Source organism: Mustela erminea, chromosome 15, assembly GCF_009829155.1.
Source record: "Mustela erminea isolate mMusErm1 chromosome 15, mMusErm1.Pri, whole genome shotgun sequence".
NCBI lineage: Eukaryota > Metazoa > Chordata > Mammalia > Carnivora > Mustelidae > Mustela > Mustela erminea.
Genome location: NC_045628.1, coordinates 57864706 through 57936794, shown reverse-complemented (window position 1 = coordinate 57936794; position 72089 = coordinate 57864706).

Sequence of the window (72089 nt, the reverse complement as noted above, 5' to 3'; positions counted from 1 at the left end):
AAAGATCAACTTTGTGGAAGATTACTTTAAAATTCTGTATTTAGGTTTTTAAAAACATACTACATAATTTAAAAAGATTTAACTTTTTAAAAAGTTAAAAGTTTTAACTCAAGTGTATATGAAAAAAGTTTTGCAGTTCCCATGTCCATTCTTAATAGAACCTCAAACAGCAAGTGACGGAAAACCACTCCTATAGTGTCTATTTTAAATGCTTGTGTGCAGCACACATTATAACTCAACAGTATATGATAGTCATTTGTATATTATCACAAAGCCTTCATAACCATTTCATAAACTTCATAATACTCTGATTAAATATATCAAAATGTAAACAGTCCCTTAGGGAATATATGTTCTAAATTATCACAGTAAGTATCAGCATGCATATAGCTTTTTGAACATTTGGGCTCCCTTCCTGACAAAAAACTCCACAGCTAGAATTTTTAGAATCATCACTGATCAATACTCACATAGTATAAACTAGAATATCCATATTAGTTTGTAACATATTACAATATATTCATACTGTAGTCACTGCCCAGCATCTTGAGTGCCTCCTTGCCTTATCAGGCCTTCCCTTCCAACCACACTGACATCTCCAGGATCCTAAATTAAAAGATTAACACCTGGCTGCCTAAAAGTGTTACTGTGACCAGGGTCCTGATTAGTCACTGGCCATTGTCAGTTGTTAAATATTTTGACACTCCAGAGTCAGAGACTTTTATATAAATTATAACATTTGAATGAATTAGCACAGTTTTAACAAGTTAAATTTAGCTTGCATAAATGTGTTGATATTGGTGCTTTAACATTCAAGGAGGAATGGCTATTTCATGCAGTTCATCTTCTTCTACTCATTCTAGCTTTTTCTGAGCCTAAAAATGCCTCATGGGACTGCCTCACTGGCTCAGTCAGAAGGGGATATGACTCTGGATCTCAGGGTCATGAGTTTGAGCCCCAGATTGTGTGCAGAGGTTACTAAAAAATTAAAACTTTAAAAAAAAAAAAAGCACCTTATGCAGTTACTACAAAAACTCCCTAGCCCAGACTTGCCTCACCTCAATTCACCTCACACTTCACATAGGTGCCCTTTCTTCTTTCCAGATATATTGCAAAATGGCAGGGTCATTTTCTTTATCACTCCACTCCTTCCTCCTCACTTCGGTAAATCTTGGTCTCTGCAGATGGCCTCACTTTCCTCTCTTCCATGTGGGAAGATGGTCTATAAATATTTTTTGATTTGTTGATGGTACACAGTCTATATTTTTTACTGTTGTCCTAATGTCATTAGGACTTTGAAAGATCATAAAAATAGTTTCAGGGCTGCTAAGGGATCAGATGATTCTGAACTCAATGAATAAACTGTTTTTCTCCTTCTGAAATAAATACTTGAGGGGGCCTGATCTTGACAAAAGAAGAAATACTCTATTTAGTGAATAAGAAATGTAGATAGTTTATGCCAAACATGTTTTTCTAAAAAACACTGTTTACCCAAAGCAATCAGTCAGTCCAGGGTTATTGCACTGTATGGTAGTCACTAACCAGGTAGCCATTACAATATGTACTCTGAATTTAGGTATATTCGAGTACATTTGAGTTCTTCACAGAGTTCACTTGCCTTTCTTGTACTGGTACCAGTTAGTTTTGAGAATCATTCAAAGCAAAGTTAGTATAACACATAATTCAGTCAGTGAGAGAACAGATGGACCCCATTCAGAGTAACTAGGAATTTAATCCTCAGAGAAAATACATAGAGAAAATATAAAATTCTATGAGAAGTCTATCATATGTAAAACTACCATAATGAAATCCATTAAAGGAAAGTATGAAAATTTGTCCTACAATACTTAAAGTAGATAGAATTTAGGATGAAATTAACATCAAGAAACAAATAGTTATCTTACCTGAAACTCCTCAATTATTGACAAAAAAAAAAAATCCATCCATCTATCCATCCATCCACTACAGAATACATATTTACAACTTTAGACAAGCTACAGTGGTAGATAATCCATGTGGTAAATAGAATATGCAACCCACAGGGACTTTTCAATTTAGTTGGCAAGTAAAGGCAGAGTCGAAAAGAAATGTTAAGTGTCAGACATGAAAACTCACTGTTCTAAGCTATCTTCCTTTTTGTTGTCATGAAGTGGGGCATGTTCTAGACTGTAAAGGGTAAGGAACAACTGAGGAAATGCAAAGTAGAGGACTGTACAGTTGACCTCTAGATAGTATAATGACTAAAGGAACTGAAATAGAAATCTTTCAGGATAGTGAGTTCTCTCTCCTTACTACTCTAAAAAGCAGCAGCCAGACATTTGATTACCTTTATAGAAAACTTTGAATATTCAGATTGGAAGTCTGTACACTTCCTTTGAAGGGAACAGCAAGTCCACAACAGAAGAGTGGCTGAAAGAGGTACTTTAATATTAGACCAGAGTTTGTGTAACAGCCAATCTAGAAGGAAGTTAGCTGAGTGATACTGCAGTGGTCCAAGTAATGGCATACCTGTAACAAAGCTTCTTAGATCAACAGAAATTCAAAATCAGTTTATCTTTTTAAATTTGTCATAAGGCGTATGGGGAAAATGATAAGAGAACAGAAGAGAGGAGAAAAGGCTTCCTGGTTTAACGGCCTCACACTTCCTCTTCACTACCTGCTTACCAATGTGGGCAATGTTCTTAGTAACTGGGAATTTAGGGACAGTCACATGCAATTGCACCTCTATTCATATAAAAGTCCCCTAAAATATAACCACTTGTCATGTGTAAATACAGATAGTTCTAAAAACACAGACATATAAGCATTAGGAGAGGCAATCTGCTATGGGCCCTGAGTGCTCCCTCCTACACATTGCTACAGAGTCTGCCAAACCGCAAGGCATGAGAGTCCCCTGAGCAATTTCTATAGCTCGTCACACAAGCAATTAAGTTAAGGGGAGCACAGAGTGACTACTGTGTTACACCCCACAGGAGAGATTGTTTTGTTTGCTGCTTACTGCAAAAAGTGCTGCACCCTTGGTCCAGTGTTCATGTCACAATCTACTAAGAGTATAACCCTTGTTTAGACCCATCACCATGCCCTGTGGGATTTAGGGACTGTGAAACAAGCACTACCATACTGACATCCCCTACTCTGATGTACTGTGTGTAGTAAATGGTCTTGCTCTGATCCATAGTGTCTTACTGGTTTGTTTTGTTTTGTTTTGTTTTGCACTTAAGTTATGACATAGCTGTGGGGTTGGGATTCTTCTAAGATAGCAAAGTCGGTGCCAAGACAATAACATTTGGAAAAGAAAAGGCAAGAGCCTCATGGGTCAAGTTCTAGGATATAAGAAAACTGCCATCCAAGTGCTGGGCTGAGGCTGAAAGGAATCAGTTATCCCTCACTGTCCCAGCTGCTAATGAACAAAAAGTTGGGTCAATGAATAGAGGTTGAATGATTAAAAGTAGGATAAACACAAGCCATCCAGGGGTGCCAGGGTTGCTAAGCTGGTTGAGTGGCTAACGTGATTTCGGCTCGGGTCATGACCTCAGGGTCATGAAATTGAGCCCCACATCCTTGGGCTCCTCGCTCAGCAGGGAGTCTACTGGACACTCTCTCCCTCTCCCCCATCTGCCCCTCCTCACGCTCTCTCTCCTCTAATAAATACATTTATGAACAACAAAAACAATAAAAAGAAAGAAGCTGTCCAACCAGTGCCACGGTATTCTTGCTATATGGAATAATGCTCTAAGAAAGCACCCTGGGCCCACATCAGGGAGGAAAGTACAACCACACCCTGTTTTAACCTAGAATCACTACAGCAGACTTCAAAACAGAATAGCAAGATACAGACCCACAGTGAGAGGAGGGGAGAGAAATGTGGAACCACTTTGATCAACAAATTTAGGATCCGTTAGAGACATGGCTAGTGCATTTCTGTGATGAGGGAGTTAGAGAGGTTATCCTCTTAGGTGAATGGCAACACATAAGCTAGCTCACTCCGGAAACCAGGATTCCAGCATTTGCAGACAATTCGGTTGAGACAAAATTATGCTTTGCAATAAGGCTTCCTACTTTGAATGTTTGTTTCAGTGACTGTATTATGGCCCTCCCAGGAAGACTTCCCCAAGGCCAGTGGAACTGAAAGTGCCTTTGGAGAAGAAGATTCCTCCTTGGAGATCAATGTTTTTCCACTGGAGAAATTAAGAAGCTGGGAGCTGGGTAGCTTCCTTAGAACAAACTATTCCTTCAATAGCTCCACTTTCTGACCATATATTCTGCCAAATTTGACAGTCTTTAACAGAAAGGAGGACTTGGGGTGAGCCCCAAGATCACTATCCCCAGAGGGACTATAAGTCTCATACCCAGGGAAGGTACATAGCTCAAAGCCTCTACCCATTCCTGGCAAAGAGACCACATTGATCCCCTATTACTATCTTATTGCTACCAATATCATCTGGAAACCATTGACAATTACTCCAGTTATGACCACAGAGTAGCACTACCAATTCAACTATAACTTGTTTGGGGGTATCTGGGCTTTTAGAGTAAGACAGTGACATCCCATTAATGAGAAAAGGGACTCAACGTGGGAAAATGGGCATAGTATTCAATAGGTATTTCACACCCTTATGGTCCTGCAGCTGCTGGCATAACCAAAAGGTGAAATGAACATTTAAATAGTTGACTGAAAAAGATCATAAATCACCAGACTGTCATCATTGTGGACTAACACGTTAGAGAGACAGTAACAGCATGAGATGCCACTGTTCGTTACAAGGGACTATGCCTTTTTTTTTTTTTTTTTTTTTGCCCCCGGACTCTAGTATCTGGGAGGTCTGAAGAATTTCATCTCAGAGTGGCAGTTAGAGTGAATGATTTAGAGTGAATGACTCCCACCTGTTGCTTAGACTACTCTTGGTTTCAGTTATTAAGTATGACAGATCACAGATCATGAGCAAATTGAGCAGCTGGAAGAATGTGTGAACTCTACCCTATCCCTGCTTGGTGTAGCCCACTTGGGAAGTGATAGAGGCACGGTAAGTCATTACTAGTCTACCACTGTGCCATAGCCCATTTGATGCCTGACCCATCAGGCCAGGCAAAGGAAAGGAGTGGCTAATACATTAAAACTACATAGCTGTAGAAGGACAAAAACTCTAGCACCCAAGAAGAGAAGAAGACCTTAGGAGCCTGAGAAGTATGGAGAGAGAGAAAAATGAATAATTATCATCTTGTCCCCTAGACCTAGCACCACAACTAGGCAAACTCTGAAGTAGTCCGAGTCATCAACATCTGAACTGGGAATTTGACCCTCTGATGGTTTCATGGTTCTCATTCACATGCTGTGGGAACAGAAAAATTCTTATGAGCATGACAGTCCAGGAATTTTTCTGTGCTTGATACTATTGTCAATAGTATCCCAGTGTGGGATCCCAGCGTGGGATCTCCCCTCTCCCATAAAGGACAAACATGGACAGTCACAACCTTGTTGTGACTCATAAAAATTTGTATTTGTCTCCTGAGGCCCAAGCAACCTTGGGTTATATCATGTATGACAATACAGTTTGTATGTCTCAGGAACACTGCCAATGAGGCTTAATCAAACCCATGTATTGGTGATCCAAATCAGACTGAATAAACCCTAAACTATAGTGACCTGTACCCTTTGGGTTAGATGTTTATATCTTAAGGACAATGGGTCATCACTGTCTGCTATTGGGATGGCGGTGTTTTTTTGTTGCTCTCTGTAATTACTGGTACTGGCTTGTTTCCTGTTTGCTCTAAAAGACCATGAGCCCTTGGGCCATATGTTTCTCTCCTGCAGCATAACTTCCCACACAGTGGGCTCGTAGCATTGCCTCTAAGACTTGGGGATATGGACACTCCTGCAGACTGCTGTTCTTGAATCATTAACTGTCTCATTGAGGCTGTTTTGTACTTTTGTACTTACATAGTTATTCCTTGCTGTCTACTATGAGTTTGGGGTTCCTTCCTTACAAATCAGTTAATATATAATTATAAAAACCCAACAAAGAACTCTCAAGAGACATGAGTCTAAATGTATCAACCACATACTTAGGCTTAAAGGAAAGGATAGAAAGGGAAAGTAAATATAATCCCAGTTACTAAAAGTATGTGTATATATATACTACTTGATCACATAAAGTGGCCATAGAAATCCAGATTGACTAATTTTACAGTGATAGAAAATTCATAATGAACAATAGTTTATAAATAAATCATAATAGTAATCAAACTGGTAGTTAAAAGAGAAAACAGGGCTGTTGGTAGATATTTTGACTATTCTCATGAACAATCAGCTCATATATGAGGATATTTATACTTTAAGAATTCTGGAAGGGTTTAAAAAAAAAATCCTGGGGGCACCTGGGTGGCTCAGAGGGTTAAAGCCTCTGCCTTCGGCTCAGGTCGTGATCTCAGGGTCCTGGGATCGAGTCCCATATCGGGCTCTCTGCTCAGCGGGGAGCCTGCTTCCTCCTCTCTCTCTCTGCCTGCCTCTCTGCCTACTTGTGATCTCTCTCTCTGTCAAATAAATAAATAAAATCTTTAAAAAAAAATAAAATAAAATAAAAAAATCCTGGATAGGTTTTTTAAAGCACTAGATAAAAAATTATTCGATTTACAAGAAAGCAGAATGCAATAGGTCCATAATTCAACACCATTTAAAAAAAAAAATCCAACAACCTGCAGCAGAGATGTGTTGGTGTACATTTAACAACCAGTTTTAGAATAAAGAAATCTGCTTTGTAGTGTTTGCCTATGTCCATGGCATCACTACTACTGCTTTATGGCCAACTTCAAGCTACCAACATAATACCACTCATCAAAAAAACACGTGCACAGTTGGCTCTTCTGAACTGGGAAAAGCCAGCTCTGGTACACCACTGAATTAGGAGGAATGGATTAGAGTTCATAATAAGGATTAGTGGTTTAAAAAAAAAAAAAATACCCCTACCATGTATTTATTGTCCATGGAAACAGTTCAGCTTAACAGCAAAAAGGTAGGCATTAGCATCAGGTCTATTTGGGTTAAAGAATCCTTCACCATTTACTACCGTGCAATCATGGGCAATTTATTTCCGTGGTCTTGGATTTACTTTCTTAAATGTTAATGAAGTAAAAAGAGTACCCACCCTACATTTTGAAGAATATACCAATGCATGTAATCATCTGGCACTGTGCCTAGCATATAGCTGAAACCTGTGTGTTTTCCTCTTCATGTTACCAATATACCCAAACTCCTTGACGTAAGGAACATATCAAACTGGAATACTACAGTCTAATCAAACTGGAATACTACAGTCTCCATCTCTCTTTCCCTCATGTCCAGTGACCAGGTAGGTTTCTTTCAACAGACTAAGCAACTCTAGACTTCTTTATCTTGCTTTGATCTTCTCTCTGCCACTTCTCCTCCTGGTATCTATTTATGCCTTAAGTTCCCGCCAAAACTGACTCTTAAGTGTTCTTTGACCATTTTCTCAATCTTCCCTATTGGCAAAATTAATCACTCCTTTCTCTATTTCTTCATGCCTTTGTGAATACTTTTATTGAAGAACCTATCACATTGTTTTTTTTTTAATTCTTTGTTTACATTTCTGTCTACCCAATACTTTAAGTATCACTATTATTTGTTTACATTTATTTACATTTATTCTTTCTCTACCATCTCAAGCAGGTTAGCATGCTAATCTTTATACTTAAGTCTCTAACACAGTGCTTGGCCCAGTGCCTCACGTATTTTTAATGATTTAATGATATTTTAATGAGTAATAATTTAATGAATGAGCCCAAACAATAACTATGAAAGTATGATGCAAGGGAAGATTAGTCAGGGCTCTCTTTAAAGTGACAGAAACCCACACTGAGTTCCCTTAAGCAAAAGTAGTATTTATTACAAAGTAATAAATTTAGTTCCCTATATCCCTTGGGGTCTAATTAGAAGACAAAACCACACCAATGATTTGAACAAGGAAAATATTAATAAGAAGATAAACTAGGTAAAAGGGAGTTAATTATTAAAAGTTGTAAAAGAACTTCAAGGTATAACAGGATAGCAATTTCAGAAAGTGTCTGCCACTGTAGGGCTGAGAAAAAAGTGAATAAGGGACATGGAAACTTAAGAGAGGGGCCTCCTTCCCTCCACAGGGTAAAGATTCTGACATGTGAGGAGAAACTAGCCTTTGCAGAAATATGTTGCTGCTAATCAAGGTGAAGCGGAAACAGGGTCCAGGCTACTTTCCAGAACCATGGGAACTGGTTGCTGCTGTAGCAAAGGTTTCCAGGACCCACTGACCCCCCAAACTGGGGAATCCCCAGCCCCCCAAACAGGGTCAGCAACACAGAGGAAACAAACAAAAGCCCAGGTGCTTTCTCCCATCTTGCTATCTCCCTACAGCACCACCTACTGGCAGAGTTTAACATTAAGCTAGTTAGTAAAGGAGAAATGGAAGTCCGCAAAGTCCAAATTCATCACCACACAGTAAGACAAAAAATGGTGGATTTATAAATAATACCTGACATTCCTGAACTGGAATAAGTGCTATAAAAACAAAGGACTTAAGGTGCTAGGAGCTGAGGCTCCCGCCCTATAAGCCTCGCCTGTGCAGCTCCCACCCTGCTTTTCTCTAGGAATCCTCCTCATTCTGCCATTTGACCATGGATGAGCTCAATATATCAGAGATCATGGACATTGTCACCATTCAGAACCGTACTTTTCAAAGTGAGACCACAGTGGAGTTTGAAGATTAGACATCTTGTCCTTCTGCTCCATTATTTAAAAAAACAAAACAAAATTCCAAAGGAGTTTTGAGTCATTCAGTGAGTCTCTGTGACCAAGAGGGTGTTCAACTCCAAAGTTTTAAGTGACATATGCTCTTCTCCGTAGGGAAAAAACAGGCACTATAATTGTAATGCCACCAAAAGCACATGGGTAAAATGGAAAGAAGATCTCCCCAAGAAGAAGGGGCAGGTGAAGACAAAAGAGTAAATGTCAGAATGCTCTATGCCTCACTTCTCTCTCCTTCCAGCCATTACTGAAGACCCTGTGAACAAAGCACAGAGGTAGAATTCTGCAAATTTAATACTCAAGATTACAATTTTACTCCTACACAACCATCTTCTTCACTGTGCTTGATTCTTCCCTGCTCTCATTTTAGCAGTGACTGAAATAGATAACCAGGGCATGGTGGTGGACACAACGATAGATCACAATGTGGGGAGTTATCATGCTGGTTGGGTTTCACCACCGCAGCTTCCTAAATGCGGGGAAAAGCAAATTGGAAAAGCAAGTTAAAGTGACATATATGAGAAAATATGAGTTTTAAATTAAAAATTTCCTTGACAGAGAACCAATGATTATGACTAAGGGATTTTTTAATTCAAGGAGAGGAATATACATTACTGTGGTCTTTTCATACTCAATTTATGAAACTTCTATTTGACAAAAACCTGAAAAATCACTTTACTGAGGACTTACACATCAATTATAAATTTGATTAAATCTCCTCAGTTTAAACTGTAATTACAAATTGAGTATGGTTGATTCCTTTGAATGTATTAAGCATCTAAAACAGCAGACAAATTACAAACACAATGATTACAAAACTTGTAAAACATTTAAGCTAGTTACGAAAAGGCTAAAAACATGTTTAATTTTGTCTTATTCCTACCCTTATTTTGACACACTGCTAGTGTTATTTTTAGATGCTTATGAGTTTTATTAATCTAACAAGACACAAAGGAAAATGATTAGTCTCATACACACCAATGTGGCAGATTCTGAGTTGTTGGCTAGATGACCATGGCTAGCTAGAAACCCAGTTGTCACTGTAATGGCCATAATGATTTAAATGAGTAACACAGGATATCATAAACTGAGTCCTTTATATAATAAATATTTGTTTCTTTTTTTTTTTTTAAACTTGGATACTTTTCTGGGAATGATATGTTCCTAAACTTTGGTTTCTAATCCAATGTCCTGTCAGTATGATGTTTGTACCTAATCTATTGATTTTTAGGAGTATGCATTTTTTACCAGATTTATTTTAATTACTGGAGGCACCTAAAATGTAATCTCTATTAACAGTTCACCTCTTGGGCTATTAGGCTTAGAGATGAGAGATTAAACTGTTTTACTGGAAACAAAATCTCCATCTTATTGATGAAAAGGTCTGATTATTTTTTGCATTATTATAGGTCACAACTCATAATAGGTTATTTTATATATCCACAAATGTGAATTACTAATTCCTGTTCTTGGTAGAATTCCTACTTTATACAGATTTCTTTCCTGCTTACACAGAAACAAGTATATGTATGCATATTTGTAATTAATAGAAGGAAAACATCCCATCTAATAGACTCTTGTAAAAATCAACTTTTAAAGCATCCACATACATAATCGTCTTTTATATTACTACTTTCTGCATACTTATTAACTTTTAACTTGGGGTGTTATTAGGAATTCATGCCGTTTTACAGATGCAAATTTCTAAATACCATTTTTGCTATTATTTGATGCTCATGGGAAGTCCCCTTTAGCAGATACAGTCATTCCTTATTCTGCCCCTTACGTGCTTTGAAAGCATTCTTGCCTTCTGACAGCAGATATTCCAGACACATCCTGGTTTTTAATCCAGGCTTAAAGCAGGAAATATCAAATACCTCCAAGGAGACCTGTTCTTTTATGCAGAAAACAAAACTGATGATCAAACTGTATCTGGACACCAAGTGTGCACTGTAGAAACGGGGGAAAGACATGAAATGTTGGAGTTGTTTTTCTTTTTTTTTTTAATTTTTTAGGGTCTGAGCTGGAAAACTATTATGTACTTGAGTATGGCTTAAAGCTAATTTTTCCAGTTTTCTATGGTTTTGCTCCAGTTATCTTTATGCTTTTTCACCACTAAGATTTTCTCCTACACTGGCCTTAATAGTTCAACAAAGAAACCTCCGAAAGAAAAGTTTAGGATTTGATATTGCTTACACATCTAAAGAATATTACCCTATAGAAAACTAAAAGAGTAAGAAGGTATATTTTTAAGATGTTTAAATTTTGAGAGAGAGAGAGAGAGAGAGAGCAGGGGATGGGGTGGGGAGGGCAGTGGAGGAGAGACGCTCAAGCAGACTCCACGCCAAAAATTTGATTCAGGATGATGGTGGCAGTGGCAGCTTAGTTTTCGAATCTCCTTAAATCGCACCATACAAAGAAGATAGCAAGCTAGAAAAGCAAATTATCCAGGTCTTCAACAAAATTAAGTGACCAAGTATCGTCATGTACCCCCATAATATGGGCAGATGTAGATAAACTTTTAATAGCTATGATATGCATAACATTCATACCAGAGGACATATAAGTAAGCAACTAGGTATCCTATAGTTCTAAGAATCCTAAAATAGCCAAGAGAAGTCACTGGACATTTCAGAGGCCAGTATGAGAACAGCACCTAGGATTGCCTGGGTTCTGCATACACTATTAGCAGGTGAGTATGAGGGCCTTTGCAACAAGTTCTGCAGAGACTGGAACAATCTGTGTACCATAAACCCTCAAAACCAACTTCCAAAGCTTTCTTGCAGGACAAAACCCAACACTGAGAATAAAGCACTGGAAATAAAGGTCCAAATTAAGAAACATACATACAAGAGAAAAAGGGAAAAACTCATGTAGAAGTTGGACATAAGAACAGAGCCAGAAGATCTCAGAAAATAAACCACACATTTTAAGGCTACACCAAAGAGTAGAAGTGCTACCTTAAGAGTGTCAAGTTAGAAAACTCCTTCTGAAAAAGAAAATTTCGTATCAAACCAAGCAACAGAAAAGCAGCAAGTTGAATCTCCTACTATAGTAATTTGAGAAATACAGAAAAATGGTCATCATGATTGTACACCAAGAAAGAGCTTTAAAGGATTTGCCAAGTGACCTGGAGGATATGTAGTTTACATGGAAGACACTGAGTTAACTTTTTATAATCTATATATTTAGAAATATTTTATTCACTGAGCGATTTGTGCTTCCACTAAATTTTAAAATTTGGTCTAATATTTGGAACTAGCCACAAAAAGATTAAGAATATCTCCCTCATTTATAACTTATAAAACAGGCTCACAGGAAACACATTTGGGATCCCATTGCTAAAATCCCAGAATAAAAGCATTCCATAAAGCCAGCTCCAAAAGGTATCTGGAAACTGATATTTCAAAATGAGTCAAATGCAATATAAATAATAAGACATGAAAGATTAACATAAATCAGGATTAGAGAAATGAGGTGATAAAATTCAGAAGGGCATTAGAAATACAAGAATAATTTTATAAAAGAATACTCAACTAGAAGGAATAGTAGAAAGTAGACATTAGAGACATCAAAGGCAAAAGGAAAGGAAATTTTCAAAATCCAGAAGAAAATTACTGAACATTTAGATGCCACTACATACCCATCAGGATGATGAAAGTCCCAAACTCTGGCAACACTAAATGCTGGTGAAGATGGGGAGTAATTGGAAATCCAGCCATTTTAAGAGACATTTCCGTACAAAATGGGCTCTTACCAAACAATCCAGGAATTTCATCTCATCTATTTACCCAAATGAGTTAAAATTCATATCCACACAAAAACCTACATAGGGTGTTTATTAATAAGGGTCTTAAAAAATTGCCAAAACTTGGAAGCTTCCTAGAGGTTAGAAGGTGAATGTATAGACTGTGGTACCTCCAAAAAATAGATCATTATTAAGCACCAGGGGGGAAGGAAAAAAATGCTATCAAGCCATGAAAAGACATTGAGGAATTTTCAGGGCATATTACTAAGTGCAGTAAGCCAATCTGAAAAGGCTACATGCTGTGTAATTCAACTCTATGACATTCTGGAAAAGGTAAAGCCATAACACACTGAAAAGATCAGTGGTTCACAGAAGTTGGTGTGAGGGAGTGAGGAAGAGGCAGAACACAAGATTTCTAGGGCAGTGAAACTATTCTGAATGATACTACAATTGTTCGATACATATGTCAAAACCCATAGGATGTACAAGAATTAAGGAAACCCTAATGTAAATTATGGACTTTGGGTGATAATATGTCAATGTAGGTTCTTTTTTAACAAATATACCCTGATGAAGGGTGCTGATGATTAGAAAGGCTGTCTGCGACAGTGGCATGGGCTATCTGGGAACTCTGCTTTCTGCTACTCAGTTTCGCTGAAAACCTAAAACTGTTTTTAAAAATAAAGTCTACTTTTTAAAAAGGTAGAAACACAGATTTGAGAAAAAGGGACAGATACCAAAAGTAGAGAAGATCCAAAATTTTAATTAAAAAACTGATATCATAGGGGTGCCTGGATGGCTCAATCAGCTAGGCATCTGCCTTTGGCTCAGGTCACCGTCTCTGGGATCAAGCCCCACATCGAGCTCCCTGGTCAGAGGGGAGTCTGCTTCTCCCTCTCCCTGCTGCTCTGCCTGCTTGTGCTCTGTCAAATAAATCAAGTCTTAAAAACAAACAAACAAACAAACAAATAAAAAAAAAAAACAAGCAAACAAAACAACCCTGAAACTATGTACTGAAACTGAATATTGGAACTAGTGTACCTAAGAAGAAATTACCATTTGCCTAGTAAAATTCTAATAATTTGGGGATTTGGAGAAGAAAAAATTATATCCAATCAAGGACTATATTACTTCTCAAAAAAATCATACATTTTAAAGATTTTATTTATTTGAGAGAGAGAGCACATGAGAGAAGAACACAAGCAGGGGAGGGCCACAGGAAGAGGGAGAAGTAGACTCCTCTCTAAACTGGCAGCCTGGTGCAGAGCTCAGTCTCAGGATCCCAGGATCACAACCTGAGCTGAAGGCAGACACTTAATCGACGGAGCCACCCAGGTGCCCCAAGAAATCATATTTTTATTCAGACTTTTCAATAACAATGTTTTATGCCAAAGGAAAACAGAATAAGATATTGAGTTATCAAGGAAAGCAAATGTTAAGTCAAGGATTTGGTATCTAGTCCAACTAACTTGTAAATATGACTACATCAATCTAGTATCAATGCATTAAGAACTCAGTATTTTCCCCCATGATTTTCCTGAGGGATCTACCAGAGAACAAGTTTAATGCCCAAGTAACTAGTGAAACACTAACCTAAGGACAATAGATAAACATTTTTTTTTAAATTAATTTATTTGACAGAGAAATCACAAGTAGGCAGAAGTAGGCAGAGAGGCTGGCAGATAGAGAGGGAGAAGCAGGTTCCCTGCTGAGCAGAGAGCCCGATGTGGGGCTCGATCCCAGGACCCTGGGATCATGACCTGAGCTGAAGACAGAGGCTTAACCCACTGAGCCACCCAGGTGCCCCAGGACAATAGATAAACATTAATATGCACTTACTTGTAGAGCAAGGACACAGTGATGGCTAAAGTGTGACAATATATTATTTCACAGTTATGTTCTCACAATAAAGAAATTGTACAATTTTTTTTTAATTTTTTATTTTTTATAAACATATATTTTTATCCCCAGGGGTACAGGTCTGTGAATCACCAGGTTTACACACTTCACAGCACTCACCAAAGCACATACCCTCCCCAATGTCCATAATCCCACCCCCTTCTCCCAAACCCCCACCCCCCAGCAACCCTCAGTTTGTTTTGTGAGATTAAGAGTCACTTATGGTTTGTCTCCCTCCCAATCCCATCTTGTTTCATTTATTCTTCTCCTACCCACTTAAGCCCCCATGTTGCATCACCACTTCCTCATATCAGGGAGATCATATGATAGTTGTCTTTCTCTGCTTGACTTATTTTGCTAAGCATGATACGCTCTAGTTCCATCCATGTTGTCGCAAATGGCAAGATTTCAAGAAATTGTACAATTTTTTAAATGGGGAATAATGAGGAAACATGCATCAAGGAATATTAACTCTTTTTATGTGTGTGATAATAGTAGTCTTGTGTAATTCTGAGCCTGCTGTGTAAGTGATGTGGAATAAAGTAATTGGGTAATTATGTGATATTCTAATTCAACCATCCTATCTCCTTGAAAATCAAAATTTCCAACATGGAGGAAAGAAGATTCATATGAAAGATAGAAGCTACTAAACAGAAACCCTAGTCATGAACTTAATTTGCAAATATTTCTCATTATATAATATTTTTATATGTTTTGGGGCTATTTCTTCCTAACTGTCCACTGATAAGGCCTAGAAATAACCAGCCCAGTAGCAGTGAAGAGCCCTACCACTGAGGTTATGGTCTCAAAAACCATTTCTCCAAAAAACACCAAGGACCCTTGGGGAATGGCTGATTACATGTTTAGAACAGGAAATGTACAAGATGAAGCACAAGCTATTATCTCACCAGAGAGCAAAGAAGCTATTAAAGACTACTAAGGGCATATACCAAAGACTCAGGAACCAACCCAAGAAGACCTCTACAGCCAAAAGAGGTCAATTTTATTTTTAATAAGGATAAGATGAAGACACAAAATATATTTAACCCCTTTAATTCAAAATGATTTTTATTAAAAGGGGTAGCTTAATTGATCGGCCTTGTGAGATCATGGTGAACCATTCATTAATTTGAAAACTGGTAACTACTAAAAAAGGGTTATTTATGCTGTCTTTCCAATTCTAGCTACACTTAGGAAAAGCCAAATAGTAGATGAGGGTAAACTTCTTAAGGTTTCAATTAATAGATGAAGACAGAATTGGAGTATCCTAATTATGCAATCTTAACAAATGACTGGATCTGACCAATGTACAGCAATGGCTGTTAACATCAACAGTAAAGAACATGCCCCACCCATGAAATGGTCTCGTCAAAAAATTCTCATGTAATTAAGTTTCTTTTTTTTTTTTAAGATTTTATTTATTTATTTGACAAACAGAGATCACAAGTAGGCAGAGAGGCAGAGAGAGGAAGGAAGCAGGCTCCCTGCTGAGTGGAGAGCCCAATGTGGGGCTTGATCCCAGGACTCTGGGATCATGACCCAAGCCAAAGGCAGAGGCTTTAACCCACTGAGCCATCCAGGTGCCTGTAATTAAGTTTCTATCGCAGGTATCAATATACAGGGAATGAAAAGGGCAGAGGCATGTGCCAAACCTCATGTTGGGGATGCAACCAGCATACTCAGCCCTGGGAGAAACTCTACAGATGAAATATATGAGCTTCTTCAACAAATAGGTTGGGAGGGGAACAAAAGAAAAACCTGTACATTGAAGAGATCATAAAGGGACTATATTATTCTGTACTGCAAAGACATTATACATACGAAGGAAAGACTACAGGGATGGAGGATACCAAAGTATTCGAGGTTGGACACTTTGATGGCAAGACAATAAAGAAAAGCAAAAAAGGGATTATTTTCAATGTCAATATAGTAGTTATTTTTAGAAGAAGTGTAAGAGGTTGTGATTACAATAGGGAATTGCAAATGTAAAATTCTATTTCTTCACATGGGTTATTTACAAAATTACTTGCCTTAATTCACTGTTGTATGTGTTTTATGCAATTCTTTATTTTACACAATTTTTAAAACTTATTGTAAGAAGATATTTCAGTTTTTTTTTTTTTTTCTTAAAGGTTTCTTTAGTTGAGATAAAGAGAGCGCAAGTAGGAGAGGCAGAGGGAGAGGAAAAGAGAAACTCAAGCTGACTCCGCACGGCGTGCAAAGCTCGATTCCGGGCTTGATCCAATACTCTGAGATCACAACCTCAGCTGAAGCTAAGAGTGGGACACTTAACTGACTGTGTCACCCAGGCACCCCAAGACAAAATATTTTAAATGTTGTATTTCATTTTATTACGTTCAGTTAGCCACTGTATATTCTTGTAGAACATACCACATAATTTGTCTGATTGATATTTCATTAATAGATTCAACTAACTTCTTTCATAAAAATGTTAGAAGCAGTATCATGTACTTATTTCATTTAATCAGGATGTACATGTTGTTTTCAATGTAGTGTTCAATGATTGATTAGTTGTATATAACACCCAGTACTCATCTCAACACATGCCCTCAAGACCCATCACCCTGTAACCTGATCTCCCCCACACAGTCCCGTCCCCTCTGAAACCCTCAGTTTCCCAGAGTCCACAGTCTCTCATGGTTCATCTCCTTCTGTTTTCTCCCCCTTCAGTTTTCCCTCCCTCCCCTATCAGACCAGTGGTTTATCTGAATTTATTATCATACATTTTTAATAAGAACTCCCCTTCCTGGGTTACCATTTTATTGAAAACTGTATGTACACACAATCAATCAATCAATCAGTAAAAGAAAACTGTATTTACAGTCTTCTCCATGCTTAAGACAGACAATGCACACAGCATGGACTCAGGAAGTTTACAAGGCAAAGTAAAATCTGTCCCAATAGCATAAAAGATCACAGAAGTTTGAGGGCCAACAGGGTATCCATGGAAAGACAGATAAAATCAGACCAATTTTGATTTTAGGCAGAACTAAAGAGTATGTGTTGTTTTTCCTCCATAGAATTGATAATGTTCATAGGACAGGTTGGAGGTGGAACAGACACAAACATCATTAGAGTCAAAGAAAGAGCAATTTCTCTCAAAGCACCTGTAACAGGATATAATTTCTATTTTTGAAATCAAGAATACCTTTACACTTGTCACAGAGATCTAGAAGGCTAGATTCCTTCCTTGATTACAAGGAAGCTGACCTCTATAGATCAGAGACTCTCTTCCCAAGGAGACATACCTGAAAGCTGAGCATGAATAGGTTTAGAGTTATTTCAAGAGGTCTGCGAAACTACACATTAGTGAGCAATGCTTACAGGCTGAAAGGGTCATCCACATAAAATGTTAACTAACTGTTCAAACATAATTCCTTTTATTTTTAATATAAGTACTACTATATTTAGTATTTAGTATTTAGTAGTATTATATACTACTTTTAATATAAGAACTACTGAACTCAATTTCTCTCATATTTAGATCTCTATGTATATTTTGATTCAAGATATTTTCCTTTTTTTGTTTTAAACATTTTCAAAGCTACAAAGTCGTTAGAAGCATAGCACAGGAACACCATATGCCCTTCATGTAAATTCACCAATTCTAACAGTTATGGAAATATATTCTCATTCTCTCTTGCTCACTCTCTTATGTGCACACCTGTGATGTTCTTTATTTTCCTGATCCATTTTTAAGTTAGTTGCAGACTTCCCCTCTTTACCACTAAATACTTTAGCATCAACTCCTAAGATTAAATCAAAAGACATTTTCCTACACAACCCCAATACAACTTTCATACCTATTGAAATTGACACCAACAGTTGTACTAAAAAGAAAGGGAGAGAGACTAGTTTCAATAACTCCAAAATATTTCCTAAATTTCACCAATTCCTAAAATATTCCTAAATATTTTATTCCTGAATTTGAAAGTCTTTTTTCAAGTTTGTTTGTTTTTCCTGACTCAGGATATAAACAGGATCAGAGAAAAAATTTTGTTGTTTTTTTTTTTTTAAGATTTTATTTATTTATTTGACAGAGATCACAAATAGACAGAGAGACAGGCAGAGAGAGAGAGAGGAAGGGAAGCAGGCTCCCTGCTGAGTAGAGAGCCCAATGCAGGGCTCGATCCCAGGACCCTGGGACCATGACCTGAGCCGAAGGCAGAGGCTTAACCCACTGAGCCACCCAGGTGCCCCAGTTGGGTTTTTTTTGTTTTTTTTTTTTTTCTTTATTCTTCAATACAGAATTGTCTGCAGGACTTTTTTAATAACTTCCTTTTTTTTTTTTTTTTTTTTTTACAGAGACCAGGACAATCTTCCAGAATATACCATGTAATTTGTCTGACTGATAGTTCATTAATAGATTCAACTAACTTCTTTTTTTTTATTTTATTTTTTATTTATTTTCAGCATAACAGTATTCATTATTTTTGTACCACACCCAGTGCTCCATGCAATCCGTGCCCTCTATAATACCCACCACCTGGTACCCCAACCTCCCATCCCCCGCCCCGTCAAAACCCTCAGATTGTTTTTCAGAGTCCATAGTCTCTCATGGTTCACCTCCCCTTCCAATTTCCCCCAACTCCTTTCTCCTCTCTAACTCCCCATGTCCTCCATGCTATTTGTTATTTTGTAAAAAATGTTAGAGGCAACATCATGTACTTATTTCATTTAATCAGGATGTACATAATGGCCATTGTCACACTATCAGGGATGTTAAGTTTGATTACTTCATTAAGAAGATCAGAAGCAAATGTCTCCATTGGAAGGTTTATTTTTCCCTGAGTTAGCAAAACATTAGCAAGCTATATTTTTACAAACTTATTGACCATATTCCCTGTTTTTCATCTCAGTGACTTATTTTGCAACTGGAAGTTTGTACCTTTTAATTCCCTTTATCTATTTTACCCACTCCCCCAGCCCCAGTCACCACTCCTCTGATAGCCACTTGTTTGTTCTCCATATGTCTGTTTTTTTGTTTTGGGATTTTTTTTTTGCCCATTCCTTTGTTTTATTTCTTAAATTTCACAAGTGAAATCATTTGTATTTGTTTTTGTCTGCCTGAAGCTAATAATACAGCATGTTAGTTATAAGGAACCAGTTTAAAAAAAAAAAAGTATATATACATATATTGGCAAAATAAATTCAACAATACATTAAAAAAATCCTTCCCAGTATGTGCTATGTGAGTGCTCTGAAGTGTATAAACCTGGCGATTCACAGACTGTACCCCTGGGGCTAATAATACATTATATGTTAATAAAAAAATCCTTCCTCATGATCAAATGGGATTTATGCCAGCAAGGTAGGGATGATTCATCATACACAAATAAATGTGATACACTACATTAATAAAATGAAAGAGGTCATCACCATTGTCATTAGTGTGGAAAAAACACTTGATAAGTTCAACAAATTAGGTATAGAAGGAATGTTCCCCAAAATAATAAAAGCTATATACAACAAGCCCACAGCTAACATCATACTGAAGAGTTAAAAGTTAAAATTCTTTCCTCTAAGATCAGGAACAAGACAAGGATGCCTTTGTCACTTCTAGTCAGCAGAGTACTGAAGTCCTAGCCACATCAATTAGGCAAGAAAAAGAGAAGTCATCTGTATCAGAAAGGAAAAATTAAAACTATCGGTTTGCAGCTGACATGATCTTATATATAGAAAATCCTTGGGGTGCCTAGCTGGCTCAGTGGGTTAAAGCCTCTGCCTTCGGCTCAGGTCATGATTCCAGGGTCCTGGGATCGAGCCCCACATCGGGCCCTCTGTTTGGCAGGGAGCCTGCTTCCTCCTCTCTCTGCCTGCCTCTCTGCCTACTTGTGATCTCGGTCTGTCAAATAAATACATAAAATCTTTTGAAAAAGAAGAAGAAAAGAAGAAAAGAAGAAGAAGGAGGAGGAGGAGGAGGAGGAGGAGGAGGAGGAAAATCCTAAAAAGACTCCAGTAAAAAAAAAAATGAATTCAGTAAAGTTAGGATATAAAAATCACCATACAGCAATCCGCTGCATTTCTATATACTATTTGAAAGAGAAATAAATTTAACCAAGGAGGTTGAAAAAGGAGGTGGCGGTGAAAGATCTGCACAATAAAACTTTAAGACACTGATGAAAGACTGAAGACAACACAAATGGAAAGTTATCCTTGTGCTCTTGGATTGGAGCAATACTGTGAAGTTACTCATACTGCCCAAAGTGAACTACAGACTGGTACAATCCCAATCAAAAATCCCAGCAGCTTTTGTAAAAAAAAAAAAAAATTAAAAAAAAAGAACCCTATCTTAAAATTTCTTTGGACCCACCAAAGACCCTGAATAATTGAAGAAATCCTAAGAAGAACAAAGACAGAGGCATCATACTACCATATTTCAAGCCATATTACAAAGCCAACAGTGATACTGGCATAAAAGCAGGCACACAGGCCAGTGGAACCTGGCCACACATATAATGTCAAATATTTTTTTACAGGTTGCCAAACACACAATAGGAGGAGCAGTCTCTTCAAAAAATGGTGCTGGGAAAACCGGATAGTCACATGCTAAGTAATAAAACTGGACATTTGTCTTACACCACTCACAAAAATTAACTTAATATGGATTACTTAGGAGTTCCTGCGTGGCTCAGTTGGTTAAGCCTCTGATCCCAGGAGTCTGTTTCTCTGCTTTCTTTCTCTCTAAAATACATACATAAATCTCTAGAGGGGAAAATGGATCATTTGAATGTGAGACCTGAAATCAAACACAGAAATCAAAAGGAAGAAATCTTTGTCACTAGTCTTGGCAAGGATTTCTTGGAAAAGACACCAAGTGGACATGTAACAAAAACTAAAACCCCTGGGATTACTTTAGATGTAGTGAAAAGAAGGGCCATATGCACCCCAATGTTCATAGCAGCAAGAGCCACAATCACCAAACTGTGGAAAGAACCAAGATGCCCTTCAACAGATGACTTGATAAAGAAGATATGGTCCATATATACAAGGGAATATTATGCCTCCATCAGAAAGGATGAATACCCAAATTTTGTATCAACATGAATGGGACTGGAAGAGATTATGCTGAGTGAAATAAGTCAGAGAGTCTCAATTATCATATGGTTTCACTTACTTGTGGAGCATAAGGAATAACATGGAGGAGATCAGGAAAAGGAAAGGAAAAGTGAATTAGGGGAAATCCAAGGGGGAGACGAAGCATAAGAGACTGTGGACTCTGAGAAACAAACTGAGGGTTTTGGAGGGTAGGGGGATGGGGTATAGGTGAGCCTGGAGGTTGGTATTAAGGAGGGCACGTATTACATGGAGCACTGGGTGTGATGCATAAACAATGAACACTGAAAAAATAAAATAAAATTTTAAAAAAAGAACTCTATATAACAACAAAAACAAAATCAAGTTGAAAAGGCAACCTACAGAATGGGAGAATATTCACAAAACAAGTATCTGATAAGGAATTAATACCCCAAATATATGATGAACTCATACAACTCAGCAACAAAGAAAAGGAAATAATCCATTAAGAAGTTAGCAGAGAGAGGTGCCTAGATGGCTCAGTCAAGTGTCCAACTCTTGATCTCAGGGTCATGAGTTCAAGACCTGCACTGGACTCCATGCTGGGTGTGAAAAACAAAGAAAGAAAAAGAAATGAGCAGAGAACCTGAATAGGTATTTCTCCAAAGGAGACATGCAGTTGGCCAACAGTACATGAAAATATGCTCAACATCACTCATCACCAGGGACATGCAAATCAAAACAAGAGTGAGATACCACCTCACAGCTGTAAGAAGGGTTAGTATGAAAAAGATAAGAGATAAATGCTAACAAGAATGTGGAGAAAGGTGAACACTTTTACATTCTTGGGGGGAATGTAAAATGGTAAAACCTTTATGGACAACAGTATGGCAGCTCTTCAAAAATTAAAAACTGAGGTATCATATAATCCAGTAATCCCAATCCTGGTTATGTATCCAAAGGAACTGCCATCCAGAATCATATTGAAAAAACCACCTGTGTCCTATATTCACAGCAGCATTATTCATAATAGCCAAGATTTGGAAACAGCCAAGTGTCAGTCAACAGATGGATGGATAAAGAAGATGTAGAATATATATTTGTAATGGAGTATTCATAATGGTGTATTATTCAGCAATGAGAATGAAGGAAATCCTGTCATTTCCAACAATATGGATGGACTTTATGGGCCTTATGCTAAATGAGGTAAGTCAGATAAGACAAGACAAATACTGTATGATCTCACTTATATGTGGAAAATAAAATAACTGAACTCAAGAAGAGTTGAATGGTGGTTACCGCGGGCTGGGGAACTGGGATGATGTGTAAGGGGACAAACTTGCAACTAGTAGATAAATAAGTTCTGGAGATCTAATACGCAGTATAGTAAATACAGTCAGTAATACTGTATAATAAACTTTGAAACTGCTAAGAAACTAGGTCTTAATTGCTCTCATCACAAAAAAAATTGTGACATGATAAAGGTGTTAACTAATGCTCCAACAGTAATATTGCTATATATAAATACATCAAATGAGGACATTTTACACCTTATCATTGTCACAACATTGTGTCAGTTTCTCAATTTGTAAAAATCAAAACAGAAATATTGTTATCTAAGGAGGGATATTTCACAGTAATGTTTCCTGTTTTCAACACTCTTTGCCCATTCATTTTAACATCTGTTGATGTTACTCTGCTGGAGGGGCCAAGATAGGGACTGTCAAACTTTATTATCTTTTCTGCATTTATTAACATAGTAACTTTTGTTTTCTCAGTCCCTAGTTATAAACACATGTACTGTTATCTGGGAATGCAAATCTTCACCTAAATTAGGAGCCGCATTATCTAGGCAGACACTGGACTTCTGGCTGCAGATTATTTAAATGTCCCACTTCCCCACAGTTAGCTGCACCAACACACAGGGCAATCAATTCTTTGCTTAGAAGCATTGTTGATTGACAGCACTGTTATCTGAATTATTTGTGTAGACTTCATTATTAGATTTGATAATGATCAACTTTTCGATTTTTATAAAATTCAGAATCTCCTTATTCTTGACATCTAGTATGAAGATTCTCCAAAGTGATAGGAAATAACCAAATCAGGCTTTATCTAGATCGTGAAGACACTAAGCAAATAACTGCACAATCCCTACCTCCATACATGCTGAGACCAACAGAATTTTAATATTTGATGTTTAATTTATCTTTATTTCTCTTAATTTCCAATGTATTTAATGCAAAGACTACATGGGGCCATGTTGTTAAACTTTTATGCAGGCATCTTACTCTTTAATTTCTGATTCCCTGGGCTGTTCTTGAAAATCAGCCAAAAATTGCTACAGGTGCAGAATTCAGCAGCTTAAAAGCTGCATTCAGGCAGAGACCAATTTCATTAAATGAGAACATGGTATGTAGATCTTTCAATAGGCTCAGATGTAAAGGCCTGACTTACTTGTATCCTGAGCCAAGCCAAGAATCTGACTGACCAATTACAGTCCTGCCCCTCTGAGGTTAACAGAAACATCAATTGAAATAGAAGTTGCATTTATAAGTCATTTTTGTTATTATTAATACTAAATTATTAAGTTTGTCAGTAGAAATAGTAAGAGCCTCTTTTCCGATCTAGGGTGCTCTTATTCAAGACAGATAGATGGTAGGTATTTAAATACAGATGAAATCAAATAAGATAAAAACAGAGAGGGAGGCAAACTATAAGAGACTTAAGTAGGAGAGCCCAGGTGGCTCAGTCAGTTAAGCATCCAGCTCTTGGTTTCAGCTCAGGTCATGATCTCATGAGTCATGAGACTGAGTTCCACACTGGGCTCTGCGTTCAGCATGGAATCTGCTTAAAGATTCCTCCCCTCTCTGAACTCACACACAAAGGCTCTCTAAAATAAATAAATCTTAAAAAAAAAAAAAAAAGAAAGAAAGAAACTCTTAACTCTAGGAAACAAACTGGGGGTTGTTGGAAGGGAAGAGGGTGGGAGGTGGGGTAGCTGGGTGATGGGCATGAAGGAGGGTACTAGATGGAATGAGCACTGGGTGTTACATGCAAGTGATGAGTCACTAAGTTCTACCCTTGAAACTACTACTACACTATGTTAACTAACTTGAATTTAAAGAAAATCTTGAAAGAAAAAAATATAGCAGAAATCATAAGACCATTATAGTCAATAGGCCATACCAACTTCCTGGAACATGTTGGGATTCCTTATCTTCTTACTTTAATCAAATTTGAGGGATGATAATGGAGTAAATACTTGCTTATAGGAAATGCTAGCTTATAGGAATTATGTAAAGTTTGTAAGAAAAACCTAATAATTTTTGGATGAAATCTAGGAATGGCTGAAATTGGGGAATGGATCCTGAAAAAGGAGCTAATTCCTTAAACAGTGCTTTGTACTTTTTTCAGAAAAATCAAATAAACACTATCCTATTATATGATTTAAAGTAGATAACCATATTGCAAACAGAATTCTTCTACATAAAAGTCCAAATGTTGTTTAATAAATTCATTAAATACACAGAAGTTTGCCTTGCTAGAAGCAGAAAACATTTGTTCTCTAAATCTGTTGTTCACGTAGCTGTAAATGAGCATTACTCATTCCAGACTCTCTAATATTCACCTTGGATCAGCACTTATTACCTGGTGCTGCACCTTAACACTCAGAGATTTAAAAAAAAAAAAATTAATACCTGGGGTGCCTGGGTGGCTCAGTGGCCTCTGCCTTCAGCTCAGGTCATGATCCCAGGGTCCTGGAATCGAGTCCCACATCAGGCTCTCTGCTCAGCAGGGAGCCTACTTCCCCCCCCTTCTCTGCCTACCTCTCTGTCTACTTGTGATCTCTGCCTGTCAAAGAAATAAATAAGTAAATCTTTAAAAAATAATAATACACATGCTTGAGCACACCTCCAAAAAACACTCAGGTTTACTGGAGATTTACTGGATTCAGATACGTTAATATTTTAAAAGCTCCCCCAAGTGATTCTGATGTATATGGCCATTTAGAACCACTCAGTAGAAAGTAGATATACACAGGTTCAAGCAACTCTTGCCTCGCTAGTTAAACAATATTTAGAAAGGTAGTAAAATCTTCAAACATTCCTTCATTTGTATGTAACCCTAACCACCTAAGTATGGAAATACAATGAAACATCATCCTATTTCATTTCATACTATTTTTGTAATTGTTTTAGTTCTAGGAGTCTATGCACATGTTTAACAGGGTTTTTTCCTCCATAAAAACTATTATTAAAGTCCCAGCTGAGTCTTAGGATGAATGATATCCTAGGATGAGCAAGTAGAGTTTGGATCCAGTGACATGGCCCCAAATTAATGCTGCCCTGGTAATGTTTTTCGGCCACATTCTTCTCTGCTATGCCTCAGTACTAGTCAAGAAGGGTTTCTGAACTTCAAAATTAAATCTGAAAAGTCAGATCAAACCATTTGAGGCTCTGGAAGTGTGAATCTTGGTAGGAGCCATACCTAAATATGGGTAATCAGAATCAATTTTTTGTACCATCCCAGGATATAAACATAACCTAAAAAGACCTGTAATAATAATAAATAATAAATAATAAATAAAATAATTAATATAATTAATGTATTTATATATAATTAATTAATAAAATTAATATATATTTCTATATAATTTATATATTATTGCATATTATATATTATTATAAATATAATATAAAGTATAAATATATATTATAAATATATATTATAAATTATATATATAAAATATAAATTATAAATATAAATATAATATAAAGTATACTTATATATGGTAATTTACATATAATTAATATATATTTATAATTTATTTTAAATATATTTATATATTTACTTTATTTAATATAAATATATATCTATAATATATTAATATATAATAAATAAATAAATGATAATAAAAGACCTGTTCAGTCCTAATCTAAACTTCAAGTCTCAAAATTTAAATTTTTTTAAGGTTTATTATTTTTTTTTTTTAATTTCTTTTCAGCGTAACAGTATTCATTGTTTTTGCACCACACCCAGTGCTCCATGCAATACATGCAATCCCTAGTACCCACCACCTGGTTTCCCCAACCTCCCACCCCCTGTTGTTTTTCAGAGTCCATAGTCTCTCATGGTTCACCTCCCCTTCCAATTTCCCTCAACTCCCTTCTCTTCTCCATCTCCCCATGTCCTCCATGTTATTTGTTATGCTCCACAAATAAGTGAAACCATGTGATAATTGATTCTCTCTGCTTGACTTATTTCACTCAGCATAATCTCTTCCAGTCCCGTCCATGTCGCTACAAAAGTTGTATTCATATCCATTCTGATGGAGGCATAATACTCCATAGTGTAAATTCTTACACAAGTTCTGCCTCTCTTCATACCAACTTCAAAAGACACACATCCTCTTGTTTCCTTGTCTTAATTGTCTCTTCTGAATCACCTGCGGGTGGGTTAATTATCCTTTTATGTGTTTGGGACTACCACACATTATTATTACTCTTCATCATTTCATTTGATTAAGGGGAAAGACCCTTCTAAAAATCGAACTAGAATGTCTTGGATAGGTGCCTCTCTACCGCAATGTATTCATTAGGGGTTTTTGAATTATGACCTATGTTAGTGATTTGGGGTCTCTAGTGAGAATTTTAAACCTTCCTACCTCTAGCCTATCTCCTTTGCACAAAGATTGTATTAGTGAAAGAATGTTAAGTAGATAATTCTACAGAAATGTGGTGATGAGTACTGGGTGTTATACAAAACTCATGAATTGCTGAACACTACATCAAAAACTAATTATATACTATATGCTAGCTAACTGAACATGATAATGAAAAATAAATAAAATAAAATGAACTCTAATCTCCCTCATATCCATGAAAACTTCTGATATAGCAAAACAACAACCCATAGTCCTTAGCTCTAGTTTTCATCAGTTCATTATTTATTGGTGTAAGGTCTCTTCTCTTTTCCAAGACAAGCTACCTAAAGGATTTTGTCTTGTCACTGCTCCATGTCAAATGCTTAGCACAATGGTAGATGTATAATAGAAAAACATTTCTACTGAATGAATGAAAAAATTGTAAGCATAATCACAGAACATTCATCCCAAAAGTCACTCCTAAACCAGTCTGTGACTCTGACTTCTCTCACATAGATGTTAGGTAGCAGTGATTTTCTTCCTTAAAATATCTTTATCATAGTACCTGAGCACCTCCCTCAAACCATCTCCACTCTCTGTGAGGCTCCCAGAGCCCATATTCTGGCTAAAGATAGCAGCTTTATCTGTGGTCAAGAGGGTAACTATCATCACTATGCACATTTTTCATTTGGCCATATGAAAGGTTCTTTCTGCCATTGCTTCTGACACCAAGTATGTGGGATTTTTCCTCACTGCAATTCTGATTCTCCCATACCAACTGGGTGTCCAACAATTCAATTCTGACACCAATTCCTGGAACCAGCTTAGACTCCCCAGGTTAAGTGCTCAGTCCCACAAACCTAACCCCACTTCAGATACCAGCTATAAATGAGTTTTCCAGGCTACTTACCTTCTGCCCAGCTAATAAAAATGCATGGATTCCTTCACGTTTGATAGCTCACTCTAACTACTCACAGAACTCAGGAACTTTACTTTTCTTACTATTTACTGGTTTATTACAAAGGATATACCTTAAAAGGGCCCAACTGAAGAGATGCATAGGACAAGAATAGGAAAGGAGGTACAAAATTATCATGTGCTGTCTGGGTGCACCACCGCTATAGCACTCTGATGTGTTCACTAATCTAGAAGCCTCCCAAACTTCATTTTTAGGAATTTTTATGGAAGTTCCATTAGGTCAACATGAACTAGTTAGTCATCGGCCTTTGAACTCCATCTCCAGTCTCTCTCCCTTCTCCAGAGGTTGAGGGGTGAGGCTGAAAATTCTAAGGTCTAATCAAGGATAGGTCATTCCAGCCCCCATCCTCAAGCTATTTAGGGGCCCCACCAACAATTGCCTCATTAGCATAAGCTCAAATATAGTTGGAAGGAGTTTCCTTCTCCCCATGACATTAAGAGCTCTGTGCCAGGAACCAGAACAAAAGCCAAGTAGTTTTTCTTATTTTATTATACCATGTTTGTTGCCTCTCATCTTTATTTTACCTGTGGTTATACTGAAGGGAGAAATGCACCCTGCATTGGGATTGCAATCCAGTGTGAAGCTGTAACACAGAACAGCCCTAAGATCCATGATGCCAACACAATCCTCAGACTATACATGGTTCTTTAATATGGCTCACTAAAGCCTTAATGTAGGCCCACCCCAGCAACCTGGTATGTTCTCCCCAGTGGAAATTTGAAAGATAACCCAAGAGATCTTACATCATGTTCCACATTTCTTCCTTCAAACTCCCAGTAACTATCTCTAAGCCAAATTTCTATGTGTAGACTATTTGGCTTACAAGCAACTCTTACAATTGGTTTTTCCCCTTGTTGAAGCATCCCAGAAGGCTGCCCATGAGTTCAAGATAATGAGAATTTTTTTTTCAAGTAGGTGAAACTTACATAGTGTCTACTACCCAGCAGGCAATGCACCTAGTGCTTTACTACACTAATTCAACCCTTGCAACAATCCTTGAAATGGGTACTGTAATTTCTCCATTTTCCAGATAAGGAAACTGAAGCACAAAGATCTTTAGGAATTTGTCCAAAGTAATACAATAAATAGGGGAGCCAAGATTCCAATCCTAAGAGTTTGGCTCCAGGGTCCAAGATCCTAACATCAATACTAGTAACAGCATTTCATGCAAATTAAAACCCATATACTCTACTAAGTGGTTGTAATTACTAAATGATATACCATGTAAGAAAGTATTAAGCTATTATTTTTTAAAAGAAATATTGGTTTCTCAATTTATTGTCTCTTCCTCTTCCTTCTCCCATTTCTTCTTTGTTTTTCTCCTATCAGTTCCTGGAACAGTATTATGGCAAAAACAATTGCTCTTTAATGAGGGTGCTGAAAGCAGGATTAACAGAGAGGTTCATTAAATGTGCTAATGGGAACCCCAGGATATAGGTTCATACCAGCTTCTTCTAGATGTGAAATCTTAGGCAGAAACAAGTCACAGAACCTCTAGGGATGCCTTTTACAAGAGTAACGAGACTTCAGTCCACAATATAAAACCGAAAATAGCACTTTTTCTAAGAGAGCTTTTCTTGGGATCAAGACAATACGTTTCTGCCAATTCTCCTCAGTTCCTGCTCTTAGAAAACTTTGTGTTTCCACGGAGGAAGAAAATTGAGTCACTGGGATAACCCTTAGGTCTAAGCCCACCACCTTAGTAGACCTTCACACACTTTGGTTTTTATACTTGCAAACTGGCTGAGTTTTTTTGGTCAACATGTACTTCTAATTAGTTTGTGCAGCCTTGGGGACAAGCATGCAAGAGAATGCTTCTGTTTAGCCAGGGCTAATACCAGCAAACTTTTTCATGGTAAATAGTAAATATTGTGCTGATATGCCCAAAAGAGTTAGTTACAAATGTCAGCCTTGCTCTATCAAATCGTCATCTCTGCTTGTCATCTTCTTGGCTGACACCTGCAAGAGATAATGCCACCCTCAAGTATGTTTACAGCATCCAGCTCAGATAATGAGCCCATTTGCTATCCTACCCTCATCCTATCAAAAATCAACATGGGGTGGGAGGAGTGGAAAATCAGCCTTGAGGAAATGACATAGGTAACTAAATCTCAATCAAGAACCAAGTAGTTCTAAAGAACAAAAGCAAAGCTATGAGTGGAAGGAAGAATCTAAGAGCACAACTTAGCCTGTAATTCACAAGTAAACCCTTATTAGCACATTAACACCTAGAAGTATATGTGGCAACAGGTGCAAGTGTCACCATGCTTAACTGAATCAGGATGAAATAAGTAGTAACCTTTCATAATTATCATTCCTTCTAAATTTTCACAGTGAGGTGATGAGACTTTTTATATTTCCTATTGTCATTCCACATCCTTGTTAAATATTCCTCATTCAATAAGTATTGCACTCATTATCTAAAACAGAGATGGCAAACTGCCATCTACAGGTCAAACACCTGTTTTTATAAATTCTTATTGGAACACAGTTATACCCACTCATTTGTACGTTATCTATGGCTGCTTTCATGCTAAAACAGAATTCAGTAGTTGCAATAGAAATCCTATGACCTACAAACCTACAATATTTGCTATATGACCCTTTCGGAAAAGTATTTGTCAACCTTTAATCTAAATTCTAGGCAAAAGTTTCTGGCTCTGGGTAAGATGGAGTCGACATATTTCCCCCACTGGTTTTCCCATTTGATTCCACTATAAAACCTGGACAGAATGCACAGGGAAACTATTGGAGGACTCTGAAAATTAGCAGTGGGTGGACTGAGAATAAAGACCACAATTCAAAATATCTTCAAACCTATGATGAGTTGGCCATTTCCCTTCCCTTCAGTCAGAATTACCACCATCTGTCCTTACATGTGGCACAGTTGCATAAGTCTATGGCAGGATAACTAACGCCCCATACATCTGGCCAAAAGAACAAAAAGGAAATTTCCCTAGGAAATTCCCTAGTTTGCAGTTCTTTACCACTGCAAACTCTATGAGCTTTCAGTGGTAGAGAAGCTTGTGACCTCATAAAGTGATCTCAAATGTTTTTAATATTTGTAATATTTTAATTCCTGGGTTCACCCCCGAGCCATTTGTGTGTAGATAGAATCTTAAAATATATCAGATTTTGAGAAATGAACTAATAGACTACCACCCAGATCTGAGACTGTCCATCACTGGTTGATGCAACGTGGTAGATACAGCCAACATTTCAACGGCTTTGAAAAACTGAGCTGAGTTTTTAACTAAAGCACACTGAATGCAGTTGTAAATTTGCAGCCTGAAGCTAATCAGGCTGTTAAAACAAAAATGTCCGCATTCACTATATATTAAACAAGACCTAGAATCTCACAACCTGATATTCAAATTGGGTCAGATATAATCCCAAATTACTGCAAATACACTTGTTGTGATGAGCATTGAATATTTTGTGTTGAATCACCGAACTGCACATCTGAAACTAGTATTACATTGTATGTTAATTGGTATTCAGATAAAAACTAAAAAAAAATTACTGTGCATACCAAGAACCAGGAAATTTTCCATTCCCGTGTTACATGGGAAAGGCAATCCACAGATGTTAATGCTGAGATTAAATAGATATTAGAACTATCTGACAAAAGACTTCAAAGTCACTATTAGAAAAATGCTCCAAGCAATTGTTAACACTCTTGAAACAGAAAAATATGAAGTCTCAGCAAATAAATGAGGATTAACCACAAAATGGAAACTTTACAATTTAAGAAATTCAAGACAAATGGCTAACAGCTGAAACTCTCCTGTGAGAGACACTTCTTTTTTTAAAGCCATACAAACATGCTTTCACCAATGAGGGTGATGGCAGAGTAAGAGGACTCTAAACACACCTCATCCCACAGATACAACTAGCTTACACTTGCATCAGAGCCAACAACCCAGAAAAGGATCCAAAGACTTAACAAACAAACTCCACAACTAAATGTAGATGAGAGGCCACACCAAAGGGGGTAGGAAGGGTAAGGACCTAAAGCCTGTAGGTCTAACAGCTGGAGGGAGGGTGCTGCAGGTAGAGAGGAGTGAGGAACAGTCTATCACACCCGGGGAGCCCCCAAGAAGAGAAATCCCCAAAGCATTTGGAAAATCAGAGGGGCTGAGTTTCATGAGTGCTTCTAACCAGCAGGACTTAAAGCCTGGAACTTTAAAAATCAGTGGAAGGGGAGGTGAACCATGAGAGACTATGGACTCTGAAAAACAATCTGAGGGTTTTGAAGGGGGGCGGGGTGGTGTGGTAGGTTAGGGGAACCAGGTATTGAGGGCACTGATTGCATGGAGCACTGGGTGTGGTGCAAAAAACAATGAATACTGTTACGCTAAAAATAAATTTAAAAAATTTAAAAAAAAATCAGTGGGGCTCACCTCTAAGAACCTAAAGGGCAATAGGAAGCTGAACTTTATTTTTTCTTTTGATTTTATTTAAATTCATTTTAGTTAATATATAGTATACTATTAGTTTCAGGGGTAGTATTTAGTGACTCATCAGTTCCTCAAGTGCCCTCCTTAATGCCCATCACCCAGTTACCCCATCCTCTCACCCCCTCCCTCCAGCAACTCTGTTTGTTCCCTATACTTGAGTCTTTTATGGTTTGCCTCCCTTTCTGTTTTTATCAGAGTTTTTCCTTCCCTTCCCTTATTCAGTTTTATTTCTTAAATTCTAAAGCCTTTAAAGAAACAGCACAGCAAAGAGCCTGCAGAAATACAGCTCAGAAGTAGCTGTTGAAAAGGCACCTGGGGCTTAGGGGAGGGACTGTTAGTGACTTATTTCAGAGTTCTTGGAATTCTGAGGGACTTCTCCAGGAACAAAAGCATTGGTTGGCACCATTTTCCTCCCCTCCCTCCCCCGCAACCTGCAGGAACCAGCAGGACACTGGCATTCCCTACCCAAATTGCATACACCATGTCTCATGCCCCAACCTCTCCAACATGGCCTCCCTCAGTCCCAGCACTATGAAGGCCCTCCCCCATAAGACCCATAGAAACTATGCCAACACTGTCTCCTACCTCCCCTGAAGGATGTCCATGCCTTGTTAAAACTACACACACCAACCCCATACTATGCAGAGTACCCCAGACTACCACAGTCTCTGCAGTGGCTCCAGGATCCCTTTGGAGAAGGACCAGCACTACCTACTTATAAGTGTGCATTTATCCATTCTCATCAGATTGCTCATTTAAGATTGGTGAATGTTATTTTATGTAAATTATACTTCAAAGAGCTGATTTTTAATAATTTTCCAAAAAAAAAGCCAAAGTGTCTTTCATGAAGGTGAGGGTAATTTACAAGAAATGCAGCCTCATGCATCTCCTTACTTTCTGAAGACGTGAAGAGAAGAGAATAGAAACTCTCACATTTCTCCTTAGCTAGGGGAATATAACCAAGAAATGTAATTTCTTGTGTTCATTCTCCAAGAAGTAAGGCTATCTTCAAGCATGATTTTTTGTGTGCTTTTGAAACATCTCAGACTTTATTAAAACCTCTTATCAAAAATAAAATAAAATAAAAAGAAGTGCACATCCCACCCACTTTCAAGAAAAAGACTTAGCTGACTCTTCTAACACTCAGAAACAGCCACAGATAGGGGAAATGAGGAGACAAGAGGAATAGGTCTCAAATGAAAGACCAGGAAAAATAAAAAACCATAGCAGGAGACCAAAGCAAAATGGATATTCAAATTCCTTAAAAGAATAAAGTCGCTAAAAAATCAAAATGGCTGCAGTAATGCTTCAGTGAGGCTGGATTTCAAAGTAACCTTTTTCCTCCCTCCTGAAAACTCCCCTCCACCCTTCTTAGTTTTTTGTTTCAGGAGCCCAGTACCACCCTGAAGACACAACAAATGAGGCTGGCAGCACATAACACAAATCCTGTTAAAAGAAGCTAGACCCTGTATTTCCCTACAAACCTCCAGGTAGGCTTCAGTTTTCAAGTCCTTAGCCTACTGCAGCCTCCTTTCCCTGGAAAAGCAATAAAGCTATTGGTCCTCCTTATTCCCAAACTCTGTCCTCACATTACATATGCTAGCTCAGAGCAGAGAGGTCAGTTTTTAACAAGAATTTGAGTAATATGCCTGATAGAGAGTTTAAAATAATGATCATAAATATACTCACTGGACTTAAGAATTGAGGACCTCAAGAGACCCTTAAAGGACAGAAAACAAAACAAAACAAAAAAACAAAAACCAGAGAGGAAGAACACAATAAATAAGATTAAAAATATACTTGATAGAATAAATAGCAGGCTGGAAGAAGGAGAGTAATGAATTAATGAACTAAAAGAGTAATGGAAAGTAAGGAAGCTGAACAAAATGAGAGATAAAAGTCATGCAAAATTAAAGCACACTTAGGTAACTCAATGACTCCATCAGCATAATAGCAGTCACATAGGAATACCAGAAGAAAAAAATGGAAAAAAGGAGGCAGAAAATTTATTTGAAGAAATAACAGCTGAAAACTTCCTTAAATCTGGGGGAAGGTAACATATCCAGATCTAGGAAGCACAGAGATCCTCCAACAAAAATCAACCCAAGGAGGTCCATCCACACCAAGACACACAGTAATCAAATTGGTAAAAAGTAGAAAAAAAAATTTTTTAAGCAGCAAGAGAGAAGGCAGTGACATACAAGAGAAAACATGTAAGGTTTCCAGCAGATTTTTCAGCAGAAACTTTGCAGGCCAGAAGAGATTCCATGATATATTTTTTAAAGTGCTGAAAGGAAAAAATCTGCACCCAAGAATATTCTATATCCCATAAGGCTATCATCATTCAGGATAGGACAGATTAAGAGTTTCCCAGACCAGCAAAATCTATAGGATTTCATGAGCACTAAACCAGCCCTACAAAAATATTAATGGGAACTCTAAGTGGAAAGAAGAGAGCATTAAATGAGTATGAAAGTAGGAAACACAAATGCAATAAAAATTTTCCATAAAACAAACACAAGAAAACCCAAAAAAACAAAGAACAGTCAAGGGACTCACACAATAAAAGGATATAAAATATGACACCATATACCTAAACCATGAGGGGTGAGGGAGAATAAAGAGTGAGTTTAAACTTAAGCAACTAGCAATTTAATATAGAATGCTATATGCAAACTGTTGTATACAAACCTAATAGTAATCAAATCAAAAAACCACTAACGATATGCAAAGAATAAGGTGAAAGGAATCCAGGTAAATCACAAAAGTCAACAGACAATGAAAGAAAAAAGGATAGTTCCGAGAGGAACTATAAAAACAAGTACAAAACAAGTAACAAAATGGCAATAATATGTATCAATAATTACTTTGAATGGAAATGGACTAAATGTTCCAATCAAGAGATACAGGATACAGGATGGAATGGATAAAAAACCAAGATCCATCTATTTGCTGGCTACACCATACTCATTTAAGACCTAAAGATACCTACATATTCAAAGTAAGAGGATGGAGAAACATCTATCATGCAAATGGATGTCAAAAGAAAGCCAGAGTGGAATACTTCTACCAGACAAAATGGACTATTTTTTTAAAGATTTTATTTACTTATTTGAGAGAGAGAGAGAGAGAAAGTGTACATAAGATAGATGTAGTGAAAGAGAAAGCACAAGATAGTGGAGGTTCAGAGGAAGAAGCAAACTCCCTTCTGAGCATGGACCCTGATGCTGGGCTCAATCCCAGGACCCTATGATCATTACCTGAGCCAAAGGCAGAGGCTTAACCAACTGAGCCACCCAGATGTCCCCAAAATAGACTTTAAAACACTGTACCAAGACTAAGAAGGACACTATATAATAAAGGGGACAATCCAAAAAGATGTAGCAACTATAAATTTTTATGCATGAACATGGAAGCACTCAAACACTTTTAACAGTTAATAACAAACTTAAGGGAACTAATAGATAATACGTAACAGTGGGGGACTTTTAATACCACACTTGTATCAATGGACAGATCATCCTAAAAGAAAACTTAAGCAATGGTTTTGAAGGACACTGGATCAGAAGTATTTAAAAGATTGATTCAGAACATTCCATCCTTAAACAGAATACACATTCTTTTCAAGTGTACATGGAACATTCTCCAGAATAGAACACTATTAGGCCACTAAAATAAGCCTCAACAAATTAAAAGACTGAAGTCCTATCATGTATCTTTTCTGACCACAACCCTATGAAATTAGAAATCAACCATAAGAAAAAAAATCCATAAAGACAACAAATAAATGAAGAATAACATGTTACTAAACAATAAATGTTCCTGGCTCCTAAAGAAGCCAGAAAAAGAACAAAACCCAAATCAGAAAGAAAGAAATAATCATTACAGCAGAAATGAATGATACAGAAACTAAAAACAGAAGAGATCCATTAAACCAGGGGCTAGTTTTTTAAAAGATCAACAAAATTGATAAACCTCTAGTCAGACCCATTAAAAAGTGAGAAAAGAATCACAAATGAAAGAAATAACAATTAAAGGACAACTGGGTGGCTCAGCTGGTTAAGCATCTGCCTTCAGCGCAGTCCATGATCCTGGGATGGAGCCCAGAGTCAGGCTCCATGCTTAGCAGGAAATCTTCTCCCTCTGCCTCTGTTCATGTTCTCTCTCTCACTCACTCTCTCTCTCTCAAATCTTTTAAGAAATAAAAAAAAAGAAATAACAAGGAACACCACAGAAGTATAATTTTAACTGATTATGAAAAACTGTATGCCAACAAATTAGATAATCTAGAAGAAATGGATAAATTCCTAGATACATAACCTTCCAAAACTGAAGTTAGAATAGAAAATTTGAACAGATTACCAGCAAGTAGATTGAATTAATCATCAAAAAATTCCCAAAAAACAAAAGAAAATGGCCATTTAGTTTCACAGGTGAATTCTAGCAAACATTTAAGAGTTAAATGTGTTGTGATAAGCACTGGGAGTTAATACACAACTAACGATGTACTATATGTTGGCTAACAACATAATAAATGAAAAAAGCATATCCAAGATGTACGGTTTAATTAATAGTAATAAAAGTTTTCCCCACCTTAAAAAAACATTTAAGAGTTAATAGTTATTCTTAAACTATTCCAAAAATTAGAAGGAATACTTCCATACTCATTCTATGAGGTCAGTATCAAATCCAGATAAAGACACCAAAACAAAAACAAAAACAAACCACAGGATGATTTCTCTGGTGAACATGGAGGCAAAAAATCAACAAAATACTTACAAACCAGATCCAACAGTACATTTAAATAATCATTCATCACAATCAAGTGGAACTTATTCCAGGTTCAATATTTGCTTATCAGTGTGTTATATCACATCAATAAGAGAACAGATGAAACCCATCATTTCAATAGTCACAGAAAAAGCATTTAACAAAGTACAACATATATTCATGAAAAAAAAAAACCCTCAACAAAGTAGGTTTAGATGGAAGAAAACTCTACATAACAAAGTCCATATATGAAAACCCACAGTTAACGTCATAGTCAATATAGAAAAACAGAGCTTTTCCCCTAAGGACAGGAAAAAGACAAAACTGTCCGCTTTCACTTTTATTAGCATAGTACTGGAAGTCCTAGCCACAGCAATCAGACAATAAAGAGAAATAAAAATCATCCAAATTGGTAAGGAAGAAGTAAAACTTCCATTACCTTCAGATAATATGATACTCTACAGAAAACCTAAGACCCCATTAAAAAAAAAAAAAAAAAAAAAAAAAAACTTTTGATTTTGATGAAGTCCCAGAAGTTTATTTTGGCTTTTTTTCCTTGCCTTTGGAGACATATCTTGAAAGAAGTTGCTGTGGCTTTATATCAAAGAGATTACTGCCTACATTCTCCTCCAGGATTTTGATGGATTCCTGTCTCACATTGAGGTCTTTTATCCATTTTGAGTTTATCTTTGTGTACGGTGTAAGAGAACCGTCGAGTTTCATTCTTCCACATAGAGCTGCCCAGTTTTCCCAGCACCATTTATTGAAGAGACTGTCTTTTTTCCACCATATATTTTTTCCTGTTTTGTCGAAGATTATTTGGCCATAGAGTTGAGGGTCCATATCTGGGCTCTCTACTCTGTTCCACTGGTCTATGTGTCTGTTTTTATGCCAGTACCATGCTGTCTTGGTGGTCACAGCTTTGTAGTAAAGCTTGAAATCAGGTAACGTGATGCCCCCAGTTTTATTTTCATTTTTCAACATTCCCTTAGCGATTCGGGGTCTCTTCTGATTCCATACAAATTTTTGGATTATTTGCTCCAGCTCTTTGAAGAATACTGGTGGAATTTTGCTTGGAATGGCATTAAAAGTATAGATTGCTCTAGGCAGTATAGACATTTTAACAATGTTTATTCTTCCAATCCAAGAGCATGGAATGGTCTTCCATCTTTTTGTGTCTTCTTCAATTTCTTTCATGAGTGTTCTGTAGTTCCTTGAGTACAGATCCTTTACCTTTTTGGTTAAGTTTATTCCCAGGTATCTTATGGTTCTTGGTGCTATAGTAAATGGAATCGATTCTCTAATTTCCCTTTCTGTATTTTCATTGTTAGTGTATAAGAAAACCACTGATTTCTGTACATTGACTTTGTATCCTGCCATGTTACTGAATTGCTGTATGAGTTCTAGTAGTTTGGGGATGGAGTCTTTTGGGTTTTTCATATAAAGAATCATGTCATCTGCGAAGAGAGAGAGTTTGACTTCCTCATTGTCAATTTGGATACCTTTTATTTCTCTTTGTTGTCTGATTGCTGTTGCTAGAACTTCCAAAACTATGTTGAACAAGAGTGGTGAGAGTGGGCATCTTTGTCGTGTTCCTGATCTCAAAGGGAAGGCTGCAAGCTTTTTCCCATTGAGGATGATATTTGTTATGGGTCTTTCATAGATAGATTTTATGAAGTTCAGGAATGTTCCCTCTATCCCTATACTTTGAAGGATTTTAATCAGGAACGGATGCTGGATTTTGTAAAATGCTTTTTCTGCATCAATTGAGAGGACCATGTGGTTCTTCTCTCTTTTCTTATTAATTTGTTCTATCACATTGATTGATTTGTGGATGTTGAACCATCCTTGTAGCCCAGGGATGAATCCCATCTGGTCATGGTGGATAATCTTTTTAATGTGCTGTTGGATCCTATTTGCTAGGATCTTGTTGACAATCTTAGCATCCATATTCATCAGTGATATTGGTCTGAAATTCTCCTCTTTGGTAGGGTCTTTGCCTGGTTTGGGGATCAGGGTAATGCTGGCTTCATAGAAAAAAGTCTGGAATAAACTTCTGGGACTTCATCAAAATCAGAAGCTTCTGCACAGCAAAGGAAACAGTCAACAAAACAAAGAGGCAACCCACGGAATGGGAGAAGATATTTGCAAATGACGGTACAGACAAAAAGCTGATATCCAGGGTCTATAAAAAACTCCTCAAACTCAACACACACAAAACAGATAATCATATCAAAAAATGGGCAGAAGATATGAACAGACACTTTTCCAATCAAGACATACAAATGGCTATCAGACATATGAAAAAATGTTCATCATCACTAGCCATCAGGGAGATTCAAATTAAAACCACATTGAGATATCACCTTACACCAGTCAGAATGGCCAAAATTAGCAAGACAGGAAACAACATGTGTTGGAAAGGATGTGGAGAAAGGGGAACCCTCTTACACTGTTGGTGGGAATGCAAGTTGGTACAGCCTCTTTGGAGAACAGTGTGGAGAGTCCTCAAGAAATTAAAAATAGAACTTCCCTATGACCCTGCAATTGCACTACTGGGTATTTACCCCAAAGATACAGATGAGTGAAAAGAAGAGCCATCTGTACCCCAATGTTTATAGCGACAATGGCCACGGTCGCCAAACTGGAAAGAACCAAGATGCCCTTCAACGGACAAATGGATAGGGAAGATGTGGTCCATATACACTATGGAGTATTATGCCTCCATCAGAAAGGATGAATACCCAACTTTTGTAGCAGCATGGACGGGACTGGAACAGATTATGCTGAGTGAAATAAGTCAAGCAGAGAGTCAATTATCATATGGTTTCACTTCTTTGTGGAGCATAACAAATAGCATGGGGAATTAGGAGAAGGGAGTTGGGGGAAATTGGAAGGGGAGGTGAACCATGAGAGACTATGGACTCTGAAAAACCACCTGAGGGTCTTGAAGGGGCAGGGGGTGGGAGGTTGGGGGAACCAGATGGTGGGTATTATAGAGGACACAGATTGCATGGACCACTGGGTGTGGTGCAAAAACAATGAATACTGTTACGCTGAAAAAAATAAATGAATTTTAAAAAAAAAAAAACCTGCTAAATGAATTCAGTGAAGTCACAGGATAAAAAGATCAATGTGCAGAAATCTATTGTATTTTTGTAAATTATGAACTAGCAGAAAGAGAAATTTAAAAAACAGTCCCCTTTATAATTGCACCAAACATAAAATACCTAGGAATAAAAAAGACAAAACAGCTGAAAGACATAAAATCTAAAAACTACACTGATTATACTGAATAGGACACACACAAAAATGGAAAGACAGTCCATACACATGGACTGAAAGTGTATCATTAAAATGTCTAGTACTACCCAAAGCAATCTACACATTTAATACAATCTCTATCAAAATACCCATAGCATTTTTCACAGAACTAGAACAAATAATCCTACAATTTCTAAGAAGCCACGGAAAGCAAAGAAAACCACTGATTTCTGTACATTGACTTTGTACAGAAGCAAATCTTGGGAACAAAAAGCAAAGCTAGAGGTATCACAATTCCAGACTTCAAGTTATATTACAAAGCTATAGTAATCAAAACACTATAGTACTAGCACCAAAACAGACACATAGATCAGTGGAAAGGCACAGAAAACCCAGAAATAAACCCACAGTTATAGATGTTCAATTTATCTTCAACAAGGGTGGCAAGAATATCTTACAAGAAAGTCTCTTCAACAAATGGTGTTGGGAAAACTGGTCAGCTACATGCAAAACAATGGAACAGGACCCCTTTCTTATACCACACCTCAAAATAAACACAAAATGAATTTAAGATCCCAATGTGAGACCTGAATCCATAAAATTACTAGAGGAGAACACGGGCAGAAATGTCTGACATTGGCCAAAGCAACTTCTTTTTAGATATGTCTCCTGAGGCAGGGAAAACAAAAACAAAAATAAATTATTGGGAGCACATCATAATAAAAATGTTCTGCACCTCAAAGGAAACAACTAAACTAAAAGGTAACATACTGAATGGGAGAAGATATTTCCAAATGACATTAGATAAAGGGTTAGAATGCAAAATACATAAGAACGTAAACAATTCAACACCCCAAAGCAAATGGCAGAAGACATGAACTGGTATTTCTCCAAAGATGAAACTGAGAAGGCCTACAGACACACAAGAAGATGCTCAACTCAGTCATCATCAGGAAAATGCAAAGTAAAACTACAATATCACCTCACACCTGTCAGAATAGCTAAAATCAACATACAGGTGTTGGTGAGCATGTGGAAAAGGGGAACCCTCTTCCAGTATTCGTGGGAATGAAAACCGGTGTAGCACTCTGGAAAATAGTATGGAGTTTCCTCAAAAAGTTAAAAATAGAATGACCCAAAGATCTAGTAACTGCACTACTGAGTATTTACCCAAAAAATACAAAAACACTAGTTCCAAGGGATACACGTGCCCCAATGTTTATAGCAGCATTATCTACAATAGCTAAGCTTTGGATACAGCCCAAGTGTCCATCAACTGATGAATGGATAAAGATATCTCTCTCTCTCTCTCTCTCTCTCACACACACACACACACACACACACACAAACACGAATATTACTCAGTCATGAAAAGGAATGAAATCTTACCATTTGCAACAACATGGATTGAACTAGAGTGTACAATGCCAAATGAAATAAGTTGGAAAAAAGGCAAATACCATATGATTTCACTCATATGTGGAATTTAAGCCATAAAACAAATGAGCAAAGGAAAAAGAAAGGCAAACCAAGAAACAAATTCAGAGAAAAACTAATGGTTAGCAGAGGGAGGTGGAATGGGTGAAAGAGATGGTGGGAATTAAGGAAGGCAGTTGTAATGAACACTGAGTGATGTAAGGAATTGTTGAATTACTGTATTATTATGTACTATTATGTACTATTGAAAGTAGTTTAACACTTTCTATTCACTATACTGGAATAAAATTTTAAAATGCCTTTATCAAATAGTACAACTAAAAGTTCTGGATCACAAATTGTACGAGTATTTTCTAAAAATTTATTGTTACCTCTTTGATATACCTCTAAAATGAAGTTTTTGTGACTGAGAAACTTATCTTTATGGTCATACATACTTTTTTGCTTGCTTAAACAAAACTGGTATCACCATGCTCAGTTTTTCATCAAATACAAAGCTCTCTGGCAAATACCTATCAAATATTTGGAACATTTACTGAAACATTTTGTACTCATTAGGAAAAAATATATCAAAGACAACTGGGTTGCGCCAAGAGGACATGGAAACTTATCAGAAAGGGCTATCAAAGAATGAAGTGCAACTGATAGAAACAATATTAAAATCTATGAACTCAATGACTTAAAGAGATAAAAGAAAAAAAAACCCATTGCACATCTTTGGAAGTAACTAGGCCACCAATTTCTTATTCTGGAGGTTGGCTATTTGAAAGCAAGAGAATAGAATTAATCATTTTGTCTTCCCTATGTGAACTGTATTTTAGGTTAACTAGTTTTAGTGGATGCCAATTTTTTTTTTTTATGAAAGTATTCTAGCCAAACTATATGAGAGAGATAACAGACATGTACAACTAATAGAATCATTGAGCACTACATCAAAAACTAATGATGTACTATATGGTGGCTAACATAAGAAAAATAAAAAATTAAAATTAAAATTAACAAAAAGAAAGTCACTACTTTGTAGACCCTAAGTAAAATAATTAATAAAATAATTGATTCAGGCAACAAACATTAACAAGAAGAAACCCTTATACATAGGCTATTAGTATTAATTTATAATAAATACAGACAACAGAAAAACTAAATGATGTAAAGAAGCCAACTATGCTAAAAACAGGACCTTCTACAGGTTTCTGTTCGCAAGTCACTGATCTGGTGCTATAACAAGTCAAAATGTCATCAAGAGATACATGTTTTGTGGTGAACCCTGGATGTTGTGTAAGACAGATGAATCACAGACCTGTACCCCTGAAATGAATAATACATTATGTTAATTAAAAAATAAAATTAAAATTAAACCACTTAAAAAGAAATAGGGATGGAGCAAATATACATTAGAAGAGTCTTAGGAAACAACTATGAAATCCAGTGCATAGATCTTGTTTGGATTCTGCCTTAAAAGAGACATCTTTGCATCTCTGAGACAATGATATTGGATAATAAGGAATTATTAGGGACAATGGCACTGTAGTTAAATTTAGAATGTCCTTTTTTGAGATGCACCTGAAGCATGAAGGTAGAAAATTACATGTCTTATATTTGGCTTCTAAAACTTCAGAAAGGTAAAGTTATAAATACAGAAAAATCCTGATAACTCAAATCTTGAGGTTCAGCATATTGATCTACTGGTCCCTCTACTCTTGTTTATGCTTGAACATTTGTTAAAAACTTCTAGTAAAAAGTGTCACTAATACCAAAGGTATTTCAAAGTCTACCAGCTAAGTTCCAGAATCATTTCTGAAAAATGAAGCAACAGAAGATTTGGGTACATTACCAGCTTCTTTTAAATATGTGGTAGTCTTTTTAAGTGAGTATTCTGAAGGGGCAAAATTCATTTTTTAAGTTCTAGTAGGTTTTTTTTTTAAGATTTTATTTATTCATTTGACAGAGAGAGAGAGAAAGAGCACAAGCAGGGGGAGCAGCAAACAGAGGGAGAGGGAGAAACAGGCTCAGCAGGGAACCAAAAGCAGCCACTTAACTGACAGGGCCACCCAGGCAGGCACCCCTAATATGTTTTCTTTAAAATGAAGTCAATTTTATTTGTAGTTCCACATGTCTTATTGTTTACTTTAAGTTAAAATAATTTTATCTCTTAAGAAAAAAAAAGATCAAGCCTAGATCTTCCATTGATAATGGGAAAGAATGTGAAGAGAAAGAGAACAGATCACTGGACCTCAGAATCATCCCTCTCATTCAGAAAATTACCTTCTTATTAATTAAACCTGCCTCCTGGGAGAACATCACTCCTTGATATTCCATCTTACACCACAGCATAAGAACCATGTCTTACAACTTAAGCAAAACTGAGGTAACACGGGCGCCTGGGTGGTTCACTTGGTTTAGCAACTGCCTTCGGCTCGGGTCACAGTCCCAGAGTTCCAGAATCGAGTCCCGCATCAGGCTCCCAGCTCCATGGGGAGTCTGCTTCTCCCTCTGACCTTCTCTCCACTTATGCTCTCTCTCACTCTCTCTCTCAAATAAATAAATAAAATCTTTAAAAATATATATTTAAAAAAAAACTGAGATAATATAGAAACACTTATACAAGGTTTTAGTTAAAAATTGGGGATAAAAAAGTAAGCACTAAGAGTAACACAACCAGACCAGGGCTACACAAATACCAGCCACAGACCAGCAGCATCAGTAATCACTTCCAAGTCTGATACAAAGCAAATTCTAAATAAACAAATAAATAAATAAATTATATATATTCATGGATCCCACCCCAGAATTGTTGAGTCAGAGTATCTGGGGATTGACTTCAAATCCATGCTTTAAAAAGCTTTGGTTTTTAAGAATCATTGAACTTGATAAACCACCACAGATTCTTATTAAGTTCATTTATGATAATCATTTTCTCAAACTTAGAGACACATTAGAATCACCTGGGGAGCTTTTAAACGTCCTAACACCCAGTCCTCACAATAAACCGATTAAATGAGAAACTCTGGGAATAGATGCCAGGCATCAGTAGCTTTTAAAACTCAGCCAGAGGATTCTAATGGGCAGCCAAACTTGAGAACCACTGGTCTAGCACATGACATGCCCCAGCCATCATTATTTAGGAATTCCCCCAGAGGATACAGAAGTACAGCCTGAGCTGAGAACCAACCAATGGCTTGCATGCATACATGATACATTTCCATCCATCTTCACTGAAGGGTCTAAGCCATCTCACTGTCAGCTTCCATATAACAAGGATAATTTTTTCCCTACACACCACAAATGTCCACAAACATGACTCAATGCTGCAAAATCCAAGAATAAGAATGAAGGAGGCCATCAATTCCCTGTACTAGTCTTAAGTATGTTCCAAGTTCTCATGATTAGCTTTTTCTACAGATGGGTAGTATTGGCAGTATCAACCTCATCATGAGACCCCACTTTCTAACCAGAAGGAGGTGACCTTCCCTATGCCAAGGACCTTAGTAACAACCTTATCAGAATCTACTACAACACAGCAACTTTAACATTAGAATATGAGATAACAATTTAGAGTATTAGGGAAAACTTATAATCTGCATGACCAAAATAATTCAAGGAGTTGACTATCCAGGAACAGAGAAGTAATTAAAGGTATGTGTGTACTATACACATGTGTGAACCACTCTGGCTTATAATTTAAGTAATTGTAGACCCAATGGTTATTAAAGACTTTGGATATTGACCTCCAAGTTTTCTGAAGGCTGTAGGTTCCCAAAAACAATTCATCTCTGACCGATGCCATCTTGAACTCCCAACAGAGAGATACTATGACACGTTATGAATTTATGTTCAGGATTTAGACACTACATTTGAACCCAGATCCACCACTTACTATGGGATCTGGAACATATTAACCTACTCTAACCTTTATTTCCTTATCTATAAAGTGGGGATACCACCTGCTCTGAAGGACTGTTGTGATAATGTACAGGACATACTGAAATTGTTCAGCACATTTATGGTCAACAATAGGCAGCTATTATTTTCAAAATACCCTGAGTAACTTTCATGCCTCCATGATTTTGCCCCACCATTCCCTATGCCTGGAATACGATCATTTGGAATTTATTAAATATCTACTATGTGCTGGATCTTTATTAGGCACCAAGGATAAAATAACAAAATCAGATATTCCATTTCCGTTAGGACAACTCAAACTGTTAAAAGCTATGAAGGAAAAGCTAGAAAGAAATTAAAGCATCTAAAAGGGAGCCTCTAGTCTAGGGTATCAGAGCAGTACAGTGCTTGAAGGCATGAATTCTGGAATCACTTCCAACGCTGCTTAATGTTTATACTGAGAAAGTTATTTCAGTCTCTGTCCTTCTGATTCCTTAGTACCTACTAGTGTTGCTGGCACGATTAAATGCTGTGAAAATTAACATAATACCTGGCATACAAGTACTTAATAAAGTCTTCATCTGGTGAAAGCTTTCATCTGGTGAAAGCCATCTTGACTTACATGTTAACATTTTCTATGAACTTTTCTAACGATTAGTGTAAGGCACATAGCAGAAATAATACTGTTTCTCGTTGAATGGATACAATGCCCATGGGCTGCAAGTAAGTCAAAGCTTACATCAAGTTATACTAAATTGTACTGCAGTTCAGTATAGCAGCGTTTTACCATCCAATTTGTCTTCATTTTAACCTCCATGTAATAGCTGCTGGATCTTTATTAGGCACCAAGCCTCACATAATTAACAAAGCGAAGCTGTGTTTTAGTACAGAAATGGGATGATCTTTGTTCAAGTATAGGCTATGTATTTCTATACTGTCAATTTAGCACCTATTCATAATAACTATAAGGGAACAACTACAGTACCCTCCAAGCATTAACAAAAAATCAAATTAAGCACTGTTAAATATAGTTGTACCTATTAAAAGATATTAGAGGAATAAATCACAGCTTGAAGGCTACTATGTCCATATTTGTGGCTACTAGAAGAAAGCCACAACTCCCTCAAACATAGAGCTCCCAAGCTTCATGATCTTTTGTAGCTAGAAACCACAAGATCCTTGTCATATTTAAACCCAATTTTTTTAGGAAATTATTACCAATATCCCCTAATAACTCTAAAGCCAACTGTGACTGTCTATATGTACAGATGCAAAGGTTTCACTACAACCAAGCCTCACATAATTAGAATCCTAACAAATCAGCCCTGATATCACTCTCTTCCTAACAATTACAGCAAGAAAATACCTCACATTCGTATTTACCATGTGCCAAGCACCATGCAAGGCACTGCACAGGCATTAACTCATTTAATTCTCCCAACATCTGAGATGGTCAGTACTATTACCCTATTTCACAATGAGTCATCTGAAGCTTAGAAAGGTTAATCTTTTTTCAAAGCTTTCCTTTTTAGCCACTTTTCCTTTTGGCTTTTTTAGTTTATCTGTGTTCTTGTTACAGAAATAGTAGCATCTTAGAGTTTCCCATTCTTGTCTTCTCTGTTGGTATTATAGTTCTCGGCTTCAGGCTATTGTTCCTACTGGTCATTAAATTCCCTGCAGAATTCTTCCTCTGAACGTGTCCCCCACTGGTTCTGAGAATCAGTGTTGAATCTAACAGTCCCCATACCTATGTGGCATGACAGGGCAAAAAGGGAACTCTGTTGGTTGAAATTTAAATTGGTTCAGTCACTATAGAAGACAATATGAATTTCCCTCAAAAAAATTCTAACTTAAACTACTCTATGATTCAGCAATCCCACTTCCAGATATATATACCCAATGGAAATGAAAAAAGGATATTGAAACAGTATCTGCACTTGTATTTATTATTTTTCTCTGTAGCAGCACTATTTACAAAAGCCAAGATACAGAAACAAGTTAAGTGTCTCTCAGTGACCCAATGGCTAAAGAAGATGTGGTATATATAAGAAGTATTATTCAACCATGACCATCCTGCCATTTGAAACATGAATGAAATTGGAGGGTATTATACCAGGTGAAAAAAGGACAAAATACTGCATGAGATCACATACATGTGGAATCTATAAATCTTAACTCTTAAAAAACAGAATATGGTAGTTTTCCAGGGACTGATGAGTGGAATGATTGAGGAGATGACTAGTAAGGGTATAAAATTCCAGTTATAGGTTCTGGAAATCTAATGCACAGGATTGTGTTTATTGTAAACAACATTATATTATATACTTACTTCAGAGTTGGTAAGAGTAGATCTTAACTTTCTCACCAAAAATTAAAATTACAAAGATTACAAAACTAAGAACTGACATAAACTGTTAGTTTACACTGTAATGGTTGTGTTACAATATAAAAATGTATCATAATACATTGTACCTTTTAACTTTACAATGTTTTGTGTCAGTTATATCTCAAAAAGACAAAGACCTCTACAGATGGGTTCAAAATCCAGAGATCTTGACAAGAGACCACGAGGAAGATACCTTGTAGACATGGAGTGCAAAAGAAGCACGGAGAAGGTGCTATTGTAGAAAAGTTTATGCGGAAAAACTCAGACTTGAGAAGCTGAATTTATGTTATCAGTGTGGAAAGGGGCAGGGTTCCCTCAGGGAATAAAGCAAGTAGTAAGGACAGCCTTGAAGTAGGGAAGAGAAATGACTTAGTTCCTTGAAAGGTCAAATCCTTGGCAAGTTAGACCCTTGGATCCTGCTTCAGGTCAGGCAAGGATTTCAAGCCACAGGGTCTGCTGCCATTGTGACAAGGATGGTACAAATAGCAAAGTTATTACCAAGTAGGTAACATCTTCTAGCTCCTTCCAAACACAGTTCATGAGGGAAAGATTCTAGACCAATTCTAGGACTATCCAGCACTTTAGGAGGCAACAATGCCCACCTATCAGTTTTAGTTGTGGTGAGAAGGGATACACACAGACAGACTGCCACCAGAAAGAAATACACTTAGTGACTTAGCCATCTGTCTTTCTTGCAGGAAACCCTGAAAAGAGATACTGAAGGGGAGAAGGAAGGAACCTACACAAGGTTGCTTTTCCTTTTCAGAGTGGAAGGAGGGTCAGATAAACCAGGTTGGGTTGGACTCCTTTTGAAGAAAATAAAGAAGGCAGTCCAAATGGGGATTCTGCCTAGTCACTGGCGTGACTGAGTTTGACTCACTACTCAAACCTCAGTCCCTCAAGGCCCCTAAAATACTGGCTTACCCACAGGGTACTCACCTCTGTATTATGGCAGGATATTTCTACCCAGACCTGTACAAACCTTCCCAGCATTTTAATGTCCAGTCTAAAGAGAGATACTGAAGAAAGTTCCTCAGACTCACTACACTAAATCCTGAAGGAATAGGGAGGAGGTAGGTGGCTGGGCATGAGAGAGAGAACTCAATTATGACTCTTAGTCAAAAGGGAAATCAAGAAACTGTGGATATTACATAGGGTCCTTATATAAATACATCTCTCATCTTTCTCATCTGCTGCAATGGGCTTGCTGAGAAGCCAATGTGATTGTTTTGGAACTCAGAAGAGTATTCAAACTAATGGAGACAGCTCACTCCGCTTAATAATATGGGAGACTTTAGATGGAGGGACACACACATGAGAAAAAAAAGATTTAATGGGGAATTCTTATTAATTTTCGCCGTAAGGTGTAGGATATAGATCTCTCCTCTAATCTACAAAGTAAAGGTACAAAGAAGGCACCTTCAGAAAAACTACCTAAGCATAGAATACTATAGCTGTTTGGGGGAGAAGAGAGTGTTACGAGAAAGTGCTAAGTCTGGCTGTAAGGTAGGAAAACAGTGAAGGTGGAACACATGAAGCCAGCTTCACCCAAGCTGTGTGAGGTCCTCCTATGGGTCAATAATCAAGCACTGGACAGGTCAAAGACAGAGGGAGAACTCACATCGTATGCCCCTGTAAAATGAGACATGTACACAGAGCTGGAAGGGGGCACTGGCAGAGGGACCTACTGAAAATCTGAGACCCTTTGGTTGTCAAGGCAAACAAAAGAATGAACACATCTGGAGGAAAGTCAGAAGCCATTCCAGTTATCTAGTTATTGCTGCATCACCAACTATTCCCAAAACTCAACTCAGTGGTTTACAACAACCCACTGTGTTCTCTCTCACAATTTTGAGTTAGGAATTTGAACAAGGCATCGGCTGGGCAATTCTGTACCATGATAGTGTCACCTTGGATCACTTAGCTGTAATTAGCTGGTGTGGTCTGAATAAAAGGTCCAAAATGTCTACACTCATGTGTCTGGGCCCTTCGAGTGAAGGTGGCTGGAAGACTGGGCTTGGCAGGATCCCTGGACTTCTCCATGTAGGCTGAGAGATACTCCAGAGTCCCTCCATCATGGTAATTTACCATTGGAAAAGCCATGGCAGGCCAGCCCAAATTCAAAGAAAGTAGACCCACCTCTCAAACAAGCTTTTAAATCTGTTAAAGGAAAAAGTTTAGTCTGCATGTAATTGTGTTTTCCAACAAGAATGACACATTCAATCCATCAGCAAGTTCTGTTGGGTCTACCTTCATAATATATCCCCAACCCAATGGATAGCTCATCACTTTCACCAAAATCAGGTAGTCCAAACCCAGATTATTTTAACAACCTCCATCTGCACTTCCTTCTACCACTCCTGCTTCCTACAATTTTCTACCCAACTGCCAAACACACTTGAGTTCTCAAGTCTCAAGCTGCTTACCATGACTTGTGCAGTTCTACATAATCTGAGAGTTGCCCATTTCTCCAATTGCCTTACCCATCTGCCTCTCACCTCCTCCACTGTTAGCTCAACTGGACATAATGCTATTCCTCAAATATCCCATATCCATCTCAAAGAGTCTTCACGTTGACTTTTCCCTCTGCCTGTGGAGCCCTTGTACCAATTCTCAGAAATGGATTCCCCTTGTTATTCAATCTTAGGAATAATACACCCTCCTAAGATCTTAAAAACCCTATCTAAAGTAAGCCATACCCCACTTCCCTATCTTCTTACCCTGTGACATTATCCTTGGCACTCCCCATTGCCTGGCCTAATAGTATATATTAATTTGTATATGGTGATCTATCTTCCCAAGTTGAATGGAATCTCTGTAAGGGAGAAACATAATTCCACTCTATTCACAACTATATACCCAGCATCTAGAGCATTGCCTGGAAAAGTAATAGACCCATAATAAATAGTTAATGAGTGAGGCAAATGCCAGAGGCTGTTTGAGAGAAACTGGGAGAAAATGGTAACTGTCAGGGGAACTGAAACTAGAAAGAGATTATAGAAAACATCTTTGTCTTCAATTAGAGAGGTTTTTTTTTTTTTTTTAACCAGAGACAGAGCATCACTAACCCAATTATATTTGCAGGAATCTAAGTGATTTTTAAATACTGTTAAAGAGGTACCAACACTGAGGATGTCAAACTTCTGACAGGAAAATGACGGCTGAAAATTGTTAGGAATATGTAATGAACGTCTTCTGACTCAGCAGGCTATGATTAATAAATTGCATCTTAGAACTAATATGTTTAAGGAATGCATATGAAATTTGATAGTTTCCAGTTATCTTTGTAAATTCATGTTGTGTGCTATTTCTTCATTTAATATTAAAAGCTACTAATATCTAGGATTTATTTATAATTTAAATTTTGTCTCAATCTAAAATATTCAGTCCATTTTCTTATATCATTCACATTTAATTTGTTCATCACCTATACACAGTTTTCATACTGCCCAAGTATTGCTAAACTAACTGGCCCCTCTTCTCACAAATGGAACACAATTCAGGATGAAGGTAATGGTTTTTAAAGACCTAAGAATCTATACAGTAACCATCTCCCAGAACATCAGCCGATTCATATTCCCTTTCCGTAGGCTCTTGCTTCCATCCTCTCAGTCCATGGCACTGCTGCTTTCCCTATAAAGAGAACAGAAGTGGGTAACTGGCCCTAACTGGGCCATTCAGATGGTCTTCACTTCTGAGGTGGTTTTCAAAATCCTCCAGCAAAAGAACTTCTGCTTCCAGGAATAAAGTGGAGACACACTTTTACCTGTTCTTTCCACTCAGTAGAATGAAAAACCCTAGATGTTTGTAAGTAAAATGAGCATAAGACAATTCTGAATGGTGGAAAGGAAGCACAGCTAGGGTCATCTGAATCCAAGGAACACTACAGTGGTGAATTCCTTGGGTTTTCTTTTGGCCTCCTTATTTTCCAGACTAGGTTCTAGAGAGGACAGAAACCTGGAAACACCAATAGAATTAGACAAGAAAAAGCTTAAAAGCCCCTCTCTATCCAAAGGATCAGGAAAAGGGGAGCCCAGAAAGATCAATATTTTTTTTTAACAATTGCCACTCTACTCCAAACATTAAAAAAAAAAAAAAACCTACAGCCACATCCAGCAAAAGCAGAAAGGAAAGCCTATACTTCCACTCTTGCCAGGCTGTACTGAGGCACCTAAAGGATCTATCCAAGCTGTTATTAGTGTAGGCTGAGTAGGTTGCCAAGACACTTATCTCTACTGAATAATAAGCAGCTATAACTCAATGTGAGTGAGCAACTGCATGGAGAACCTGGGCTTCTAATTCCCACATGGCAGTAACAAAGAGACACTCCCCTCCACTTCCCTGTCAAAGCAAGTATCAGAGGAAGTCAACTAAAACAGAAAGTATAAATAAGATCCACAGTCTCTTAACAAAATACCCAAAGTCAGATTTCAGTTGAAATAAAATTATACAAAGCTACAAGATCTAAAATTGAAAATAACCAATAGACAATAACACTTAAATAATAGGGTATTAGAAATTTCTGGCAGTGATTTTCAAGTGACCATCATAACAATACTCCAAGAAACAAACACAGTTGCAACAAATGAAAAATAGCAAGTGTCACCAAAGATTAAAGAACCAAATGAAAAAACTTTATAAGTGAAAACTAAAATAAAAATTTTTAACTCTGAATGGGTTCATAGGTTCAAATAGGTGTGTGTTTTTCTGCCAGTACCATACTGTCTTGATAGAGCTTGAAGTCCAGCATTGCGATGCCACCAGCTTTGGTTTCCTTTTTCAACATTCCTCTGCTATTCAGGGTCTTTTCTGATTCCATACAAATTTTAGAATTATTTGTTCCAGCTCTGAAAAACGTCAGTGGTAATTTGGTAAGGATTGCATTGACTGTGTATGTTGATCTGGGTAGCATAGACATTTTAACAATACTTATTCTTCCAGTCCATGAGCATGGAATATTTTCCCATAACTTTGTGTTTTCCTCAATTTCTTTCATAAGTGTTCTGTAGTTTTTCAAATACAGATCCTTTGTCTCTTTGGTTAGGTTTATTTCTAGGTATCTTAAGGTTCTTGGTAGAAGTATAAATGGTATCGCATCCTTAAATTCTCTTTCTCCTGTCTCATAGTTAGTGTATAAAAATGCAACTGATTTCTGTGCATTGATTTTATATCTAGCCACGTTGCTGAGTTCCTATATGAGTTCTAGCAACTTGGGGGTAGAGTTTTTTGGGTTTTCCACATAAAAGTATTATGTCATCTGCAAAGAGGGAGTTTGACTTTTTCTGCCAATCTGAATACCTTTTATTTCTTTTTCTTATGGCATTGCCGAAACTAGGACTTCTAGTACTATGCTGAACTAGTAGTGGCAGTGGTGAGAGTGAACATCCCAGTCTTTTTCCTGGCCTTCAGGAAAAAGCTCCCTCTTATCCCCACTGAGAATGATACTTGCTTTGGGCTTTTCATAGATAGCTTATATGATATTGAGGTATGATCCCTCTATCCCTACACGGTATAGAGTTTTAATCAAGAATGGATGTTGTGGGCACCCGGGTGGCTCAGTGGGTTAAGCCGCTGCCTTCGGCTCAGGTCATGATCTCAGGGTCCTGGGATCGAGTCCCACATCAGGCTCTCTGCTCAGCAGGGAACCTGCTTCCCTCTCTCTCTCTCTCTGCCTGCCTCTCTGTCTACTTGTGATCTCTGTCTGTCAAATAAATAAATAAAATCATTAAAAAAAAAAAAAGAATGGATGCTGTATTTTGTCAAATGCTTTTTCTGCATCAATTGGGAGGATCACATAGGTTTTTTTCCTTTCTTTTATTAATGTGATGTATCACACATTGATTGATTTGCAGATCTAGAACCAACTCTGTAGCCCAGGAATAAATACAACTTGATCATGGTGAATAATCCTTTTGTGTACTGTTGCTTCTTATTAGCTAGTATCTTGGTAAGAATTTTGGCATCCACATTCATTAGGAAATGTGGTCTATAATTCTTTTTGGTGTGGTCCTCATCTGATTTGGGAGTTATAATACTGACATCATAGAACGAGTTTGGAAGTTTTCCTTCCATTTCTACTTTTTTAAACAGCTTAAGTTTAGGTATTAATTCTCTAAATGTTTGGTAGAATTCCCCTGGGAAGCCATCTGATCCTGGACTCTTTTGTGTTGGGAGATTTTTGATTACTGCTTCAATTTCCTTGCTGGTTATGAACCTGTTCTATTTCTTCCTGGTTCAGCTTTGGTAGCTTATACATCTCTAGGAATGCATGCATTTCTTCCAGACTGTCCAATTTATTGGCATGTAACTGCTCATAATATGTCCTTGTAATGGTTTGCCTTTCCTTAGTGTTGGTTATGAGCTCTCTTTTTCATTCATTATTTTATTTATTTGGGTCCTTTCTCTTCTCTTTTTGAAAAGTCTGGCTAGGGGGTTGTCAATCTTATTAATGCTTTCAAAGAACCACCTCCTAGTTTTGTCGTTCTAGTCTACTTTTCTTTTGGTTTATATTTCATTGATTTCTGCTATACTGTTTTTCAATTCTCTTCTCTTGCTAGGTTTAGGCTTTATTTGCTTTTCTTTCTCCATCCCCTTTAGGTATAGGGTTAAGTTGTGTAATTGAGAAAGGTTTGCATTGCTATGTACTTCCATCTTAGGATGGCCTTTGCTGTATCCCAATTGTTTTCAGCAGTTGTGTTTTCATTTTCATTTGTTTTCATGAATTTTTTAAATTCTTCTTTAATTTCCTGGTTGACCTATTCATTCTTCAGTAACATAGTCTTTAACCTTCAAGTATTTGAGTTCCTTCCAAATTGCCTCTTGTGACTGAATTCCAATTTCAAAGCATTTTGGTCTGAAAATATGCAAGGTATAATCCCAATCTTTTGATATTTGTTGGAACCTGATTTGTCCATTGAGACCTTATTTGTGAGCCACTATGTGATCTATTCTGGTTGAATGTTCCATGTGCACTTGAGAAGACTGTGTATTCTGTTGCTTTGGGAAGGAATGCTCTGAATACATCTGTGAAGTCCATCTGGTCCAGTGTGTCATTCCAAGCCCTTGTTTTCTTGTTAGTCTTCTGCTTAGATGATCTGTCCATTTCTGTCAGTGGGGTGTTGAAGTCACGTACTATTATTGCATTATTATCAATGTGTTTCTTTAATTTTGTTATTAATTGGTTTGTATAATTGGCTGCTCTCAAGTTAGGAGAATATTTATAATTGTTAGATCTTCTTGTTGGATAGACCCTCTAAATATGACATAGTGTCTCTCTTCATGTCTTATTACAGTCTTTGCTTTAAAATTTAATTTGTCTGATGTAAGAATTGCTGCCCTGGTTTTCTTTTGATGTCCATTAGCATGATAAATTTTTCCCCACCCCCTCACTTTCAATCTGCAGGTGTCTTTGGGTCTAAAATGAGTCTCTTGTAGACAGCATATGGATGGGTCTCGCTTTTTTTTAATCCAATCTGATACCCTATGTCTTTTAATTGGAGCATTTAGCTCATTTATATTCAGAGTAACTATTCAAAGATATGAATTTAGTGCCATTGTGTTACCTGTAAAGTCACTGTTTCTGTATATTGTCATTGTTTCTTTTGGGTTTATGTTTTGGGTTCTCTCTTTGCTTAATGGATCCCCTTTAATATTTCTTGCAGGGCTGGTTTAGTGATCACAAATCCTATTAGTTTCTGTTTGTCCTGAAAACTCTTTATCTCTCCTATTCTGAAGGACAGAATATCCTCCTTCTGGCCTTCCTGGATAAAATATTCTTGATTGCGTATTTTTCTCATTTAGCATAAGGGTTAGCTCATGACTTTGGCTCAGGTCATGATCTCAGGGTTGGGGGGACAGAGCTGCATATTGGGCTCTGCACTCAGTGGGGAGTTTGTTGGAGATTGTCTCTCTGTCCCTCTCCCTCTGCCCCACCCACTTGCAAGCGTGTTCTCTCTCTCACACTCGCTTTCTCTCTCTAAAGTAAATCTTTTTTAAAAAGTGAGTTCACTCTAAAACTCCTCAAAAAGAAATCTCTAGCCCCAATTGTTTTCATTATAGAACTCTACCAAATATTTAAAGAATTATCATACAATCTTTTCCAGACAAAATTTAAAAAACACATCCCAGTGTGTTTTATGCAACTATTATCCTGATACCAAAACCAAACAAAAACAGAAAAAATGAGAACTACAGACCAATATCCCTCATTCATCGGAAAATTCTTAACCAAACACAAAAAATAGATTTCAGCAGTAAGAATCTTATACCATGACCAAGTACGGATTATTCCAGGAACGCAAAACTGGCTTAAAACCTGAAGGAAAAAAATCCATGTAGTCCACATTATTAACAGGCTAGAGAAAGAAAATCATGAGATCATGTCAATTTACACATAAAAACGATTTAACAAAACTCAAAAAAAAAAAAAAGAAGTGTGTGTATTTGTGTGTGTCTGTGTCTGTTGGGGTGGGACTTTAACTTGATAAAGACCATTTATAAAACACCTACAGCTAACATACTCCATGGTAAAAGACTGGAGTAAAGCAAAAATATCCACTTCTATCATACTAATTCAATGTAGTGCTGGAAGTTCTACCTTGTGCAAAAAATGAAAATAAAAGACCTACAGACTGGGAAGGAAAAAAAAACATAAAACTTTCCCTGTATCCAAAACATGGTATCTATGCATGAACTCCTAGTATGTCTCCAAGTAACATTCCTAGATGTAAGAATCAACTCTAGCAATGTCAAAAGACAAAGATGTAAAAATTGTGTTTTTATGAACTATCAATAAAACATCAAAACTGAAAATTCAAATGTTATTACAATAACTTTTAAAAACCCCAAATATTTAGTTATAAAAACAAGCACAGAACTCATATGCTGAAAACTACAAAAGAAAAAGAAATAAAAGATCTAAACTGGAGACTCATACCATGTTCATGGATTGGAAGATTCAACTGGTTAAAGAGGTCAATTTGGAGTTTACATACAAATTGTTTAATACAATTCTCATCAATTACAGTAAGAATTTTAAAGATATAAGTGACGTTGTTTGAACATTTAAATGGAAAGGCAAAAGATCTACAATAGCTATAAATTTTTTGAAGAAGCATGAAGTGGGGGAAAAATCAGTTTGCTCAATTTCAAGATTTATCTGTCTACAGTAATCATAACTGTGTGGTATTGGTAGAGGAACAAGCACATCGAGAAAGGAATAAACATGTCAGAAGTAGTTCCTCACAATTATGCCCAAATTATTTTCAACAAATGTACAAATATGATGCAGTGGAGAAAATGTACCTTTTCAGTAGTACTAGAGAAACTGGTCATCTATAGACAGAAAATGAACCTCCACTGAAGTCCCACACCTTACACAAGTTAAAGGAATCACAAATACAAAACTTTAAAACTTTTAGAGAAAAAAAAAAAAAAAACCTATCTTCAGGGCTCTAGGAAGTCCCTGAAGATAGACCTTCAGGGGTCTATTTATTTGGGGTCTAGGGCTAGGCAAAGAGTCTTTTAGCTTCTCCAAAGTAGCACCCCATGGATGGAAAACTATATAAATTGGATTCCCTCAAAATTAAAATATTTTTCTTTGTGTAAGTGTTGATTAAAAGAATAAAAAAACCGGGACGCCTGGGTGGCTCAGTTGGTTAAGCAGCTGCCTTCAGCTCAGGTCATGATCCCAGTGTCCTCCGATCGAGTCCCACATCAGGCTCCTTGCTCGGCGGGGAGCCTGCTTCTCCTTCTGCCTCTGCCTGCCATTCTGTTTGACTATGTTCGCTCTCTTCCCCTCTCTCTCTTTGATAAATAAATAAAATCTTTAAAAAAATAAATAAATAAAAGAATAAAAAAAACATACAGAATGGGAGGAAATATTTCCAAACCACATATGTGACAAAGGACTAGTCTGTAGAATACATAAAGAGTCCTCAGAACTCAAAAGTAAAATTTAAAAATTACAATTAAAATTTTAAAACCCCACACCCTAAACTGAAAATGGCCAAAAGATATCTGCAATCATTTCACTGAAAAGGATATATAGATGGCATATAAGCACTGGAAAAGATATCCATTATCATGAACAATTAGGGAAGCTAAAAATTAAAACGAGATCACTACAGATTTTAGTCAGAACTAAGAGAGTAGTGACAGCACCAAATCCTACCAAAGATATATAGAAACCCAACCATTCACACCTTTCTAGTGTTAATGTAAAATTTTATAGCTACTATAAACATTTGGCACTTTCTTAAGACTCTTAACACACAACCACCTTACAACTCAGTTATTCCATGGAAGATTATGTTTACACAAATACCTGCATGTCAATGTTTATAATTAATGTGAAATAGCAAAAAAGTGGAAACCAGAAGTTCTTCAATAGGTAAATGAGTAAACTGTTGTACATCTATACCAAGAACACTATTCCACAATAAAATGGAACTACTGATATACATAAAATCCTGGATATCGACAGAATTAGCTGAATTGGAAAAGCCCTTTTCAGTACATTACATTCTGCATGATTTCATTCATTCACCATTTCGAAATAGCAATTATAATGAGGAACAGATCAGTGGTTATCAGGGAATAAGGAAAGAGTGGAGACAGAGAAATTGAGTGTCACTCTAAAAAGGGTAACACAATGTATCCTTATGGTGATGAAGTGTTCTGTATCTTGAGTGTGTCAATGTCAATATCCTGGTAATACTGTTCTATTCTTTTTCAAAATGTTACCATTGGGGGGAAATGAGTAGAGGGCATCTAGGATCTATTATTTCTTACAGCTGCATGTAAATCTACAATTTTCTCAAAAGTAAGAATCAAAAAATAAATAAACAGCAAGTCTATTGGGAGATTGGGTTGAGAGAACATTTAAATGGAAGCTGGGAGGCAATGTTGGACCAGGTAAAGGAGAAAAAGAAGTTTGCAGTAAGTAATGGGAGAATAAAGCAAACATGGCAGGTAAGAATGAACATCTAGGAAAAAGGAGCCATCTAAAAAGACAGCTGCCTTGATTCCTCCTGACAGCTGAGTTCTTGGTTCCACATTACTGGAAGGCTTAGCTTAGCAGTACTTCCCACCTTTGAGATATATAAGACAGGTATCTCTGCATCTTTGCAGTTAAAGTTCCTTTGGGCTTAAGTTACTGTGGATGGTTTCCATTACTTGCCGCCAAACAATTCCTAACAAGACAGCCATGTTCAAATTACCTCAACTCTCAAAACAGAAGTGTAAAAAATGGGATATGTGATAGATTCGTTTGTTTTGGTTGCATCAGGGCACTCAATTTTTAAGGGTAATATAGTATGAAGTAATAAGTGAATGGAAATACTGATGTTCCAAATATTGATAATAATTGTAAACATGTGCCTACCAAGGTTAATCTATACTTAACTATATAATGTCTTTTATGTCCCATTTCTCTGAGAAAATTTCAAACTTTTTCCAGTACTAAAACCAAGCTGTTCTGATCCTTCCTCTTTCTCCTTAAATTAGCTCGTGTTCCGTATTCTTTTAAAACAAAGGAATGTTTGGGAGAAACAACTGTTTGTAGAACATTTTTCAAGCTGGATAACTTAAGTTATTAATTAATTTATTAATTAATCAATTTAATTTTATTTAAATTTATTATTATTCATTATTAATTCCTTTAAATTTATTAATTTATACTACTGGGTTGTGTGCACCATTAGTGAAACATAGTTATGCTCATGTTCATTTTTATGCTGTTGATGTGGGCCCACAAATAAATGCAACAGGTGATTCAGATCCCTTCTTAGAAAGCAAAAGAATTATTCAATAATCCTCTGAGAAGCATTTGTCTCAAATTTCTCTAAAATGGCAATTACCCTTTCATCTCCTAAAATTCAGAACTAGGACAGTTAACTATAACTATTTCAGAACACATTTATTATAACAAGGATCACTTGCCCACCCATTTATCTTTCAACACAGTTAAGGTTCTCAGTATTACACAATGAGCGAGGTCTACAAAATAAGGACAGTTCCAAAGACTCTCACAGACCACGGGAGACACCTGTAGTAAATCTGAACTGAAGGATATCTCACCATTTTGAGTAAGCATATCTTGTATGTACAAAGGAAAAAAAAAAAATTAGTTCGTCCAAAGTCCCTACAAACTGGGAAGTTTGTACTTAGGATTTTGTGTTTAAACCTCACCACATTATGAAACTGAACATGGACTCTCAGAGGACTTATCTTTTTATAGTATCTCTTTATAGTATCAGAAACTTTTTTTTTTTTAAGATTTTATTTACTTGACACAGAGAGAGAGATAACACAAGTAGGCAAAGAAGCAGGAAGAGAGAGAGGGGAAAGCAGGCTCCCTGCTGAGCAAGGACCCCCCCGAGGCGGGGCTCAATCCCAGGACCCTGAGATCATAATCTGAGCCGAAGGCAGAGGCTTAACCTTCTGAGCCACCCAGGTGCCCCAAGAAACATGTTTCTAATAATGGAAAACTCAAACTAAAATTAACATTGTATTTTAGAAATTAAGTACCTTTGACCCCAAAAAGCACTTCTGATAGGGACAAAGCAAAATGCATTATGCCCACACAAGCTATTAATGTACAGATGAAGCTTCATTTTATCCCTGATATTACAAGACATCTTAGACTCGAAGAAATATACCATCAGGCCGCTTGGCATATTTTTGACTCAGTAAATTACAAAAATATTATCCTTGTCATTTTCTGTGAATGAGACAAGGTTTTAGCTTGCTTCTTTTTATGTGGAAATAGGATTAAAATAAGGCATGCCATGGTGCCTGATAGTAAAAGCTGAAACAGCTTCCTTACCTTATTTAATCCCTTTTCAGAACAAAGCACTTATTAACTACTATCATAATTATAATCCTAATTGTCCAATTTATTGCGTGTCTGTTACATGCCAGGTACCATACTTAGTATTCTCCACATGTTGTATTTAGTCCTCACAACCATCTAAGGCATTATCATCCCATTTTCTAGGGGAAGAAACTGAGGCTGAGTGTTTTGGCCAGCCTCCAGCCACAAACCAGACCACTATATTGCCAACAAAATCCAACACACTTCATGTATGCTTAGAAAAATAAAGACCATGGTTGCTTCTGGGATGGTTGGTTCTCTGAGCCTGAGAAAGGGTGGCTGAACAAGATTTTTTTTTATTTAATGTACCTACTGCTTGTTTTTTTTTTTTTTTAAACAAGGAGAATGGATTACTTTTATAATAAAAGTTATTGAATTCCTTGATCTGAAAACACCTGCTGTATGAAAACTTCCAATCTTTGGAGAACTGAACACAGCAGGCACTGAGTCAACACTAGATAGAATTGAAGTGAGTTAAATTGATTATTCTTTTAAAAGTGAAAGATATGCAGAAATTGAAGTATAAATGTATTTCTACCCTTAACAAAGTATAATTAGACTATATATGAATATAGATAAGCCCTTATTCTTAAGGTATCTAAGCTATATTTTATATATTTAACATTGTACTATCATAAATATGAATGATTCTCAACTTCTACCTCACAAGTTTATTTTCATGGGGTTTGTTTTAATGAAGAAAATTCAGCCCCACTCCAGAGGACCTGAAAATAAATCTAAGGTAGAATTTAGGCATTCTAAAAAATCTCCATATATTTGTTGAATGGACCAGGGACTGTGAATCCTTACTCAAACTCTTTTTCAAGTAACTTAGCAATTCCTCCTCCTAGGGCCAACAGAATACTGTTTACCAAAACACATGTAGCAGATGAATAACAGCACAATTTCTAATTGTCCCAAATTAGAAGCTAACCAAAAGCCTAGTGACAGAATAAAAAAGTGGTCTATTCACACAATGGAATGCTATGAAGCAGTCAACAGCTACATGAAATAAGGATGAGTGTCACAAAATGTTGTTAATAGCCAGACACAAGGAACTACACACTGTATAATTCCACTAATGTAAAATAAAAAACTGATGAAACTCATTTTTGCTGTGAGAAGTCTAGATAGCAGTTACCTTTGGGGGGTAGGGGAGGAGGCAGGGAAGAGTGACTGAAAGGGAAAATAAGGAGGATTTCTTGTATGCTGCTACTGTTCTGTTTCTCCATCTGGTCATGTGGGTATATGAAGTTTGGGAAAATTAATCATGTAGTACTATTATATGTGTACTTTGCTACATTATACAGCATTCTAATAAATCTAAAATGTCCATAAAATATCAGTTATTTGGCAGTTTAAAATTTAAGAACCAAGAAACAATTTAAAATATACAAAGAAGGGGCGCCTCGGTGGCTCAGTGGGTTAAAGCGTCTGCCTTTGGCTCAGGTCATGATCCCAGGGTCCTGGGATTGAGCCCCACATCGGGCTCTCTGCTCAGCAGGGAGCCTGCTTCCTCCTCTCTCTCTCTCTGCCTACATGTGATCTCTGTCTGTAAAATAAATAAATAAAATCTTAAATATATATATATATATATATATATATATATATATATATATAAGATGTGATATCAGAGAATATACAATAGATAAAGGTTGAGATCCCAAAAGGAACAGACCTAGGAGATTTAAATTCAGTCTCATCTTAACTTCCCAAGATCATTTGTGTTGCATATTATTTTACCTCTTGAAAAGCTGTTGTCAGGATTATGTAACTCTAATTAAAGCTTAATAGTTGGCCCATAGTTCATAGTAAGCATTCATTTCTCTCCCTTTCCAGATTTTAGAACAAAATGTATGTTTCACAACAAAGCAGCTCTTATTATTCTTAAATGTAGTATCAGTTCAGGTAAGACTACCAAGAAATATTTAAGCCAGTTCAGAAGTAGGTAATTCCAGAGGATTTTTAGATACTTCTAATTTTGTTCACTTTTCTGGGGTACAAAAGCAAGTGGTAGGAGGTGACTAAGCTACAAGACAGACATCTCCAGCAACCATATCCATGCGGTGGGTGATATGGTATCTGAAAGAACACTGGCTGTGACAGTTTTCAACATCCAGGAGCTGTGATTCTAACTCAGGTGGTATCACTAAAATGTGTCATTGAAGGAAAAAAATGATCAAATTCCAGCAGCCAAATACAAAGGCAGAAAAAAAATCGAATCTGAGTATTGAAGGATTTCAAGCTGAATGGCAGTCAGAACTATCCTGTTTCCATTTAAAAGGCAAATCATCAGATGCAGCAAAAAATTGGCATATGGTTAGTCATAGTACATTGACAGAACAGAACACGTGCTGTGTAAGGAGCCTCTGGCCTCATCATCCAGTTCTCTTCCAAGCCATAGAGGAGTTTTGAAGAGGATTAAGAAGGGCAAAGGTTGATAACTAGGACTAATAAGCACAACTTAAAACTGACCAAAATTATTTACACCAAGAAGGGAAAAGCAAGGGGCAGTTCAACAATCTGTGTTTGAATCAAAAGATCAAGGATTAAGGAGGGAAATTAGAAATACATTGTCAACAAAATCAAACCCATTCATCATTTAAGCTTACTGCATGTTTTTAGCACCCTACTGGTCCCCTTCTGCTTCCCCAGGCAAAATTGATGCCTCCCTCACTGGCTTTATTTTGTTTTTAGAATAGTACAGTCAGGATATAATCACTGCAACTTCTGATTACAATAATGAAACTATGCCGAGAAACGGAGGAAGTAGGGACGGAAGACAAAGGAGTAGCTGGGTGAATCAAGTGGTTTTATATTCCACTCTCATTCTTTATGTTACTTGGTCATTAGGGTCAATTGCAAATGGCTCTACAAGTCCTGAATCATGACCATCCCCAAAATAGATACTAACAGAATTGAGGGAATTATGGCATGTTATACTACTATGAAAGGTTAATATGTTACAGGACATATTCCTGAGTATCATAAAGAATGACTGAAGACAATAGCAAAATATCATAACTTTGCTCTTTACCTATAAGTCTTTAAAAATCTAATTTTCTGTCTTCTCCCAAAAATTGAATTGATGGCTTACAAAAATGGAATCAGGCCTTTGGCTATAAAATCCTTTAAAAAGTTCTGTTTACATGCCAAACTTTCACATGCTGTCTACTTGGATAGAAGATGAAAAATTTAAGTCTGATTTATTCTTAGAGTGACTGTAATGGAAAAAATAGAATTTTAGAATTATAAGGTGATAGAGAATTAGTTCTAAAGTAGAGGTCAGCAGTTTTCTTTTTATGTAAAAAGCCAGATAAACACTTGAGAGTATGTGAGCCAAATGGTCTGTCATAACTATGCAACTCTGCATGAAAGAGGCCATAGCCTAGATAGAAGAGAATGAGCATAGTCATTTTCTCATAAACCCTGATGAAAACAACAGGCAGGGGGCAGTATTTAGCCTGAAGGCCACCATTTGACAACCCTGATTTTAAGAATATTAAGATGTGGTTTACACAGGGGAAGCGGGTGAGCACTAAGTGCCGTATGGAAGTGTCGACCTACATATGGAAGTGTACACCTAAAACTAATGTAACACTGCCTGCCAACTACTGAGAATTAAAATAAAAACTTAAAAAGGATGTGGTAAAATACAGCAAACCACCCTTTTATTCAGTCTGGCCATGAGTAGGTAACATGACTGGCCAAAAGCTTGAGCATGTTTATCTGGGAAGCTATTAAGTTCTTCAAGTCTCCTTACACTGACAAAAATCAGAAGACCTTCTCTTCTTTATGTCTAAACACCCATATCACCTGTTTTCATTAGCGGTGGAATTCAAGTAGCAAAACAAAACAAATTAAATAAAAGGTCTTGACACAATAGGACTGGTAAGAAAAGAAACTCTAGTCTTGTGCTGACTCCAACAGAATTCACCCGATGCAACAAAAAAGACAATGAACTTTAAAACATGTACTTAATAAAATTTTGCCCTTTTGTCCATTCAGGGGCACGATTAGAAACTCCAATAATTATAAACAAATGGAGGTTCTACAGCGTATTGTACCCTTGAACTACTGTATTGGAAAATAGGCTGCCAATTTCAGGAGAAAAGTTATGTGGCAAGTACCAAAAGAGGATACCGATGGCTACAGATCTCAAAGCTAGAAGAACCTACTTTCCCAGGAGATAGCCAACTATAATCAACAAGCCCTTTTATTAATTTAAACATGATATAATAAGCATGTTGATATCAGGAACTTTCCTAAACCCATTTGGGATAGGGAAGGCAGGGCTGAATGAGGAATCAGGAAGTAGCATCCTGTCAGTGAGACAGTTTGTCTATAGCAAATGTTTGCATGACTGACCTGCAGTATCCATCTTTAATGGCTAGAAAGAACTCAAGCTGTAAATCTCATACACAATATATGACTAGGGACTTGAGGAAACAAGATGTGAATTACACTAGACCTATGGAGAAATCCTCAAAGAAAAGGGAAAGAATATAACGTGGGGAAGGGGGTTACAACTAGCAGACCAAGACTATTTGCTCCTCTCAAAAAACTTCCATCAAGAAGATTAAAATATTGACTAAACATAGGTCATGAATGTATAGGTCTTAATAAAGCAATCACACATATAAACAACAGCTTGGAGCAGCAATTCTGTGATCTCAAGCAATCTCAGGTGAGTTAACACGGACATCGGGAGATACAGCAGGAGCTGGCTCGTGGCAACACATAATACAAAGTAGTCACAGAAATGTAGACCATATTCAAAATAGCAAAAATAGACACTGTTAAAACACCATAAAAAAAGACACAAGAGATTAAGTGAGTGAAGTATTTTTAAAATGTAATTTAAGAAAATTACAGGAGTTCAAGAGGAAGTTAATCTACACATTAAAAAGGCACACTAGTTATACTATATGTTGACTGAGTTTAAATTTAAAAAAATAATAAGAAAAAGAAAGGGCACACCACATTGCAGGAAAAACTGACAGGACTAATCAACAGCAACACATTTCCAGGTAAACCTACTAGACATCAAAAGTTTAAAAAAAGTGGGGGAAGAGGTCTAGGTGGCTCAGTTAGTTAAGTGTCTGCTTTAGACTCATGTCATGATCCCAGGGTTCTAGGCTCAAGTCCTGCATCAGTCTCCCTGCTCAGCAGGGAATCTGTTCTTCCTTTTCACTCTGCCCCTCCATGACTCATGCTTGCACACATGCAATCTCTCGTCAAAAATTTAAAAAAAAAAAAAAAAAAAAAGCTGAAAGAAAACAGAAGTCTTTTGAGCACTTGAACAGAAGGAATAAAACACTTAAAATGGTGAAAAAAAGGAAATTCACTGAACTCCTACTTCTACACAGCCATCCTTAACCAAAGATGGTAAGAATATTGAGGGTGTCTTTTTTTTTTTTTTTTTTAAGTGTTGGTTGTAATCTCTCCTCTTTCATTCATGATTTAATTTATTTGACTCCTTTCTCTTTTCTTTTTGATAAGTCTGGCCAGGAGTTTATCAATCTTATTAATTCCTTCAAAGAACTAGCTCCTAGTTTCGTTGATTTGTTCTACTGGGTTTTGGGGGGTTTTATTTCATTGATTTCTGCTCTGGTCTTTATAATTTCTCTTCTCCTGCTGGATTTAGGCTTTCTTTGCTGTTCTTTCTCCAGCTCCTTTAGGTGTAGGGTTAGGTTGTGTATGTGAGACCTTTCTTATTTCTTGAGATCCTTTTTTTAAAATCTATTTTATTTTCAGTGTTTCAAAATTCATTGTTTATGCACCAGACCCAGTGCTCCATGCAATACGTGCCCTTTTATTGGCAGTAGCCAAGACACTGAAGAAGCCTAACTGTTCACTGATGGATGAATGGATTAAGAAACTGCTAGGGCGTCTGAGTGGCTCTGTCATTTAGGGTCTGCCTTTGGCTCAGGTCCTGATGCCAGGGTCCTGGGATCAAGCCCCACATCAGGCTCCCTGCTAAGTGGGAAGACTGCTTCTCCCTTTCCCACACCCCCTGTTTTGTGTTCCCTCTCTCACTCTCTCATTTTGTCAAATAAATAAATAAAATCTTTAAAAAAAAAAAAAAAGAAAGAAAGAAATGTGATATATACACAATGGAATATTATTCAGTCTTTAAGGAAATACTACCATTTGGGTGTGGACCTGGAGGGCATGGTGTTAAATGAAGTAAGCCAGATATAGGACAAATTCCAGATGATACCACTTATGTGAGAAATCTAAAATAGTCCAGCACAGAAGCAGAGAGTAGATTGATGGATGCCAGGAGCTGAGAGACAATGACAGGAGGGAAAAAAGGAGGTGTTAAAGGGTACTAACTTTCAATTATACAAAATAAGTCCTAGAGATCTAGGATATGGCATAGTACCTATAGTTAATAGTATATTACATACTTTAACATTTGCTGAGAGGGTAGATCTTATGCTAAGTATTCTTATCACACAAAAAAAAAATGATGGAGAGAGGAAACTTGAAGGTAATAGATATATTTATGATATAAATTGTGTTGATAGCTTCATAGATGTGTACTTATCTCCAAAGTCATCAGGCTATATATATTAAATATGTACACTTTTTATATGCCAATCATCTCTGAATAAAGTGGTTAAAGAATTTATGTACAATGTTCAAGAAAATGACAATAATATTTGATGACATGTTAAAGTATAAATACAGACATGTTTTTCAACTTTTAACACTCAGAGAATATAGTTCCATGAGTCATTTTTGAAGAAACCTCTAGATAATACTATTCCATTAACCAAGAGATAACCAACTATGGCAAAACAGACATTGGTAAGCAGTCATTTAGGATTAAGCCTAAAACAGATGTGAGGACTACGGTCACAAAATATGATTTAACGCTATAGGCCTCAGAAGTTCTTAGAAAATGATATCAACAAAACCAGAATTGTCACGGCCAGCACGACAAATCGACCAGCAACGTGAGGGTAAGAGAATGGTGAAAAGAAAGTAAGAGACAAAGAGATGGGGGCAGGAGGAGCACTGAGGAGGATGTCCAACAGTGCTGATTTTATTCCACATCTTACAAGCATTTATAAGGCAGATCACAATAGAAGGAATAATACATCAGTATCTAGTCAGATAACCGCAAGTTCCTATAACAAGTCTTACATTAACTACAAACAAATCTCGTGATGCCAAGTAATCATGGCTAATGCCATTAGCTACAAGAAGTTACAATCAACCAGAGAGTGGATTATGGGAAGTACAGGAACAACAAGGACCAACTAAGAATTCAGGACCCTGACCACATTTGTTCCCTTCTGTAGGGAGAGCGTGTGGGAAGTCATGTAGGCGAGTGCATGACGCATATCACAGACCCTTTCTCAGTATTACTCAACTTTCCTGTCCTTAACCCCTTATCAAGGCATCTGGACTTTAAAGGAGACACAAGTCAGGGCCTGGTTTGATCCACGACTCCAACTGGGCCGTGGCCTCCAACACAGAATGAAAAGCAGAAAAAAAAAAAGTAACAGAACTACAAGCATGCTGATTTTCTTCCTTTATAGGCTATTATTTAAAGTTCTTTAGTAAAGGAATACACATATACTTAGAAGTCACCAGAGATGTAAAAAAATCTGGATCACAGGCATAGATCTGCACCCCTGGGTGCTGAATTCTCACAATGCATTTGGTAGGTTAAGAATTTTTTCCTAATAGCCTTGGAGTTTTATGGCAAATGATCTAGAGAAAGACATGATTTTTGTTGAGAAGTTATCTGGAACCAAATCACTGAGACAGTTAAAATTAACATTGACGGAAATGGTCAAAGCAGAGAATCTCAAACTAAGGCATAAAGATATTTCAAGTAAACGTCAGGGGTTTTCAGCAGTTACAAAGACTGCAGGTTGCAAAAACTGTTAAATTTTTAAGCCTTCAAAGTTTACATACATAAGTGAAAACCATTTCAAAACTATGATATTTCATAAATATTTATAGTTATAAATTTCACTTAAAACTTAACAGTGAGGCACAAGTTTTGTTTAACAACTCGTGGTTCAGAAGATGTAAAAATGTTAGAGCTGCCAATTTAAAGAACCCTATGTTTTGTTCAATGTTATCCTGCACTTAGAAAGTTACTGTGTGGCTTCGGCAGCACATATACTAGAAAGTCAATACATATCCTTCTCAAACTACTGCAAGATAAGAAAAAGGAATGCTTTCAAGTTTATTCTGCAGAGCATGACGCTGATAACAAAACCAAAGACACCACAGAAAAAGAAAACTACAGACCAATAGCTCTGATTATAGATGCAAAATCCTCATTAAAATATTACCAAATCAAATTCAATCCATTAAAAAAAAAATCATTCAGCACAATCAGGTGGGATTTCAGAAACGCAAACATAGTTTGATATCCACTAACAAGATACACATTAACAAAATGTAGGATAAAAATCTTATGATTTTAATAGATGCAGAAAAACCATTTGACAAAATTCAACATCTGTTCATGAATAAAAGTCTCAAAGTGGTTTTGAAGAGAATATCTCAGAGGCTCCTGGGTGGCTCAGTCATTGGACGTCCACCTTTGGCTCAGGTCATGATCTCGGGGTCCTGGGATCAAGCCCCACACTGGGCTCTCTGCTCAGTGGGAAGCCTGCTTCTCCCTCTCCCACTCCCCCTGTTTGTGTTCTCTCTCTGTCTCTCTCTCTCTCTGTGTCAAATAAATAAATAAATCTTTAAAAATAAATAAGTAAATAAATAAATAGAATAGAACATCTCAATATAATAAAAGCTATCTAAGACAAACTCACAGCTAGTATCTTAACAATGGTGAAAAGCTGAGATCTTTTCCTCTAAGATTGGCAATGAAACAAGGATGTATTCTCTTACCATGCCAACCATAGTACCAATAGCAGTCAGATGAAGCAAAAGGCATCCAAATTACTAAGTAAATTTTCCCCTATTTGCAGATAATATGCTATATATCAAAAACTCTCAAAACTTCAGAGAATTAGAATAAATGCACTCAGTAAAGAGGTAGGAAACAAAAATCAGTATATAAAAATCTGTTGAATTTCTATACATTAGTAAACTGGCAGATACAGAAATTATTATAATTTTCCCATGTTTAGCTGCATCAAGAAGAATATAATACCTAGAAATAAACTAAACGAGTAGGCAAAGGACCTATATTCTGAAAACTATAGAAGACATGGATGACAGAAATTGAAGATGAACACAAGTAAATGGGAATATAGGTCATGCTAATAAACTGGAAGAATGTTAAAATATCCATTTTAACTACCCAAAACAATCTACAGATTCCATGTAATTCCTATCAAACGCCCGTAGTATTTTTCACAGAACTGGAATAATCCGACAATTTATATGGAACCACAAAAGGCCCTTCAGTTTCATTCTTTCACATGTAACTGTCCTGTTTTATGAGCACCCTTTACTGAAAAGACTGTGTTTTCCTCCATATATTCTTGCTGCCTTTGTTATAGATTAACTGACAATGTAAGTGTGGGTGTATTTCTGGGATCTCTATTCTGTATCACTGATCTATGTCTATTTTTGTGCCAGTACCATACTGCTTTGATTACTGCTGTAGGTCTTGTAGTACCTGTAGCTTGGTTCTTAAGATAGTTTTGGTGATTTGACCTATTTTGTTCCAAAAAAATTTTAGTATTTGTATACTTTGAGTATTATATTATAATATTTGACTACTTTGAGTAGTCAAAGCTATCTTGCAAAAAAAGAACCAAGCTGAAGGTACCACACTCCCAGATTCAAACTATATTACAAAGTAATAGTAACCAAAACAGGATAGCACTAGCACACACTATGAAATGGACATATTCCTAGAAACCTACAATCTTCCAAAACTGAAGCTGGAAGAAAGAGAAAATCCAAACAGAATAGTTAAATCTATAAATTTAAAAAAACTACTGAAAAATAAATGTTCCACTTCAAAGGTGATTTCTACAGAAAATTTAAACAAGAGTTACCTAGAGGAACCTGGATGCCTAAGTCAGAAGAGCATGTGACTCTTGATCTCAGAGTCAGGAGTTTGAACCCCATGTTGGGTGTAGAAGTTACTTAAGTAAGTAAAAAAAAAAAAACTTAGAAAAAAAAAAAAAGGTAAAGAAGAGTTACTTCTCCTCTAACTATTCTAAAGCATATATCTGATACCAAAACCAGATGAAGACACTACAAAGCAAAGAAACTATAGGTCCATATACCTGATGAACACAGATGTAAAAATCCTCAAAATATTACCAAATCACATTCAACAATATATTAAAGGATCATTCACCATGATCAAATGGTGCTTATTCCATGGATTCAGGGATGATTCAATATTCACAAATCAGCATGATATACCACATAAACAAAGGCTAGAAATCATGATCATCTCAATAGATGCAGAAAGAACATTTGATAAAATTTAACATCCATTTTTTTTATTAAGTTCTCAAGAAAGTGAGTTTAGAATGAACCTACCTCAACATAATAAAGGTAATATATAAAATCTCTCAGCTACCATCATCCTCAAAGGAAAAAAGTTTTCCTCATAGATCAGGAGCAAGACAAGAATGTCCATTCTTGGGGCACCTGAGTGGCTCAGTGGGTTAAAGCCTCTGCCTTTGGCTCAGGTCATGAACTCAGGGTCCTAGCATTGACCCCCACATCAGGATCTCTGCTCGGCAGGTAACCTGCTTCCTCCTCTTTCTCTGCCTGCCTCTCTGCCTACTTGTGATCCCTGTCTGTCAAATAAATAAATAAATAAATAAATAAATAAATCTATCTTTAAATAAAAAAAAGAATGTCCACTCTCAGTACTTTTATTTAAGATAGTACTTGGCCATCCTAGACACAGCAATCAGACAAGAGAATCAAGAGGCATCCAAATTGGCA